General features: G+C 43.6%; 3 protein-coding genes, 1 long non-coding RNA gene and 1 pseudogene across 7 annotated transcripts; 3 read left to right on the forward strand and 2 right to left on the reverse strand.

Moving 5' to 3' along the window:
- The first annotated feature begins 4,536 nt into the window (after window positions 1–4,536).
- Window positions 4,537–7,487, forward strand: LOC133909281 (uncharacterized). Its single transcript, XM_062351644.1, has 3 exons — window positions 4,537–5,319; window positions 6,301–6,428; window positions 7,079–7,487. Exons 1-3 carry the CDS (start codon window positions 4,921–4,923, stop codon window positions 7,224–7,226), a joined length of 675 nt encoding a protein of 224 aa, XP_062207628.1. The 5' UTR covers window positions 4,537–4,920; the 3' UTR covers window positions 7,227–7,487.
- A 1,405-nt stretch (window positions 7,488–8,892) lies between these two features.
- LOC133908245 (ubiquitin-like domain-containing CTD phosphatase) lies at window positions 8,893–14,184 on the reverse strand (annotated as a pseudogene).
- LOC133909283 (beta-galactosidase 7-like) lies at window positions 13,841–20,574 on the forward strand. Of its 2 annotated transcripts, XM_062351647.1 has the most exons (18): window positions 13,844–15,338; window positions 15,447–15,559; window positions 15,729–15,795; window positions 16,257–16,349; window positions 16,445–16,588; window positions 16,692–16,786; window positions 16,876–16,984; window positions 17,082–17,166; window positions 17,905–18,023; window positions 18,113–18,274; window positions 18,359–18,543; window positions 18,646–18,740; window positions 18,857–18,969; window positions 19,371–19,478; window positions 19,558–19,665; window positions 19,766–19,911; window positions 20,007–20,325; window positions 20,418–20,574. In XM_062351647.1, the coding sequence occupies exons 1-18, from the start codon at window positions 15,243–15,245 to the stop codon at window positions 20,526–20,528; spliced, it is 2,268 nt and encodes a 755-aa protein (XP_062207631.1). In that variant the 5' UTR covers window positions 13,844–15,242; the 3' UTR covers window positions 20,529–20,574. The 2 variants fall into 2 exon arrangements, 1 of the variants encoding a protein (XP_062207631.1); XR_009908347.1 differs by lacking the exon at window positions 20,418–20,574 and having other exon boundaries at window positions 13,841–15,338; window positions 19,558–19,684; window positions 19,766–19,915; window positions 20,007–20,141.
- LOC133909285 (uncharacterized) lies at window positions 20,554–21,096 on the reverse strand. Its single transcript, XR_009908348.1, has 2 exons — window positions 20,886–21,096; window positions 20,554–20,810 (listed from the first exon to the last, which is right to left on the reverse strand). It is a non-coding gene; the product is annotated as an uncharacterized LOC133909285 (long non-coding RNA).
- Window positions 21,097–25,636: 4,540 nt separating this feature from the next.
- Window positions 25,637–39,322, forward strand: LOC133909282 (beta-galactosidase 3-like). Of its 3 annotated transcripts, XM_062351646.1 has the most exons (20): window positions 25,637–25,992; window positions 26,082–26,177; window positions 26,275–26,387; window positions 26,505–26,571; window positions 26,653–26,745; window positions 26,883–27,029; window positions 27,373–27,461; window positions 27,640–27,745; window positions 27,964–28,051; window positions 28,132–28,250; window positions 28,579–28,743; window positions 28,978–29,162; window positions 34,729–34,832; window positions 35,171–35,280; window positions 35,522–35,629; window positions 35,828–35,938; window positions 36,015–36,226; window positions 36,316–36,652; window positions 37,096–37,205; window positions 37,393–39,322. In XM_062351646.1, coding segments are annotated over exons 1-20 (2,541 nt in total). In that variant the 5' UTR covers window positions 25,637–25,812; the 3' UTR covers window positions 37,394–39,322. The 3 variants fall into 3 exon arrangements, 2 of the variants coding, with proteins under 2 accessions (XP_062207630.1, XP_062207629.1); XM_062351645.1 differs by having other exon boundaries at window positions 37,096–39,322; XR_009908346.1 differs by lacking the exons at window positions 36,015–36,226; window positions 36,316–36,652; window positions 37,096–37,205; window positions 37,393–39,322 and having other exon boundaries at window positions 35,529–35,629.
- The last annotated feature ends 15,463 nt before the right edge of the window (window positions 39,323–54,785 follow it).

A 54,785-nucleotide genomic window follows, 5' to 3' on the forward strand; every position in this document is an offset into this window, starting at 1 on the left:
GTAAAACTGCGGTTTTCAAATACTATAGTTAGTAAATGCTACGACATCTAAATATACCCCACACGTCATCTTGTTTTCACGCCACTTTTAGTTAAGAGCAATAGGAGCAAATCAGACATTTTGTTTCTGCCGCTGTTGGTGTGTGCTTTCGGTTGTGGGCCATTGAGCTATCGGGCATTTGAAAAAAAAAACGCAGTACAACTTGTCAGTTGGACTCTCAAGCTCCAACAGTGCACGCAGCCTGCACTCTTCGGCTAACTTGCAGGTCGGAACAGTCGCGAACTCGAGTACTGGCGCCACTGGCTCCGTAACTGAGGCACGCACTTGGTCTTATGTCTCATCAAACTTGCAACTATCATCCGTCCATGGCGCTCGGATGAGCGGCCGGGATGCCTCTGGATCCGGTGCGGCGGAGCTGGTGTTGGGACCACGCTGCGGCCTGCCGCCTGCCTGCGAGTGGTAGTCAGGGCTCAGTAGGCGAAATACCCGGGCCGCATTCAAGTCTGCTGTTCACCTTGTCAGGCCGTGCTGCATCCGCTGCGACCACACGGACTCTGCACGCTTCCTCCGATGCCCGTTCGATCTGATCCGGTCGTGCATACGGAGCATACGGCCGGCGATGGTCCCCTGCCGTCCCGGGTCCGACTGGCCGAGCACCGAGACGTGAAACGGGGGACTCGGGCACGGACGCGCGAGCGGGGAGACGAAGCGTCTTGTCCGTTTCCCTGGACGTGATCGGTCGGGCACCACTTGTCGGCTGTCGCGCGGCGGTAGATGCGTGAAATTGAGCGGTGGGTGGCTTCCGATTCGACCTGATTTCTGACCTCTAAAAACAATGTGACACTTGCACTCGTGCACTTGCCTCAGTTATTTAGAGCCGTAAAGCCTCCTCTGATCACTGGGCCGTCTGCTTGTAGGCTCGATATCCAATGTCAACGCCCATGTATTATAAAACACAGAAAAATATATTAATATAAACTTTTTTCCTAATATATAAAAAATAATTTACAATCAGAGTTTAAAATGATTAACTGCTCGAAAATAATTTATAATCAGAGTTTAAAATGATTAACTGCTCGCACCCTAAAATGACGTTTATTTGTGATGAAAAGAAGTCCTCCCTCCGATTGCAAATTTAGGTCGTTTTAGAGTTATGTATAAGGATTAAGAAAGTAGATCAAATAATCTTGTTGTCTTTTATTTATTTTGTATCGGAAAAAATAACTCATTCATTTATGAGAGTGATAGCATTTATTAAACAAGAGTAAGAAAGGAACAAAAGAGAAAAAAGTATATAGAAGTTTGAGAATAACTTATATTTAAAAAATAGTTGAGAAAGTTAAAATAACCTATATTTAATATTTATAATCAAAGAGAATATTTTTTTCAGTACCATGACAAACTTTGCTTAAATTATGCGCTACGACCTACTTAAATCATGATTCATGCGTACTCGACGAACGCAAAACCGAATAGTTTAACCACTGACTGTCATAGTGCCATGGTTTCCAGACACATAGGTCACTGCATCAAACGTTGGTGCAGAAAAGTTGATCCCAAATCATTATTACCACCAATAGTTCTACGAGTAGAGTAAATAAACAAGACGACAGGAATTTTTCAGGCACAAAACGCGATGCACGCAAATTCAATCCCTCAGGAGTCAGGACCACTAGTATTAATCTGAGGGATTTATCAATCAACCTCAGGGTAGTACTGGGGTGGTTAGCAGAGGACGATCGCATCGGTTGTTTATAATTTGAAGATTTTTACGGTACACCTAAATGAGTGCATGTCGTCTATTTCTTTCATCCGGTGGTTTAGATTGACCTAATGATACTCTATCGCCCACCAGTATCATGGGTATCATTAAAGAGTATCATGGGTATCATAAGGGTAGGATTTGAAATAAAAAAAATCATGATAAACTTATAAATTATATGTTTAATTAGGGGAGGTTAAAATGTTAGTTTATTCCTCGGATAAGCTTTCACTTGTTCTGATCATTTCATTTATTAGGGTTTTCACCCTCCGTCGGCTGATATGGGTGACGAAGGTCCGAAGTCCGGTCAGTCAATGACGTAATTACCCCTAAGGGTACCAAGATAATTACAATAATACCTACTAAAATGGACGGTTGGATTACAACAATGATACTCTCCACCATTTAGTATCATGGTGTACTGTAAAGGTTCTCTATAATTTGGGGGTGTAAATGGCGCTCCGACGGGCAGCATGCACTGTGTCTGCCGTGGTGAGAGCATTTCCAGCCGCTCAATATTGCTAGATATAGCGGTTCAGGTCTAAAAATAGGTTTCAGTCTGCTCCCTGTCTATTTGTCATTTTCGTTGGTTCATCATATTCTTTCTATTGCTCGCCAAATCAAGAGAGGGCAAATGATCTGGGCATCGCAACTGTCACCATCTGAAAGATTCATGGGCCCTAGTTCATTATATCCGAAGTGAGGGCAGGGGAGGAAGATTTGGTGGCCAGGGCAAAGACATGTGTGGTGGTGTGGGAGGGGTAGAAGATGGCGGCGTAGGAACGGCAGGCTAGATGCGAGAGGGTGAGGATGGGGGAGGCGATGGTGCAGATCGAATCTCGAGGTAGCTGAGCAGGTCGACGCAGACGCAATGGCTAAGCCATTGAGGAAGCGGAGCGGGTGTAAGGAGGGGTAGTGCGCGATGAGGTGCAGATAGGGCGACGACAAGGTGTGGGATAGAGTATGGCAGGATAGCAGATGATGCTGGATAAGATAGTAGTAGCGATCGTGAAGATGACCGATAACGATGGAAATATTTTTTAAATATAGGATATTAATAAATTATATGTGAGTATAATTTAGAGAGTTGTTAGAATGAGATTTTGAAAATACTGTACATAGTAAATCGGTTGGAGATGTTTTTACGTATGCTTAAACAGGTCCTTTGAATTGCTTGTCAGCTTGTGTGGGGAGGGAAATGGTAAATCTGGCCACGAGCTAGCTGCTCACAGGCATCCATGTTACCCTATCTGCCCCCACTAGCTGTCCTGATTTGACGCATGATTCGTCTTTGGCTTCCTCAGATCTTCCATCAGTAGCAGTACTGCCGTACTCCTACCACACTCTCTCGCGAACACACGCAAAAGTTGTCGCACGAGCGTTGCTTCAATATGGCATCTGTAACACCAAAAAGTTGTCCCGCTTGTTTTCAGCCATTTGAAAACACGTGAATTTTCCTCGATTTCTACCATGACTAATAAATTTTTATCTGAAAAAACTACGTTCCCAAGACAGTCGCAGCCACGAGGGTGTGGCGCTGCGAATGCCGGTTAGATGTTGCATTCTTGCATGCGGCGTCCCAGGCACCACCAACGCCCACGCGGTCCCGTCAGTCTCCACAGAAACGTACAAGAAACTGACGCATCAAGGCGATGGATCCTGATTTACGCACAACTCTCGACGGCCTTCATTTCCGGTTTCCGTTTAGGTGCTCTTTCTGAACACCTCGAAAACCCGGTAGGCAGTAGCTTGCTCATCACGAAGCAAGCGAGGCACTTCCCTGTAAAACCAGCGTGCATACGTAGGTCTCGCAATAGATGCGCACTGCTGCGCCGGGCATGCATGCGCCGCATCACGTCTCAGCGTTCGCCCACTGTACGTTCGATGCCCTGCCTGCCCGTGGCGACCATCTTTTTGCAGATCGCGGAGACACCACGTCGCCCTCCGCACAATGATGCTCCCCGAAAAGAAAAATGGCGTGGCTGGCGAGTGGCTGGTAGTAGGAGCGAGGACTTGAGAATCCGCGCTGCTATGCTGCGAGCCTGCAACAATGCAGATCAGCAGCAGATGGGCAATAATCGATCTTGGCCGCTACGTCGTCCTCGTCAAGTCGTCATCGGCTCGCGGCGCGGCTGCGCCCAAATGAATCGGGATAGGGTAGATGTGCGTGTGCATCTAGCCAGCGGGAAATGTCAGAGGGGTTAAGTAATTTGGTAGTCTGGTCCCAGCAAATCTAATGGGGTCATTTAGGCATGTAGATCTGTTGAGAGCAGTGTTTGTTTGTTTTTTCTATTCTAACCTGGCTTGAAATTTCTGAATGCACAGGAGCTAGCCTACTTAGCTAGCTAGTACATGTATAAAATTAAATAGTATTGTATGGAGAAGAATTGGAACGAATATATTATATGTATGGAGGTGCTGCCAAGAGTCCCCCGCACATTACGAGCGATGCCGTACTGGCCAATCCATCACGGTTTGGAGCTAACAACGCGAACGAAATCTGCCGTATTACCTCGGCAAATAGCTGCGGAAACATCTGTGCGCATGTGAAGATGGTAGGCCAAGAAGAATCAACCCTGACACATCCATTACTAGTTCAGCATCTTATTTTTACAACTTCTTACAAGCGGTAAACAGGGTCTAACTAGAACGCACGAATTTCACAGGGAAAAAATTCAACTCTCGAATAATTTGAAAACTTTTTAGCGGCCCAAGCAGGGAGTGACGGTCTTCAGAGCCGGCTTAAATAGCATGCTTACTTTTGCTGCCATTCTTGGCTCACTGAATACTGTCTTACTCAGTGTCAGACGCTCAGAGCACAAGTGAATGCAAATGTGTCTCAACTCTATTTGCACTGCTCTTCCGCCTTACGGCTACTCTGCTATTACTAACTTTTCTGTTTTTAGAGGAATTACTAGCAAAGATAACCTCTTTTAAGTGTGCAGAGCTAGTCCATGCCCCCATACGCTCGTGACCACCGCTCTTTTATATCGCTCGATGCGCTTACTCCGTCACCGTTCGTGTCTTTCTCTACGTAGCCATATCACACCGCACACAGTACTCCTCTTTGCACCAACACGCCACCTCGGAGAGCGAGTGCATTGCATTGCGCAGCTAGCCAGTAGCCCAGCAGGGGAGAGGAGAGAGCGGCGAGCCAGATGGCGAGCGGCGCAGGGGAGCACTTCCTCAGGCAGCTGAGCGCGAGCAACGACGACGGAGGCTGCGGGCTGAAGGAGGACCGCGACGCCGGAGAGAGGAGGAGGGGCTCCCGGCGGTGGTCCAAGAAGAGGGCCGCGAGGGGCTACGGCGCCGGCACTGGCTATGGCAGGAAGCAGGGGGAGGCCATGGCCGCGGCGGCGGCGAGGAAGCGGGTGATGGTGGTGGTGGACGAGAGCTCCGGCGCCAAGCACGCCATGATGTGGGCGCTGACCCACGTCGCCAACAAGGGGGACTTCCTCACGCTGCTCCACGTGCTGCCGCACTGCGGCGGCCGAGGGGAGGAGGCCTCCTACCTCGCCAACTCGCTCGGCACGCTCTGCAAGGCCAGCAGGCCCGAGGTACACATCAACCAAGTAATTAGTGAGCACTGAGCAGTGCATTTCTGAACTAACTCTGGTTGCGGCCTTCTTTTGGGAGCATTTGCTCGGAGGCACGCACAAGAGAATTACTAGTAGTTCATAAATAATTAGATCAAAAGTACCAGCACTAGCGTACTTCATGGTTCATGCCCTCAAGAGTCTGTTTGTTGGGTAGCCTGGGGAGGTCACCTGAGGGAGAATGCTTTAGGCTTTTAATCAGTTGGATAGATCATAGATCAGATCAGGACTTCATGAAAAGGGAATCATAGCTCACTTTTGTGCCTGGTTCGATGGATCTTGGCAGACCGAAAAAAGGGTACCAGCCTTGATAAAGAAAGCATTATAAAGGAACAACATGTGGGGTTTCCCACAGGTCCCCCTTAGAGTATCTCCAACCAAGCCATCTTCTCACCCCCTATCCTATATTTGAGAAAAAAACGATGAAAATTGATCTTCAACCGACCCCCTTTATTTGAGGACCCCTCAAATCTCCTCCCTCACCCCCTACATTTAGGGGCTCCTCATCCAACCCTCATTTGGGAGAGAGGGGAGAGAGAGAGAGGAAGAGAGGGGAGAGAGAGGAGAGAGAGTTACCGGATATTAATAAAATAAAGGTGATTCGAATATAGGGATCAAATATGAGAGGTCGGTTGGAACACGTTGAGAAATAGAGGATGAAATCTGGATGAGGAGCCCCTAAATAAGAGGGATAGGGGTCAAATATGAGGGCTTGGTTGGAGATGCTCTTAGGCCCTTAGCAAAATCCTACCTGAACAAATAAAAATGACATATAAAATATAATTTCCATCTGATTCGCTTACTTGAATCCAAAGTCAGCATTTCAATGCAGTATTGTACTATTTCTCTGCGTAAGTGCAACAGTACGTGCACGAATTATTCCTTTTCCTGTAGCTGTATAAAGGATGATGGCTCACGAAAGGTGTGAATGAATATTGGTAGGTGGAGGTTGAAGCGCTTGTGATCCAAGGGCCCAAGCTGGCCACCGTCCTCAGCCAAGTGAAGAAGCTGGAGGCCTCCGTGCTGGTGCTCAGCCAGTGCAGACCATCTCCTTTCTGCTGGTTAAGCTGGTAAACGACTGACAGCTATCTATCTTATCCCTTCCCCTGCATACGAGTGTTGGAAATGTGACGCTCTCAGAGGTCAACGATGAACAGAAACCAGCTACGAGAATCTATCACGATGTCAGTCCGTAGTGTTTCATTTAAAAAATGAAAATGTAGCTCAGACTGCAGAATCTTTTATATAGATCCCAATAGAATAATGTACCAGTATCAGATTAAGCTTATCCTCTCGGAAAAGAACTCTAAAAAAACCCAGGTCAAGCGTCTGCAGTGAACTGATTAGCACTAGATTTTTTTACATATTAGGGATATATCTTCTATTCTTCTGTAAGAGCTTTGGGGCCTTTTGTCTTTGAGTGACGAGCAGCCCCTCTCACTTGGTGGCAAACAATTTGGGAAGAATCCGTGTTCACCACCGTTCAATAATAGGGTCCATGCCTTTAGGGAAAACAAGCACTATAGGCAGCAGCACCATGTGCGATCCATAAATCGCGGAAGCTTTTCTTGTCCTTCTAGTAGGCCTCTCCTAAATAAAGCAAGAACCATGAACACAGCTACCAGTTATCACTGTTTGATCTAGGGAAAATTACTTTTTCATCTTGTGATGTACGGTCCTTGCTGAGCAAATGCAAATGTTTCTGCTGCGATTTTTGCAGCTTCCTGCGGAGCAGCAGCGAGGAGTTCGTCGAGCGATGCATCAACGATGCAGAGTGCCTCACGCTGGCGGTGAGGAAGCAGAGCAAAGGCGTCGGCGGGTACCTCATCAGCACCCGGTGGCAGAAGAACTTCTGGCTCCTGGCTTGACAAGCACAGCCTAGTTACTACTTACTGCATGATCATATTTTACTCCCACATCTGTCACTGTATTCAGCTCAGTACATTTCAAAAACCTACCTCCCTGCCATAAATGTATGCGTCTGTGGATCGTCTTATTTCCGTTGTAAAGCCAAATGAGCCTTAGATCTGACCCTCCTACAAACCTACATCATCTCTGTAGTGTTTGTACTTTGTAATCTGTATTGTACTATCGTGTGATGCTGCATAAATAACCAATTTCTGTTGTAACGTGTTTCTTGTTTGCTGAATTTAAATTGACCTCCACGAGAAGAGCAGTGCAAGTGTACAACGCCAGGTTAAAACATTTGCAAGACCAAGGTGACATTTCCAACGCGATAGCTCGAAATCGGAAATGCGACACCCACTTCAAGTTTGGGAGTAGGAAGTGCGGTGGGCGGTGGCATTGGGTCCGCCTGCCACTATTCTCTGAAACACCCAGCCCGCCCAGCGGACCAATGGGGCACCGTTTAATGGTCGTTGGGTTGGGGCCTTGGGGGCCAACAGGGCAAGAATTAAAAGATTATTAATAGTGCCAGGTGACGACGCAGGTGTCATGCTACCCCATCCTCGAGACCTCAAAACTCCAGTAAATCTCCACCAAAACGTGCTACATGGAACTTGGAAGTGTGAGCATTAGCTGTGTTGCATGCAATAACACATACTATCTGAGAAAGTTTTCAAAAAAAACTCCAGCTTGAACTTTAATAGTCGTAATGTCAGCTGTCTGATCTATATAACGGAGAACTATTGTCAACTCAGTCACAGGGAGCTAACATCGCCTGATTTCCATTATCTGAATCCGAGAAAGTGATTCGCCCTAATGCAGATAGTGCTAGTAACTAGGGAAAAATAAAAAAAACTCCAAAAATCACTTGGATTTTGACTTTCCCCTCAAGAGTTATTTTGTTGCAACCCCCCCCAAAGGTTTGATTTTGTTGCAAAAACACCCCTAAAAATTCAAAAAAAATTTAAAAAATCACAAAAAATTCTAAAAAAACTAGAGACAATTCTAAGACCTTTTGTGAATTTTTTTTTTCAAAAATAATATCCTTTGCATCATATTTCATGGAGAGTAAGTTTGAAAAAAAAGAAAAACGTGCAACTCATTTATTAATTCGAGTTAAATGCATAGTTAATTATTTACTAATCCAAAAATCTTTGGAGTTACAACAAAACAATTTTTGGAGGAAAAGTCAAAATCCAAGTGACTTTGGGGGGTTTGTATTTTTCCCTAGTAACTAATATGAGCTACCCCCGCCACAACCGTCAGCTCCAAACTGGTTGATATACCAAACAAGTCCGTCTCTTCCTAGTAAATGTTGTTAGCAGTACACTGCCCCCCTTTCAGCATAGCAGCTGTTTATCAAGGCCGTCCTCGGGCGCTCTGAATTCTGAACACAGAGACAACTGCACGCACTAGACAAGGACCATATACGAAATTATAGTGCCTTGCAAAAGACCCAACTAGCTAGCCTTATAGCAACCATATGGCAGATCAGAGGACCCCTACCAGTAAGTACCTACTCAACCCAGTAAGGTTCCCTATGGCTCTACCCCATCCTATTAACTTACAAATACACTGCCCAGCAGCAGGCAACCTGGAGACCAGAGTGGGGGCAAAAAACAGATGGGCTAAAATCACAGTGCAAGGTTAAGTTTCACAATGGAAAGCACCGGTGCAGTGCCAGTTCAGAAACTATACCGTGGCCAATGTTGAATCCAAATCAAGCATGGGCATTTCGCAGGATGGTCTAAGTAAATCCTGGAGTTATCCTGGTCATCCCGGTATGCTAGTGTGTCAGTAAATAGTCCTGAACGGAAAACAAAAGGAGACTTCTGATTTTCTTTCTGCTGATCACACTAACTAAAGGAAACTACCTGCATCTGCGTCTCTTGGCACTATCTTCTGTGAAGGATTCCCATTTACTGTGGTCCAGCTTGCTGAAATCTTCTAGCACTGCAATGGAAAGCAGGTACTGAGTAAGCTTCACCAGCTCCTGATCATCATCTCTGTTCCAATGCGCTTTCTTGAATGGTTTGATCACGAGACCATTCTGTGGATTCATGACAAAATTCCTTCTTAGGTCATCGAACATGATTGTGTTCTTTTCACTGCAGTACTGCAATGGAAGAGGAAAGAGTAATGCGCAAACAATTCAACGAGGGCCATCAAAGATTCAGATGATTAAATTAGTAAATTAGTGATACAATAAACATAGAACGTCAACCTCAGGGAACTGAGCCTAAATGACACCAAGGGGCTTGCAGTCGAAAGTTTGCCTTTTAGTTTGATTTTCAGATTGTACAGTTTTCATCGCCAAGTGATCCAGAAGAGCAGTAATTTTGTATTCAGGGTTACTAAGAACTCCAAGTTGCCCCATCTTCAACTCCACCCATTTCTGCATCCAAGGGCAACAGTAACTTTTTCCCTACATCACATCACAATGATAACCAATAAACTATTACTGTTAGTTAAAAGCTTACCCAGTTGCTGACCATATCATGATGTCATATGCTGTATATGCAGCTGCAAGGAACTGGTGAAGATCTTCAAAGAGGATTATGGTGCAACTTAAATGATAGCACCCTGGAGAACATAACAATGGTACTGAAAAGTGCCCTTACATGGACGCATGAGTTCCTGAGGATTCTCAGCTGGAGACCTATGGTCAAACAGAGTACAGTCAATGTCTAAGACAATCAGCCTCTTTCCTTCGCAACACGGATTCAACAGCTTGATCTACAAGAACAGGCATAGAAATAGGCATTAATCGCCGATTAAGTTTAACAAGGTAAAGGTAGTAACTCATAAGCGCTCAACATGCAACAGCTTCATTGTAAAAACAAGATCATGCGCTCACTGTATCATTATGCTATTGCCTACTCACCATTGTAAGAATTAGGTAGAGAAAAGAAAATAGACACTAGAGTAATGATTAAGTCATCATTGCTCAGATAAAGCCGCAACTCTGGGTCCAATCAGTGCCACCAAATAGGGAAAATGATTGGTGTCACTGCTACTAATGTTAACCCATGAGCTAGGGAAAACACAAAGTATTTTACACAATCAATATGTATGAACTTGAAAGTACTCATGGCCAGAACCATGCAGGAAACTGTAATTTTAGATAAGCCAAAGGGGAGCAAGATTGTGCTAAGAAGCACATCAGAACTAACATAAAATAGGAGAAATTATACAAGCATGCACATTACAGAAGCATATATCAGGAAATGAAAATGATAATGAATATACCTTATACTGACTTGCACGCCGTTTTAATTTCTGCTTGTAGACATCTTTATCCTTAATGGCAGTAACTTCATTCTGCTCAAAGTCAAAATCATCGAGTAACTCTGGAGAATCTTTTTGGCCCACACATATTTCTTCTTCAACAGTACTGAAATTTGGAGTGGAGAACTTTAAAAAACAAATTACTGTGAAGGAAACAGCTGGTGCCTTCCAAATATTGGGAGGAAACTCAACAGTCCACAATTCAATATTTTGAACAGAAGCATATCATTTGAGATATAGCATCGCAGCAAAGGAATGACTGGAAACTTTGAACGAGGAACCAGATAACTTGGGTTGATGTCAAGTAAAGGTAAGATAGCTGGTCAATTTCACACAGCAAGTACCTCACTACGTCCACTTATGGTCTAGAGAAAGGTACTCTTGAGGCACAACGACTCACTAAAAGCCTCAGTTCAATGCAGATATTATGAGGTTTCACAAGCATCTCAAAATCAAACTTCAGAGTGGTATGCAACTGAAATTACAAAATGTTATCCTATCAAATTAGCAGCTATACAACCCTAGAGTACCATGTACTCTGCTACATGCAAAGTTAAATATAAACACAATATAAAGAATGTTGGATATTCCTAATACGCCATAAGAAGGTTTCACAAAATAACAATGTACACTTAACGTGCAGAATGTTTCAACCCAGTGTATACTAATACGGTCATGAACAAGATGCACATGTGCAAACTGTCTAATCCCACCCACTGTATACTAAGATATCCATGAACTCAAGATCCACCTATATCAAGAAAAGTAGAAAAACCAAAAATTACCTCAGTGCACTCGAAACAGTAAATAACACTTGACTAATGTGGCTGTACGGATTAATCATAGACTTTTTTCTCACCACAAGTGGGAACTCAGTCCTTGGTAAGACAAAGGGGGGAAGGAAGATCTTCACTCATTCATTAAGTGCCTGTGGTGAGACGCGACCCACAACAAACGAATAGGGTGGAGGGAGAGCGAAGAAGGAACGGTTGTCTTGAATGTTATGCTGAGATCAGCAGCTTCCAGTGAAGACAAAATGAGTCAGGCAGGAAGAGGAAGATTGTGCAGGGAAAATGGGGTTCGAACCTGTGACTTCTGGCGTGACAGACCAGCACTCTAACCAACTGAGCTATTCCCCCCTTTCGTAACTACTGTCGATTGAACAGTAATTCAACGAGCAATGATATAAATTCTGAAATTTGGCAAAGATAGTGGGGGTAGCTACACCAGAAAACAGAATATATAGAGGCTAGCGAAACTAAAATTTGTTTATTTGATAAGTTTTCTGTAGAGAGGACCAAAATAATCTTTACAGATGAATGTCCAACACCATCCTATCCGATATCAAACAGGCTTAGTTTTTATTTCTGAAATCATAATTCAAATTCGTATCTACCGTAGGCATTCATCTAAACAATACCACAGAAAAAGGTACGGAAACTAAACAATCAAGAAAAGTTTATTTCAAACATGTAGGATTTACAAAATTACTTGGTGCTTCCATCCCAACGTAAAATAGGGAGTAATTCTTATTACAGACAAAAGAAACTACTTCCAACAAGTCAGTAGTAACTTTGTACGCCACACAGATGGTTTGGCCTATGGTGCTAAACATAGTCCAAGTCAAAATGAGCTGCTCGTCACCTTACTGCCAAATGTGAATGTGTGATCAAACTGCAAGGGTATAAAGTTCGAGCAGGCAATATCACCCGTCTCAGTTAAAGCATCCTAACATCATCTCCATAAGCCCACACTCAAGCATTTTCAGTTGATCACTCACTTCTGCCATCATCACCAACATTGTTACCCATCCACTGGAGGGATAATGTTCCCATATATCCCAAATCCAAACCCAAAATCAAACCACTAACAACACGAGGCAACAGATGGACGGAAGGAGACCAAACAAGCTAGGGTTTAGCGATCGTGTATTCGAGCACTCCATATCTCACCGCTCCCATCTGAAAACCGAGGCACTAGCCCATGATCTTCACCAAGTGGACCTCTCCGTTCGATTTGTCAACCGAAACCCCATGTTCCCGCGGACCAAACGTCCAATTCTACGCCGACCACGCCAATATTTTTCACACACACGCATCCAAAACCACTCAACCAAGGGAGAAGATGTTGTTAGGGTTTTAGGGAGGAGGAATGGGTGGGGGGATTGCGCCGCTTACCCGACCATGGAGATCTTGCCGTTGGGCTTGAATGGGATAGAAGAAAGGAGGGATGAGTCGGCCAAGTCCTTGAGCATGAGCTTGGGGTAAAGCAGCGTTTGCCGCTTGGGGGGCACCCCGGTGACCTCCCATATGCGCAGCTTGAGCTACCCGAGCGTGTCGTCCCCGACCATCCGCACCGTCTGCTCCTGCCCGCGCCACTTTACCACCAGCGTCATCTCCTCCGGCGGCGCCGCCTCAGCCACCGCGGCGATGGAGGAGGACGAGGCCGCGTCCGCCACGGGGTTTGGCTACCCGGATTTCGAAGAGAAGTGGAGGGTTAGCTTCGTCTTCCGACTTGCCGGATGGAGAGGAAGGAAATCGGAGGAGGGGTTGCGTCGGTACGCTTGGACATGCGTAATCGTGCTAGGAAGGCAGAAGAAGTTTGAATACGTATCGGAGTTTGAAGGCGGAAAGGTGAGTCTGCTTTGGCTTGGCCGCTGAAAAGTGAAAACTGAAGGACTCAACGTGATCAAATATTTTCAATTCACACTTGATTCTCTCCTGAAAAATGTTACCACCGTAATTTACAAATGATTTGGTTGTAATTTGCAAATAAAGCTTGAGATCTAGCACGGATCAATCCAAATAAGGCCAAAATTCCACTTGAAATTTCATGCAAGGAATGTACTCCTCGTGTTGTTCAGAATAGAACTGGCTGAGTGTTTCTGTGGCAAAGCCAATTCCCAAATAGAGCAAGCCAGTGTTTCTGCGGCAAAGCCAAATCCTAAATAGAACATCTATTGTTGGTTGGGCAATTACGCAGGTGGGTACTTAATAGGTAGTTTTGAGTTACTGTTGAGTTCATTTTTTCATTATGAATTTCTAGTAATTTTTTTGAGTTTTCAATCAATCCAATAATTCAAAATAATACAAAACTTGCATCACTAGTTGCGCAGGACAGGCATAGGGACCTCTTTGTTTCATTTCTCATTGGCCCCATATTTTAGCTCATGTGGTAAGCGTTTACATAGGGATAGGATTAGTCATAATGCTGATTTAAACCGGTAGAGTGTAAAACTGGAGGCGTCCTTAGTATTAGTGGTACTAATAAATTTTGAGTGGCCAAACTCTATTAGCACTCTCCAATAAACAACGCCTGCGCATGCATGCGAGCCTTGTAACCTACCACTGCTACCTCTTCAAAAGTCAAACCTACCTTGATGCGCGACGAGGGAAGAACCTACCTGCGCACAATGGAAGTAGTAGTAAGAAGGCGAGGAGGGGACATGACCGCCGTTGCGACGGCGGTGGTGTCGGTGCTCGCGGCGTTAACGGCGATGGTGGCGCCGGGAACAGCGTGGGGCACCGAGGAGGGAGGAGGAGGCAATAACGTGACAGCGAGCAGAGAGGTCACGTACGACGGCCGGGCTCTGATACTGGACGGCCGGAGGCGGATGCTCTTCTCCGGAGACATGCACTACCCACGAAGCACCCCCCGAGGTACACGTTCCTTGCCTAATTCATGTCCCGATATGTCATCTTTGCACTGCTTTTGTTTGCAAGCAGTTTCTTATCCTCACAGGTAGAGCAATTTTTTTAGAAGATAGTACTATTATTGATCGAATAAAAGTATTCGGTAAGTACCCTTAGGTTGATTACTTTACACCCCTACTCTAAGTCAACTTTAGGATTGTAGTTTTGTTCTACTACAATGACGTCGCATCCTTTTTCTTTTTTTCTCTAATTAAACTCAAGCTATGAGCTGAAACAGCTAGTGCAGTGCAGTGCAGATGAACCGTTCGCTTGAGTTTAATAATTTTGAGCGCTACTCACCTTAATGCCTGGTACAATAAGGAACCGATCTAGCTTTTTTAATTCACGGCACAGGACACAGCTGGTAGCTCATGAGGAAACCGTGTGCAGTTGTTGGCTTAGAGTTTGTTTGAGCGCTGACGAATCCTAGAAAGACTAGTAGGCCAGAGCAATCTTGAGTAGTCATTCAGCATTTTAATTTTGCCTTTAGAATCCATGGTCTGCTTTCGTTTTTTCCGGCAAGGAGAGTTACATCCCAAAATAGATCTTGTGGTTCTATACACTATACACTTTTCTCCAGTCACCCTACGCATAAAAATCATGACCAAGCTGAAACAGGAGCATCATCCTCAATCGGTCCATTTGTGAGCTGTACTGTTGCAGAATATCTTATGCTTGTATCCTTTGTAGCACATTAGATCATATCATATACAGGCCTCACACTTATACATGAAATGCAGGCAGATAAATATTTTTCGAGACAGAAGTCATTTCGTGAGCAAAATGAACTAACAATACAAAATACCAAATCATTTCAAGCATTCCATGAAGTGAAATTTCTGATGGCTAGGCTACGGCATCCAATTCATTATAAAAACAGGGATTGCGAGTACAAGTTTTTTTGAACAGTCAAATACAACATTGCATACTTATATCAAACCCGTAAGTATACACCAGGAATCATAAGAAATATAGAACTCATGCGCAATAAATTAACAGATGTGGCCAAACCTCATTGCGAAAGCCAAGAAAGGAGGCATGGATGTCATTCAAACATACGTCTTCTGGAACGCTCATGAGCCTGTTCAGGGGCAGGTAGGCGCTATATATGCAATCTCCTACGTACAATTAAACACAAGCGAAAACTTCATATAAGAGCATTTTGATACAATGAAGTCTTCATATTCTCTCTTGCTGGATCAGTATAACTTTGAGGGAAGATACAATCTGGTGAAATTCATCAGAGAAATCCACGCTCAAGGCCTCTATATAAGCCTCAGAATTGGTCCCTTCATCCAGTCTGAGTGGAAATACGGGTATGAAAGCATGAAATACATTTACCTATGTACCCAGGAGAGTTCCATTTTTATGATGCCCCAAACAACTAAAGCTTACTGAGTTCTAAACAATTTGAAACATGAGGATAAAGGAAGAAAGAACCCACGATTCCATACCGTCATTACTGAATATCTTCTATTCATGCAGAGGCTTACCGTTTTGGTTACGTGGCATCCCAAATATTACCTTCAGATGTGACAATGAACCTTTCAAGGTATCCTGTTATCTAATAGTTGCCTTGAACAATGTTGTGACCTGTAACTACATAAAATCCATTAAGTGCACCTGCATACTTCAGATGGAATTTCGATCTCTTGTTTTCTTCCATACATGAGTGACAATTCATCTTACCTTTTCTCAGCATAATTTCTCCCTTCCCTGTTGTAAAACAGAACAGCTGCACCTGCACTACCCTCAACAAAAGATACCCAATTTATAATCTGGTACAATTGCCATATATGGGTGCAATACAGACCATATATGGTGTGGGAAGAGCATGTTTTCAAACTAAGTTACAAACTCTTATCAACAAAAAAGACAAAGTAGAGAGAGAGAGAGAGAGAGAGAGAGAGAGAGAGAGAGAGAGAGAGAGAGAGATATGAGCATCTTACAGAAAAATATATTCATGTTTACATAGTTATTTTGTCATAGTACACTATTCGATATAACATGCAGAGACATATGCAAAAATTTGTTACAAAAATAGTGAACATGATGAAGGATGAAAGACTATTCTATCCACAAGGAGGCCCCATCATCATATCACAGGTCGGTTAAGTTTTTAAAGAATACTTGTCCTCTGACTCTATATCCTTATATGCAATTAAGGTGATTTATATGTAAAAATTTAATTAACTTTGCAGATTGAGAATGAATATAAGCTGGTTGAGGCTGCATTCTATTCAAAAGGGCCACCTTATGTTCGCTGGGCAGCAGCAATGGCTGTAAATCTGCAGACTGGTGTTCCGTGGATGATGTGTAAGCAGGATGATGCCCCAGATCCAATTGTCAGTGACTCAGTGAACATATTTGTACCATTATAGCGAATTATAAATTGGAACATACAATTTTTTTAAAAAAAAATCAGTGTAACATTGATTACATGGCTAGATTAATACCTGCAATGGGCTCATCTGTGGAGAAACATTTCTAGGGCCAAATTCACCTAACAAGCCAGCTTTATGGACAGAAAATTGGACATCTCGGTGCGGCATAAACACTCATGCTTTTCTTATAAGATTTCTACCACGTACCATTTGGTAAAAATTCTAACACATATTTGCCCTGCATACAGCTATCCTGTATATGGTCAGGATCCAAGATTCAGATCAGCAGCAGATCTTGCATTTGCAGTAGCACTTTTTATAGCGAGAAAGAAAGGAAGCTTTGTAAACTACTACATGGTACAGCAAATCAAGCTATGAACCTGACAAAACAATATCCCAAAATATCCTCTTAATATTTCTTTTAGTGTTCTGACATGAGTTAAGATTTATGTAGTACCACGGTGGAACAAACTTTGGAAGGTTTGCATCTTCCTATGTAACAACAAGCTACTATGATGGAGCTCCTCTTGATGAATATGGTAAGTTGGTAACTACATTTTCCTTGCACAATATTGCAGACATCTTGTAACTGCAAACATCTGAAATTTTGTTATATAAAACATTCTAATATACTACCTCCGTTCTTTCTTGTCGTTTAGTAAAAGTTGATGAAAATTTGATGACGTGAAAGTATTTTTCATGACAAATCCACCAGTGTCATTTTCATAAGCCAAATCCTAATCCTAATGGTTTTATGTGTATAAGTGGCCAAAGTTTTTAAAGTTTAACTGCACGCATTCTAGAACGATATCTATTTGAGAACGAAGGGAGTAAGAGTAACATGAGCACATTGTACCAAAAAGGGCCACTATCCAAGATCATGTAAAGCCCAATATGCCAGACCATATAGCATATCTAGTCAGTAATTGATGCCCTGTGACATCTGCAAATGTCTTCATACTCAATAACCTTGAGAATCTGGCCACCACAAAGGCCTTTTTAGGACTATGCTTTGGTGGTTTGGTGCACAACCTCTTCATGCCCACTGGCAGAAACCTATAATTTGCAGCATTGCTGATCTATACTACTCGCCATTTTCTCCTTATACTGTACAATTAATACACCTTCTAAGGGTTGGAAGAACGGGGATCCTACAAAATTCTATCCACGAGAATGAACAGTATGCCATATTAGAGTATTCTTTATTTGAACCTTTCTCCCATTAGAAAAAACAGCATTTGAATAATATCTGTTAAAAGTAACAATTATACATCCAGGCTTAATATGGCAACCGACATGGGCTCATCTCAGAGAACTGCATGCTGCAGTAAAGCAATCTGCAGAGCCATTACTTTGGGGGGCATATTCTAATTATTCATTTGGTCAACAACAAGAGGTGAAATTAGAGTAAACCATGCATACTATATTTCCACTATATCACTATATCTTCGTCAATCTAACTGGCAATTTTTTTGGATATTACAGGGGCATGTTTTTGAAACAGAGTCTGAGTGTGTGGCTTTCCTGGTAAACTTTGACAAGCATAAGATATCAAATATCCAATTTGGCAAAGAGGCGTTCCAGCTAGCTCCTAAGTCAATCAGTATCCTCTCGCAATGCAGGGAACTAGTATTCGAAACAGGCAAGGTGCGCAGATTATATTCATGAAACTCAAAATGTTCACTTACTGAAGACCTGAAGAAGTGCTTGTTATAATTTTTTTTATGGCAGATAAATGCTCAGCATGGTTTAAGAACAGCACAAGTAGTGCAGCCTCTGAATCATGTTGGTAGGTGGAAAATATTCAAAGAACCAATCCCTCTGGCAGCAAGCAAAATCTCACATGTTGGAAATCAGCTTTGTGAACACCTCTCAACTACAAAAGATGAAACAGATTATCTCTGGTACCTCACCACGTAAGATGAGCTTCTTAAGCTTGCTTATGCCATTCGGTATTTTCCCACAGTTTTTAGTACTTTCTTAAGCATGTTAACCGTATAATAGTGAAAATCATGCAGATATGATTTTGGACCGAAAGGGAATGGCCAACTAGTGCTTAATGTTGAGTCACATGCACATATTTTACATGCTTTCGTCAACAACGATTATGTCAGTAAGGACATGAATACTTCTTTGCAATTATACAGCCAAAAGTAGGCTAAATTATCGATGAATCATTGAGCTATGTTTAGTATTCATGTTTGATATCTTTCTCTACATTGTGATTAGGAAGTACGCACGGGAGTCATGATGAACCTGGCAATATCATTCTAAAGGCGCCTATATCACTAAGGGAAGGACAAAACACCATATCATTGCTATGCGTCATGGTTGGATCACCGGTACAATAACTCCCGGCTTATTATATATGCTCACCAACAACAAAATTTATGTCACAAATAAAGTGGACAAATCAACAAATCAGAGGAACAAGAATAGCAAGAGTTGTTATGCAACTTATTGCTATCTGTTTGTGTTTCTTTTCAACAAATAAATGACTAGACGCATGACTTATGTCATTATACAAACAAAGCTGTAAAACAACACAAAAGAAAAAAAAAAACACTTTGGCATAGGTCGAAAACATATGGAGTAGCTAGTTAAGCAAAGAAAGCATATCATCAGCAATCCTGCATATTTTCTGAACTGAAACCTAATAAACTCAAAATGTGTAAACAAGAATTTATAGAAGCACAATACCTACAATTTGCATTGACTCGAATTTTCATCCACCAATTGTAAGGACTCCGGTGCTTACATGGAGAGAAGAACATTTGGAGTTCGGAAAGTGAGCATAAAACGAAGACAGCAGAGACCACATTCTCTAAACAATGATCTGTGGAGACACCAAGTAAATCCACCCAAGTCAACATCGATTCTGAATTGATAGATCAATATCACATGCTCATTTTCCAGCATGCTATGTGCAGGTTGGCTTATCTGGAGAAATGAATAAAATCTACACATCTGAAGGATCGTCTCATGCACAATGGACTGCAATTGACAAGTCCATGCATCTTCCACTTATCTGGTACAAGGTACACAAGATGTAGACAGGTCCTGATAGACTCGAACTACATATTTACTCTCTAGCGCATGTAACCTACAGTTTGAGAGAATTATTGTTGTTTGACACAGACAACATTTGACACGCCATGGGGCAATGACCCAGTGACACTGAACCTAAGTAGTATGGGGAAGGGTGAGGTGTGGATCAATGGAGAGAGTATCGGACGGTACTGGGTCTCCTTCAAAACCCCCAGCGGCCAACCTTCTCAATCTCTGTCGGTAGTCGAGCTAGTTCCTACTAGTAAAACAAATTTTGTTTGAGCCATAATAAACCAATGTGAAATTGTCTTGTTTGACTGTCTTTTTTAAGGTATCATATACCACGATACTTTCTGAAGACTGGAGAGAACCTCCTTGTTCTCATGGAGGAAATTGGTGGCAACCCGCTACAAATAACAGTGAACACAATGTCAATTACCAGAGTCTATGGTACCGTCAGCGAGTTCTCTACCCCGTCCCTCTTGTCACGCGAAAAACATCCAGCAGTTCACCTCAGGTGCCAGAAAGGCAAACACATCACAGATATTGAGTTTGCGAGCTACGGAAATCCCGCCGAAGACTGCAGAGGGTCTGGAAGGTGCTGCCATGGAACTTGCCACGCAGAAATGTCGGAATTTGTCGTAAAGAATGTAAAGTCTGCCACCTCAAAAGCTATACTATTGCCAAATGCCATTACAAGCCTAAATGCCTAACAATAAAACTTATTGGTTTGCTCTTTCAGGCTTGCCTAGGCAGAAGGAAGTGTGCCATTCCGGTGCGGGCTGCCAAATTTGGAGGTGACCCATGCCCCGGAGTAGAAAAATCCCTTTCAGTTGTGGCGATTTGCGGATGAAGGGAAGAAGAACAGAACAGTCATGTGATTAATCAGCATTCTAGTTGCCCAAATATATTGTGACAATGTTTATAAATTTGTACAAAATTATACATACAGCAATAATTCATTAGCAATCATCCAAAAATTGAGGATAAGAGAGTAAGATCACTGAGTTCTAAAAAAGGAGTAAAATACTGATGGTACGCACTGCTTTATCGGGAAACTTTTGTTGGATTCGCCGAGAAGGGAGCCCATTCTCTTCTCATGTCCTCGCACCAATTTCCATCAAAACTATAAAAGCTGGAGGCCGACGAGGTTAGAAGGAAACAACACAACTGCACCTAGATTACCTGATGGCGGATTGGAGGCACATACAGCGTTGGTGACCGGTGATGGCGGCCGTTGAGGGTTTCGTATGAGCGGAGGCGGTTTGTGATGTGCGCCTCGGCGGCCGCCGTCCCCCGGGCCGGCGTGAGAGGAGATGCGACGAGGGTCGGCCATTGCTCCGACGTGCTCGACCGGTGGCCCGGACGGCCCAGGCCCACCGGTGGAAACGAAGCTCTCTCCCTCGGTCGTGGCCCGTGGGAACAAAAGTTACAAACCTCCTACTACATGAATTTACTTTTTTTAAAAGGAAACTACTACTTGAATTTACGGTTTTGTGTGCGATTAACGTATTGCGGATTACGCTTACCTCTGGATTTTACGTACATTCTGCAAGCTTGAGCACGCGTTAAATCGGTCGTTTTGGGCTTGTGGCAATGCAACTTTGCATCCATCCATCCATCCTGTCTGAGCTGCAGCTTTGCATCCATCCATCCTGTCTGAGCTGCTTCACACAAACTGTTGAGAAGGAATCCAAAATCAAAATGCACTTGTGTGCCTCTGGAGTCTGATCAGAGTTCTTCGATACGGCCACATCGTTATATTCTCCACACCACGCTTGTGGTGGGACCTATCCGGTCAGAGTGAGCCGGGATAGGAGCATATGATGCGTTTGGTTATAAGGAAAGGTTTGATGGAATGGAGTTGTTTTTGTTTTTTTTAATCTAATTTTATGTTTAGTTAGATGGATGAGATGGATTATTTTTCTATTTGATTGGTGGGATTAAAGTATATAGGATGTGTCAGTTTTCTATTTGGTGGATAAATAAAATGAGCTGAGTTGATTATGATGACTTTTTTTTAATGTACCCTTTTATTCTAAAAGCAACTCTATAATTAATTTTCAAGTGATATTAGCATATAATTACCATCTCTGAGTTATATTTTGTTTCACAATCTTAGGTTCACATCTTGTGTTTTGTTTCTATGTTCAATCGATGACTTGCGAAGAAGCTCTCAATCTCTTACGTATTTGCTTTGCTGTGTACTTCAAAAGATGATCATTGTCCTGACGCAAAGCCTCTTTCAGCATGAGAGATAGCTAAAAAAAATGGGGAAAAAATACACAGCTACACTAGATAATAAAATTGACTTGGTTACTTGAACAAAGTACAGATGAGGAAAAAGCTAGAGCAGATTCTGTGCAGGCCTTTCTATACAGGCATCAAAAATTGGAAAAAAGAAAAGAAAAATAATGACAATATGGTTTAGTATGTCACAAGATTATAAGATAAACATCTTTAAGCCCTTTATAATTTGTAACCATTCACAGCTCAAACTAAAATGGGTAGCCATCATGTTCTGTAGACTTTCAGACACTACAATAATCAGTTTCTAGCCTCTTTTTCAGCCCAGGAGTTGTGCAAGTCAGATGTCTACTTCATAAACAACTGTTCTCATAGAAAGTTGCAAATACAATTGTCATGTGTGATATGAAGAGACATCTAAAACTATTGTGATCAGAATTTGGAGTTGCAAATACAATTATTTTAACCGATCAGATTGGGATATGTATATAGTCACAAGAGAGAGTAAGCAACGACAATTTAGAATTTTCAAGTTGCAGTGATGATGCCGACCATATTTATTTCGATCTTCTCAGAGACAAAATTATCACAACTTAAGTACTAACAACTTGTACCTGTACATATACTATTAATGGCAAAAAATAACACAGATTAACTAAAACAAACTTCTCCATTGTAAAACACCATCACAACACACCATGTTCTGAGCTCCCCTTCTCTGATTCCCACATCACCTTTTCTTCCAAGAAATGCCTCTCTATTGATACTGTCTGCTTCTCTCTTGAGTGGATCAACTAATGGCTCTTTTAGGTTTGCATTTGATTTTAGTAATTGATGATAATATAGTCAATGAGACTGATATGTTTGTTAAGTATACACTTTAGTAGATCTCATGGATACAATACATTAAGAAGTCACCGAAGCAACACTTAAGTAAGTTTGAATTGGACGAGTTCTAAAAAGATTGTTAACACCGGATGGTCTGATGCTTATACAACTGTACACACTGGAGTGTTTTGACTCAGAAGAGGTCATTCTGATCTACACGTCAGATGATCCGACGTTGAGATGATGAATGTGATGTAGTATTTTTACATGAGATGTGCAATCTTCAGAAGAAGGTCTTGTAACACGTTGGATGGCCCGGTGATGAATATTGGATACGCCAGAGCATTTTTCAGAGATGTTGCAACAGGTTGTGTGATGTGGTTGTACGCACCGGATGGTCTAGCGATTAGAAGACCTACATGCCAGACAATGCTCAGTGAGAAATAGCTCAGTTGACTCAAGTATACACACCGGATAGTCCGGTGATAGAGTTTAAAATAACACCAGAACATATTGTGTTCACAATGAGTTTGAGTGCGGATCTAACGGCTAGTTTCTATTGCTATACGCACTGGATGGTCCGATGTTTGTACTGCTGTTGATGTCGGTTTTCATTCAGTGTTCACAGTCCTTTTGACCGTTGGAGCAACAGTTAGTTCGCAGGGTTGAGACTATAAATACCCTCCACTCGGCCATTTGTGTGTGCTGGAGTTTAGAGAAGATCATATACACCCGAGAAGACATCAAAGCCACCAAAATACTAAAAGTGATCATCCAAAATAATTAAGCATAGTATTAGGTAGTGATTAGTGCTAATAGGTTTAGAGATAGTTGTTGTTGCTTAGAGAGAGAATCAAATAGTGATTCTATATTGTATCAAGTGGTACGACGATATTTTGGAGTCTTGGTGACTCACGGACATCATGGGCTTTAGTGGCTCATACTTGTTGACCCTCCGACTTGATGTTGAGCGGTGACAAGACTTTTGTACGGGGACACGAAGACCCTTGCCTTGGTGTCTCCATCTCCAAAGTGAAGACGGCGACAAATGACTAAAAAAGAGACTTATGGTGATGTCGTGGTGCCTTACCTTGATGACTTGGTGATTCAAACTACTTGAGGTCTAAGTGATTCAACCTACTTGAGGTCTAAGTGACTCAAGAGCTGTGACCGGATGCCTTCCAGGAGCTATAGGCTAGGTGGTTGCTCCAACGTGGATTAGGGGTGGCGTTTGTGTTATCGATACCATACGATAAAAATTCTTAGTGTTGAATTTGCTCTCTTCACCATATTTACGTTTTTGCATTTACATACTTACAATATATCTTTACATGTTTACCTTCTTATAGCAGTTTGTTAAGATTGGTTATAGGTTGCAAGCCTTTTTGAATGATATAATAGACATACTAGATAGATTAAAATATAATTAGATAGAAATTAATATAGGCTTATTTTGTGGAGTTTTTAAAACCAATTATAATTAGGTATCCTAATTAATCCCTTCTTAGGACGTTACCAATATCTACAACGGGAGATGGCTTAAGAGCAACTACAAAACAATCACTGTAGCAATTTAAATAGCTATTACATCGATGCACAAATACATTGATTCAACTAAGTATGCAAAAATATTACCTATTCACTGCTTGCCCTCGCTCACCGCCTACCTACCCTGGCTCATCGCCCGCCTACCCTGGCTCCTCGCCTGTTGCAAGCCTCGCCTGTGCTGGCTCGCTGCCCGCCTGCCCACCGCAGCACTTGTCCCATTTTCTTTGGCCAGATTTTTATTTACCGATAGCAGAAATTTATCGGGGTCACCGGGATTTTCAAATTTATCGGAATTTTATCGACGATAGATAATTTTTTCGGTCAAAATAAAAAAAACGGATCAATTTCTAAAAAAATAACATAAATTGTCTCCAAACTATTTAACATAAAAAACTACACATAATAATATATAAATAAGAAAGTATCACATATTTAAAGATACAATAGTAGTGGTGTACTAGTGTGTCGCAGGAGCCACCACCACCGATATGGAGAAAATGATGAAAGGTGAGATTTGCGACTAGAGTAAACGGTGAGTGCATACTGCACGTGTGACTCACGTGAAAGGCGAGCAAACACCAGATGCCTCGGCTCCGTTTTTATTTATTTGTTATTAGTTTTTTACCGTACCAATTTTAATATTTTGTTTTTTACGAAAAGTTTATAGATGCTTAAAACTTTTGTATCATTAGATTAGTTGTGAAATGTACTTTATAGTATTATATATTTTTTAATATTTATATATTTTTTAAAAAACGTAAAATTAAAATTATTAAAGTAAAACCTGTGACAAGTAAAGAAACGAAAGACTACCGCCCAGACGTGGCAACCCTGTACATCTCATCCATTCATGCCCAGCATGCACCAAACACATCCTAGGACTAGGACTACCTCCCAGACGTGGGCCCCGACGCCGGAGCATGGTGTCTGCTTGCTCTGGGCCTCTGGCCAGCGACAGACCGGGATTACATGCGCGACGACGCCGATCGCTCCACGGATCACGGTTCCCGCTTCCCCCTACCCGGGGCGGGTCTCACTCATCCCCATCCGCTGCGCACGTCCAAACCAAACGCGCCGCCTGTGGCCGGCCCCGGCCGTGCCCTGACTTTTCTTGCACCCGCTGCATTGGCCGGCCCGGCCCGGCCCGCCAGTAGAAATCAGCGGGATCCTGCCGTGTGCCCTGCGCCGCGGCCGGCGGGCCCGGGCGGTTGGTCTGAATGACTGAATCGTCGTGGTCATCGTGGACAGCGGAACGGCGGGCACGGCACACCGACAGGTGCCGCATCCAATCCCACGGCACGGCAATCCCGAAACCCCAATCCCATGCAATAATTCCTCACCCAACGCTGTCATCCACCGAAATACTCCCCGCCGCGGCGTCTCCCACGTCTCCTGTCCCTCCTCGGCCTCCACGCTCGCTCTCAGAGTCTCACTCCACGCTGCGCGCCGCTATTTATACTAGTATACTACCACCACCATCACCACCACCTTGTACCGTACTCTCAACTCCGGCGATGGCCACCTCCGCCGTCGCCGGCTTCTGCTCCGCCCTTCGGTTCCTCCTCTTAGTGCTGCTTCTACCGTCGCTCGCCGCCGCCTCAAATGTGACATACGACCACCGCTCCCTCATCATCTCCGGCCGCCGCCGCCTCCTCATCTCCGCCTCCATCCACTATCCCCGCAGCGTCCCCGCGGTACGTACGACCCCTCTACACCAACCCACGCTCACTCCGCGCGAGCGCGCGCTCGTAGTGTGCTAACTCTGCTGCACCCTTGCCCGTAGATGTGGCCCAAACTGGTGGCCGGGGCCAAGGACGGCGGCGCCGACTGCATCGAGACTTACGTCTTCTGGAACGGCCACGAGACCGCCCCAGGCCAGGTTCGCGCGCCGCTTCGAAATCAAACGTTGTTCTGCAAATATTTTACTCCGTGAACAAAATGTGGATTTCCATGTGGTGAATTGCTCTGGATTGCAGTACTACTTCGAGGACCGATTCGACCTGGTGCGATTCATAAGGGTCGTCAAGGACGCCGGGCTGTACCTGATCCTGCGCATCGGGCCGTTCGTCGCTGCCGAGTGGAACTTCGGGTTCGCTTCTTCTGCTCAGTGCTCACTGTTGTGATTGATTGTAATTTTGCTGTATTGTTACAGTGTGTTGATTTCATGACGGATGGGTTAATTTGTGAATTGTGTATGGGGTTTCAGAGGCGTGCCGGTATGGTTGCATTACGTGCCAGGGACGGTGTTCCGTACGAACAACGAGCCATTCAAGGTGGCGGTGGCTTACGCATTTCATGGAATCTGTGGTAATTATGCTAGTTTTGTGCTAACTGTGTGAGTTTCCTGTATGCAGAGCCATATGAAAAGCTTCACGACCTACATCGTGGATATGATGAAGAAAGAGCAGCTCTTCGCTTCGCAGGGAGGGAACATTATCCTAGCGCAGGTCATAGTAGTTGTTCTAGTATTTTAAATTCTAGTTGGAGTGGAAATTTGGGGCCCTAAAACACCGAACTGCCTCAATTCAATTTTGCTGTTCCTCACAATTGACAAGTTTACTGGAAGTTGTATTCTGCATTACAGATAGAAAATGAATATGGAGATAGTGGTGAACAAGCATATGGAGCTGGCGGCAAGCCATATGCAATGTGGGCGGCTAGTATGGCTCTTGCTCAGAACACTGGTGTCCCTTGGATCATGTGCCAGCAGTATGATGCTCCTGACCCTGTGGTTAGTTTTTTTACATCCAATGCTCGTTTTGTTATGCAATAGCTAAGGCTTAAACATGAATTGCTTCATCAAACATACTAGTATCACTCAAATTGCAATGTACTGTACAAAATTCTTTGATGGACTAGCACAAATGCTATATTTCTTTGCTAACAATGGGTTCGATGGCATGTTCTTGGATTTGTATGTTAAAATTAAGAGCCATTACAATAGGAAAAGAAAGCTGAACGGCAGATAATTGATGGTACATGAGATTTTAATTCTGATATTGATGAGATAGAATTTCTGCAACTCCTGGGACTACAAGTAAACACTTCCACAACTATTTTCTTCATATTTGCAGATAAACACTTGCAATTCATTCTATTGCGATCAATTCCAGCCAAATTCTCCAACCAAGCCAAAAATGTGGACTGAGAACTGGCCAGGATGGTAATGCATTTTGCATACTTCCTATAGCAACATATTACATTTAATACTGCTCCTATGTTGTTGATAATGCAATACGGAGTAAACTATGTACACTATTTTCTTTTTTCACTTCTATTCTCAAAAATCAAAATTGAAGCTAAATGATCCGCTACTTTTGTCTCTTTCAATTTTTGTTTAGGTTCCAGACTTTTGGTGAAGGTAATCCCCACAGACCACCTGAAGATGTGGCATTTGCTGTTGCACGGTTTTTTGAGAAAGGCGGTAGTCTTCAGAATTACTATGTGGTAATGCCTTTGCGTAATTGATATTCTAACTTAGCAAAGGTTTGTGCATCATGGGCTCATGGCACCTCATATTCTAAGTTGCCAAAGGCACTATTTGCTGTTAGTTACAGTCAAGCATATGAAATAGTGAAATCATAATTACTCAGTATGTCTACCTTGTGAAAATTGAAAATTTCATATTACTGAGAGTTGACCAAGTTTCCTCTATCCTTTTGAAGTATCATGGTGGAACAAACTTTGGTCGTACTACTGGGGGGCCATTTATTACAACTAGCTACGACTATGATGCACCGATCGATGAATATGGTTTGACTTTATTGCTCTTACGACTACTGTGCATCACGGCCTAAACCCATCTTAATATTGTTAAATGATATGAAATTCAGGCCTTAGGAGATTTCCAAAATGGGCACATCTGAGGGAGCTTCACAAATCTATAAAATTGTGCGAGCATACTCTGCTTTATGGCAACACAACATTTCTTTCCCTGGGCCCGAAACAAGAGGTAAGCTTTATTGTCACGGGGCTATAATAACTTGTGAGCTAACACTGTAATACAGTTATATCCAACATGTTTACCTCAGTTACCTATCAATGAAAGTTCGGTCTTTCTAACATCTTTATAGCTAAACTCATTTCTGTTGTAAATGACATCTAATGGTTACTCGATATATGCTGCTTTGTTAAATCACTATGAGCTCATATGTTTACTTGCGGCATACTGTAAATCGGCTTATGTGTTACTGCATATCACCATTCCTTTTCTTTCCCCAAATCCCGCATTTTCATCATCCTACTGGCTTTTGAGGTTAATAGTCAATCTCTGTTTACAGGCTGATGTTTACACTGGTCAGTCTGGAGGATGTGTTGCATTCCTGGCTAACATTGATTCAGACAAGGACAAAGTTGTCACTTTCCGTAACAGGCAATATGATCTTCCTGCTTGGTCAGTTAGTATCCTACCTGATTGCAAGAATGTGGTGTTCAACACTGCAAAGGTATTCAATTTTTGTGGTGCTTTCACTTTCCAGATTAGGAACACATTTAGCCTTGTCAGGGTAACACTCTTCTTGGGCAGATAAATAAAGAATAGCAGAAGAACTAACGACAAAAAGTATGTAGGCATGTAGCCATTACTTTAACAATTATGAGTTCATTGAGAAACACGGTATTTGTACCTTTTATTTTTTTTAAAAAAAAACTTCTGGCTTTTGATGACCGGTGATCTTTAGGTGCAATCTCAAACTGTGATGGTGGACATGGTTCCAGAAAGTTTGCAAGCATCAAAACCTGATCGGTGGAGCATTTTCAGAGAGAAAACTGGGATTTGGGGTAAAAATGACTTCATCCGAAATGGATTTGTGGACCATATTAATACAACGAAGGACTCTACTGACTACCTATGGTATACAACAAGGTTGGTCTACTTCAGGCTATCCTTATGTTTTGTGTAAGCATATTGTGTAGTGAATGTCACGTGTGGCGTGTCTGGACGAGAGTAAGTGCGGATGGGATAATTGTGAGTGATCGGAGGCCTTGGCCCTGGACCTCGCTGGTGCGGCGGTTGCGCCATGATCGGCGACTGCACCGTCGAGGCAGGGAAGAAGGAGAGAATAGTAGAGACAACTTTTCTGCTTGCTTTTATTCCTCACGCTTTCCCCTTTTATAGATCAAGGGTTGATGCTAACAAACTCCCTAACAACTGATCTAACTCTTAACGAAAATATCTAATCCTAACAAATGAACAAATGAAACTTATCCATGCTAATTGAATAACGATTGCAAGCAGCTTGATCTGATTTGCCTATGGGGCCGTTGTCCTCTTGTTGCGCTGGTTGTAGGTGCGCCCAACCATGACATCTCTCCCCTCCTCCGGAAACAGCTCGTCCTCGAGCTGGAGCTGGAATTATGGATACCGCAGTTTGAATTCATCCAGGAGCTCCCAAGAAGCTTTAGCTGCAGATAGGCCCTGCAATTGCACGAGCAACTCTTTGCGGCCGCGTGCCAGGTGCGCCTTGAGGGCCTTGGATGGCTGGGGGTGACTCGGCCATGTAGAACCGGAAGAAGCGCAGGCACCGTTGGTGGAGGATCACCATGGAATGGCTTCAAAACTCCCACATGAAACATGTCATGGATGTGGGCATTAGGTGGTAGGCGGAGTCGATATGCTACATCGTTGATGCACTCCATCACTTCCTAAGGGCCGAAATATTTGGGCCCAAGTTTAGTGCGCCCTTTGACAGAGATGGAAGAAGCATGACGATGTAAGAGTCGGAGCCACACCTATTGGCCAACGACGTACTCTCGGTCCTTGTGCTTGCGATCGTAGTGGCGTTTGTGGTACTGCTGAGCCTGCTCGAGCCGGTCTTGGACTTCCGCCAAGAATGCATCGCGGTCGGCCAGCAGGTGATCCACGACTGGACGATGAGCGAAGCCGACCTCATAGGAACAGAGCTATGGGGGCGACCGTCCATAGACAATAGCGAACGACGAAGCCCGAATGGACGACTGGTATGAAGTGTTGTAAGCGAACTCGGCCCATGGTAGCCAACGAAGCTAGTCCTTTGGCTTGTCACCGGTCAGGCAGCGGAGATACATTGTGATGATTTTGTTCACCACCTCCGATTGTCCATCCGATTAGGGGTGAAAAACGGAGCTGAAGTTGAGCTTCACACCCACCAAGCGAAACAACTCCGTCCAGAAGCTGCCTGTGAACACTAGATGTTGATCACTAACAATGGATGTTGGCACTCCGTGGAGACGCACAATGTCGTTGAAGAAAATCCGTGCAATGGACTGCGTCGTGTACAGGTGTGCGAGCGGAAGGAAGTGTGCCATCTTCGAAAAGTGATCTACATAGTCAGAATGACATTCTTGCCATGGATGTGCGGAAGTCCCTCGATGAAATCCATTACTATGTCGGACCACACAGTCGATGGAATCCGAGCGGCTGGAGCAAGCTGGCTGGGTGCAGTTGCTCCCTTTTGTTCTGTTGGCACGTTGAACACGTACGCACATGGTTCTGGACCAAAGTGCGAGTGTTCGGAATGTGGAAGTCCGCGCGTAGTCATTGCAGCGTCTTTGGCACGCCTTCGTGTCCCGCATTGTGAGCTGCGGTGAGGATGATAGGGAGCGACGGCGAGGTGGATGGCATGTAGATGCGGCCCTTGAATGTGACGAGGCCATCCTGGACCACCCACGGCCTGTGCTGCGTGCCCGAGGTGATGTTGTCACGGAGGGCTTGCAGCGCAGCGGTGGTCACTTCAACGCGTAGATCATCAAAGATGACGAAGTGTGTTGTCATAATAGCCATGGCCATCGGAGAATCCTTGTTGCGGCGAGATAGGGCGTCCGCCACAACATTGTTGCTGCCTGGTTTGTACTCCACATGGAAATCATATCCAAGAAGTTTGCTCACCCAATGGTGCTGCGGAATGGTTGACAAACGTTGGTCAAGGAGATACTTCAGACTGAAATGGTCCGTGCGTACCAGAAATCGACGACCCCACAAATGTGGCCGCTAGTGGCGCACCGCCTGCACAAGGCCAATGAGCTCGCGTTCATATGCCGCAAGCTTGGCATGGCGCACTTCGATGGGCCTGCTAAAGAAGGCGATGGCGCCCAAGCCCTGGTGCGAGACAGCGTCGAACCCGTGCCCGGACGCGTCACACTCCATAATGAACTCGATGGCGAAATCGGGTAGCTACAACACCGGTGCTGTTGTTAGCACTGCCTTTAACGCGCGAAATGCCTGGTCCGCATCTATTCCCCACGCGAATGTTTCCTTCAAAAGTTTGGTGAGTGGTGCGGCAATGACACTGTAATCACGGATGAACTTGCGATAGTAGCCTGCTAATCCAAGGAACTCGCACACCGTCCGGACTGATTGAGGTCTTGGCCAATCGACCACAGCCTGGATCTTTTGCTCGTCCATGGCCACGTCGGCGGTGGAGACAACGTGTCCGAGGCAACAACGGACTGATTCTGTGTCGAAGAAACATTTGGACCGTTTGAGGAAGAGGCGGTGCCGCTACAGGGCCTGGAACATAGCGCGGATGTGCTGAAGATGCTCTGCCCACGACGTGCTATATGTTAAAATATCGTCGAAGAAGATGAGGACGAAGCGGCGAAGAAATGGACGGAGCACCTCGTTCATGAGCGCCTGGAATGTGGCCGACGCATTGGAGAGTCCGAAAGGCATGACTAAAAACTCGAAAAGACCTTGATGTGTGCGGAATGCCGCATTGGAGAGTTTGAAAGGCATGACAAAAAACTCAAAAAGACCTTGATGTGTGCGGAATGCCGTTTTCGGAACGTCATCAGGGTGCATCAAGACTTGGTGGTAGCCGGACCGGAGATCAAGTTTGGTGAAGAACCTTGCGCCGCATAGTTCATCTAGGAGCTCGTCGATGACTGGTATTGGGAAGTTGTCCTTGATGGTGCAGGCGTTTAGAGCACGATAGTCGACACAGAACCATGATCCATCGCTCTTCTTGACAAGTAGGATCGGGGATGAGAACGCTGACGAGCTGCGCCAAATCGTGCCTTGCCGTAGCATGTCATCACACTATCATTCCAATTTGTCCTTCTGTAGCTGTGCGTAGCGGTAGGGTCGCACTGCTAAGGCGTCGGTCCCCGCCTTCAAGTGAATCCGGTGGTAGTGGTCTCTGGACGACGGTAGACCGCGAGGCTCGGAGAAAAGCCGAACTCGTTGAGGAGCTCCGCCATCAGCTTTTGGCCCGTATAGACCAGCGCCTGGGTAGGCTGTTGTACCTTGGGAGTGCCCTACCATTGGATGCGGTGGCTGTTCCATGAGAACGCCATTGTCAGGGCGGTGAAATCCCAGGTGATGGGCCCGAGTGTCCCGAGCCACTGCACGCCAAGGACCAGGTCAAAGCCGACGAGTGGAATGGCGAAGAAGTCGAGGGTGAACTCGTCGCCGTCGATCGTCATGGTGAGGCCACGGCACACCTACGCCGGATACGCGGTCACCGTTGGCGACCATGACTTGGATGTCGTCGCATCCATGGAGGGAAATGCCGGCCGCCTTTACTGCTCTGTCGGCGATGAAGTTATGTGTCGAGCCTGAGTCCAGTAGAGCTATAAAGTCGCGTCCGTGCACCCGTGCCGTCACACGAATCGTCTGGGCCGAGGGCGATTGAATGCAGGTGAAGGCCGCCAGAGATATTGTTGGCGTCTCATTAGGCACGTCGTGCTCTACTTCGTCGGGATGGATCTCCAGGACAAATAGCTGTTTGCACTTGTGGCCTGGGAGAAAGTTCTCGTCGTAGTTGTAGCAAAGTCCCTGCTCGCGTCGAGCAGCCATCTTAGCGGCCGTGAGCATGAGCCGTGGTATGGCACGCTGGGAGGCTGGCGTAGTCGGTGCTGTGGTGGTTGCTGCCGGGTTGGTGGTGATCGTGGTGCGCAGCATCGTGCGTGCCGATGGTGGCCGCGACCCAGCCTGGGCTACACTGTGCGCGCGACGCCCATAAGCGCGAGCCAAATTCATTGCTTTGTCGAGTGTCGTAGGCTCCTGTAGCTCGACGTCGATCCGAAGTGGCTCTCGCAGCCCGGTGGTGATTTGATCTGTTGGCTCTTCGTCAGCAGCCTGGCACGACAGAGTAGTGCGAGAAATTGTTCGCAATAATCCGCCACGGCACTAGACCGCTTGAGTGCCGTGAGTTCGCCAAGTGGGTCGCTGCGCAAGGGCGGCCCAAAGCGGGTGTGGACGAGCTTGACGAAGTGGTTCCATATTGGCGTGCCGATGTCCCTTTTGAGCCGGTAGTACCACATCTGGGCGGGGCTGCTCATGTTGAATGAGTAGTGCGAGAAATTGTTCGCAATAATCTGCCACGGCGCCAGACCGTTTGAGCACCGTGAGTTCGCCTAGTGGGCCCGCGCAAGGGCGGCCCAAAGCGGGTGTGGACGAGCTTGATGAAGTGGTTCCATGTTGGCGTGCCGATGTCCCTTTCGAGCCGGTAGTACCACATCTGGGCGGGGCCGCTCATGTTGAATGAGGCCAACCATACCTTGTTGGTCTCCGGCGGTTGCTGGCCACGGTGCAGCCAGGGCAAGGGATCCTCCCTCCCATCGAAAACCGGAAAATTGAGTTTGTGGAACATGGGAACGCTGTCATGTTGGGTTGTTGCCTCGGCGGCAGATGGGTCAAGTTACTCGGTGCCGAATGGTATGTCGAGGATGCCCTTCTTGTTGGCGGCGTCCATCTCCTCCAAGCTCTTGCCTTTGCCGTGCTCCAGGCGGCTGATCGCGATGTTATGCGTCTGCTGCTGTTGGACGACGTCAGCGCAGGAGGCGGAAAGGCTATCGACCTTTTCGTGTAGCCGCTTGTTGTCCAAGGCCAGTTGCTGGAGGAGATTGTGGAGACTTAGGAGCGTTGGAGTTTCATCGTTGTTTGCCATGGAAAAAGGCACGGCGGAGATCGTTAGCAAATCTGATACCAAAGATGTCACGTGTGGCCTGTCTGGACGAGAGTTAGAGCGGATGGGATAGTCGTGAGTGATCGAAGGCCTTGGCCCTGGACCTCGCCGGCGCGGCGGTTGCGCCGTGATCGGCAACCGCACTGTTGAGGCAGGGAGGAAGGAGAGAGTAGTAGAGATAACTTTTCTGCTTGCTTTTATTCCTCACGCTTTCCCCTTCTACAGATCAAGGGTTGATGCTAACAAACTCCCTAACAACTGATCTAACTCTTAACCAAAATATCAAATCCTAACAAATGAAACTTATCCATGCTAACTGAATAGCGATTGCAAGCAGCTCGAACTGATTTGCCTATGTGGCCGTCATCCTCTTGTTGCGCCGGCTGTAGGTGCGCCCAACCATGACAGTGAATGAATACACATGTATCAACCAGAGAGGAAAGACCTTAATATCCATTCATCATATATGATGATTTTGCTCCGCACCATCCTTTGCATGTTCCGGTTCGACGTGCGACTTCAGTTCGTTTTTTATGATATCTACAGTTTTAGTGTGGATGGAAGTCACTCATCAAAAGGGAGCCATGCTGTTCTTAATATTGACTCAAAAGGCCATGGTGTCCATGCTTTCCTGAACAATGCGCTTATAGGTTTGTTCTTTACTCTTACTTTATGATGACAAATAATCCATTTAACGTAAATCTTTGAGTAGATTTTTGCTGGACGTTTCCACAGTTCCTACTCAGCCCATATGAATCTTCTATGTATCCATATATTCCCGTGTGGTCAAAATATATCCTTGAGAAGTAGACTGCTCGTTTCTACCAGTCAGTGATCAGTCATCCTTTTGTTTTGAAGGACTGCTGGATCATACTTCTTCTGCAGGGTTTCTTACTCTTAGATACTAGCTCTTAAATTTACAGTTCTCTCCTGATTATTGAGTTCCTCTGTCATTGCGCTTATGGTTGAGGATCTCTCTTTCCTCCAGGTAGTGCATATGGTAATGGCTCAAAATCAAGTTTCACTGCGGGATTGCCTATCAACTTGAGGACTGGGAAGAATGAACTTGCCCTACTGAGTATGACTATTGGTTTACAAGTAAGCACTTGCTGTTTAAAATCATTATCCTTGAATTATCTGTGTGAAAATCTTTACATGCTCATTGCTCTTCTATGTGCATGCAAATGGCATCTACAATGAGTCACTCTTGAGAAACGGAGAAACATATGCCTTTTTTAAGTAAAAATTTACATGTTTAATGTGTTAAGCCAGACTTTTTCTACCTTCAAGTTAACTGCTTGAGTTATCAGACTGATGAGGTCTTTATGCACTCTCTAAGAATGCAGGACCCTTTTATGAATGGGTAGGAGCAGGCCTTACAAGTGTGAAGATCTCTGGCTTGAAAAATGGAACCATAGACTTGTCTTCAAATAATTGGGCATACAAGGTACAATCATCAAGGTTCTTCAAATTGTTCAGACAAATTTCTATTTGTGAATTTGACATGGAAAGTACATGATGAATTTGATATGATTCAACCCTCTTTATTTAGAGAGTACCAGCGCTTGTTTTTTCTGCTGATATATCCAGAAATTGAGATAACTGTTTGTTCGTTTGTGTGTTTTTAATATATATTTGTTGATAGATTGGATTGGAAGGGGAATATTATAGTTTGTTCAAGCCCAATCAGGGAAGTAACCAACGGTGGATACCACAATCTGAGCCTCCAAAAAATCAACCTTTGACATGGTACAAGGTAACCTTCTATGATCTTTATCATCCAGGTGGACTTTTCGCATCCTGCTACTCGTGTTAATCAAACAAGCTTCTAGGTAATTGTTGACGTTCCTCAAGGAGATGACCCAGTTGGGATAGACATGCAGTCTATGGGGAAAGGCCTGGCTTGGTTGAATGGAAATGCCATAGGGAGGTATTGGCCCAGGACTAGTTCTACTGATAATAGGTGCACTCCCAATTGTAACTACAGAGGAAAGTTTTCTCCAGACAAGTGCAGGACAGGTTGTGGAAATCCAACTCAAAGATGGTAATGCAACAAAATGTCGCACAGTTCACAGCCATATTTTATTTATTTACATATGTGTTGTAATTCACATACTGTTTTATTTGGTCTAGGTACCATATCCCACGGTCATGGTTTCATCCCTCAGGAAACACCCTTGTGGTTTTTGAGGAGAAGGGCGGGGATCCCACGAAGATCACATTCTCAAGAAGAGTTGTGACAAGCGCGTGCTCCTTTGTGTCAGAGCACTATCCTTCCATAGACTTGGAGTCCTGGGATAAAAGTACCACGAACGATGGCACAGCCACAGCCAAAGTACAGTTGTTTTGCCCCAAGGGTAAAAATATATCTTCAGTAAAGTTTGCAAGCTTTGGAAACCCCAGTGGAACGTGTAGATCATATCAACGAGGAAGCTGCCACCACCCGAATTCTTTATCTATTGCTGAGAAGGTAAAATTTGCAATGGAATTCTTGAGTCATGACACTAATATGCACATGAATCTGATCTCAGAATCAAAGGTCCAATGACCATCAATTCTGACTTTTTGAGATGTGTTGATGATGCATGTGGACTTGGATCAACGCACGTGAATTTAGTCTTGGAACTCGATCACTGTCAGTTCTGAGTTCTGACTTTTGCAGTGTTAGTGCAATTGGGATTAGAGTACGTTTTACAGTCCTATACCGTTGGGTTGAATTTTTTTTAGGGACATCGGGATGAACACCTATAAAGATTTAACCTTGCATTCTAAAGCAACCATGAGTTCCATATGAGTTGTTTGATAACTCTTAATGGATTATAATTATATAGAGATCTAAATATCATATTATTGATTGTATCAAACTTCTCTTTTCCTCCTTCCTGAACAGTTTCTTCCTTTTGTTCTTGGCAGGCTTGTCTGAACATCAATAGCTGTACAGTCTCCCTGTCAGATGAGGTCTTCGGGAAAGATATTTGCCCTGGAGTCACCAAAACACTTGCCGTTGAAGCAGACTGTTCTTAGTGAGTAATCTTGGTTATGGATTCCACCTCTACAAATGCGCTCATCAAAATTTCAAACTTGTAACGCTTGTTTTATTATATGCTATGACAAAAATCTACCTAGTTTTAGATTAGGTCTTCTGAGCGTGATACGAGCTTTTGCTTTGTTGGAAGTTCTTGCTCGACAATGACCCAACACTCTTGACAGGTGACAATTAAGGACGCTGATAGTTGTCATCTGCTGCAGCAATTGCATTGCATAACAGACCCACCATGCACTGTATGATTAAGAACCATGAACAAACTGCCATGACGCATGGAAACCCGATGTGCATGAAAATATTCAGAACTGGTATGCCCTCTGTTATGGATATCAGATCGCACTAAATAGCATCCATTGTTCTCTCTTGGTGTTGTGTCACGTCATGAACTTTATGGATTAGCAAAATGATTCAACGCTATTCATAAATTTTAATTTGATGTCTTGTCTTTTTCTTGCAATCGGGGGACACACAAGCTTTCGCACTGTATGATACGACCATGATCACAGTGACTGTAGATGGAGTAGAAGAAACCTCTAGCTTAATGCCCCGTTTGCCGTAGCTTCTGGCTTAGACCTGTTTGCGCTGTACGGACATTGGGGCTATACATATTAAATGTTCAATCAGCTCATGAACTGAGTTGTCCTCGTCACTTCAGACCCTTCGAATGGAAGAATATTCGCACGTATACATATTAAAACTGCGAGTATTCGTCCATTCGAAGTATAAACAGAATCCAATGCAAATGTCTTACGCAATTTTGTTTCAATTTTTTTGGGCGAAGTCAAACTGAGAACCGGATTTATTTGCCAAAGCATATGGGTTGTTGCAAAAGGCTGTTTACTTTTATCCAAATAAGCTCGAAAGTGTATTTCAGAAGACTAGTAGTTGTTATAGCTAAGATTGGCCAGGGTGTTCAGCTGCCATCAACTTCTTAACCTCACACATGAGACAGTATTATAAGATGAGATAGCGAGTGTATTGGAGCATCCATCATAGATAGGCATGGCAGGCCGTCCCAGCCATTTCTTTGCTATGAGCAATACAAACCAAGCGTTTTGTGTATGTTAAAACACTTGTCATACTGGATGATTTAGCACACATAAGCAGGGCCCAGAACATGATTGCTCTCTGTTATCCACTAACACAAACCTCTCATCAGAACACTGATGCAGGGAAAGATGAGGCTTCCCATTGCAAAAACAAAAAATGGTTCTTTTAGCAGTGGCATCCTTTTAGAGTGTATTTATTAGAAGTTTCTTCTTCTTCATTTTAAAATTTTTGTAACATCAATCAACTGTTTTTGGTGCTATTCGGACCAATCAGAAATTTTTCAGAAAGTTCTTACCTTCAGATTCTTTTCTTTTCAAAATTAGGGCTTCTATATTACTTGAAGGATCTAGGCAGAATGTCTGATAGATATCTTTCCCCATCTGCCGACACTTCAATGATGCAATTCTGCTATTATAATGTCGTATACTGATGTTACATCAGGTCGTTTCACCGGTTGCAACAATGACATAAAGGAAACCAGAACAAGAAAAAGAAAGAAAGAAATGATTGTGCTCGGTTACCAAATTACCTTGGAGCTGATGGATCAGCTGTGATTTGGACGCCAGTTAAGCGCATGCCAAACTGTCATGACAGTGTAGTTCTAATCCTATTAGTTTGCCGTAATGGCGTAACTGGGAATTTAATCATGCTATCCTCTCTTATCTCCCAACATGCAATATCATTGTCAATTGGCAATTTTCTAAGCAGCCTTTGCTATTATACAGTTTCCATTTGGAAAGAACAGGACAAGATCAAGGACATCAACTTGAAGGGAAATAAAAACACCACACCCCCAACTTAGCAGATAGTCTCCAAGATTTTTTTGGGAACAAGGGATAGGATCCAAGAAATTGCAGGCAATAATAAACATGTCAATGATTTGGAAAATGATTTTTTTTATGATCATGATGTCAACTTCAAATCTTTTCGCAGAGATGGTGAATTGGATGAGCCCCTCTCCCTAGCTGCACCTAGAGCAGTTTGTTGCCTATCTATCCATCTACTGAATATGTAGAACTAATAAAAAAGGTTTAGTTTGCTTGATCTGTCCCTATCATTTCGTGTCGTTTCAAATTGTACAAGAGCGTCAAAGGGTTAATGTGTACCCTGAGATAAAAGACGACCGATCTATGTATCCTCAACTCTATGAGGTTCAGAGCGTATTTCACTCTGTTTCAGTGTCTATTCCAACATGAAAGAACATACCTTTCGTTGCAATAAATACTTTTCCTGAACTAAATAAAACCCTAGAAAACATCATTTCATATACTGTCAATAGCAGTACTGAAATAGTGAAAGGAGAAATTCAAGAGAACGACTAGATTGTACCGCGAATCATTGGGTTCTTTTGGTTCAATTAATAATTTTATTTCGTTGTTCTTGCTTCAACTTTACTGCAAGTTTTTCTCTAACGAGAAATGGAAGGAAGCAACGCTGATCGGATCACAGCCAATAGAGATACGACTGCATGATTGTCCACTCAGTGCAGACATTGCTCAACGAGTGGGATCTTTTCCACTGGCGTCCACAGAATTTCACCTCACGGCTTTTCTTGTGTAACTAATCTTCGTTGAAGTGTCAAAATCAGGTAGCATGATATGTAGACCTGACCTGGACGTAAAATAAGGTCAAACAGGTCCACCTCTCATGTTTCACTCAACAACTCTGCCCTGATGTATTTTTTTCTTGCTGCTATTCGTTGATCTTTCTGGTAGGAGCAGCATTACTAGTTTCTGAAGGTTTGGTGAGAACATTTGCTCCTCGAAGAGATGGACCATGACGTGTGAGCTGATAATTTACATCGATTGGATCAAGAATTCATAAACATTGAATTTGTGGGCATTTATATGGTTCCAATTTGACAGCCTTGTCGGCCAAAAGTGACCCCCTAACCGCAAGCAGTGGTCTGCCTGGCTCGTCCCCTGTTCATGTGTGCATGTGCATAAACGGGTCCAAACCTAACCAGTGTGTCCGAATTTTTCGTTGGAAAGATCCTCGACTCATGTCATTATCAAAGCAAAAAGTCTGCACGAACAGTGTTCGTGTAAGGTGAGGTTTAGACGTTTGATCTCGACCTTACACAAATCATACGGTTTAGGGTAAACCAAACACGAGATAGCTAGCTTGACACACTTCTCACACCTACGGTGAAATGAGCGACTCGCACACCACATCCGGCAAAACCGAGGCAAAACTCGCCCGTGCCGAGGCGTGGCGACCGACAGGAGCCGACCGCTGCGCACAATTGAAGCGATCCGGTCCCGTTGGCTCGAGCCCTTCCCACGTGCCCCGCGCCGCACACCACACCCGCAGCAGCTGCGCCGGCGCGCGTCCTACCCTCTCGGTGCGCGCGTCATTACCCGATTCGCTCCCCGGCCGCGCGCGGGCACCGTCCCCCGTGTCCCGTCGCCTCACCCCGACGTCGACGGTTTCGCCGGGCAAGTCAAGCGAGAGCACGTCGTGCGGCACGTAAATTTCTCCCTGCGCGCGAGTTGTCGCGGGTCGGGGCCGTGCAACGTAGTAACAGACATCTTTGGCTCGCGGGTGGATGATCCGGTTGCTACCTTCGACGGTCCGCTGGGTATCGGTACTCCACCCGGGCTCCATTCTATACGCGCAGCCGCACCGCCGATCGAGAGAGGCTGCCAAATCCAGTCCCCTCGAAACGTGAAATCATTGGTGCAAGTTGTGCATGCAGTATCTTTTTTTTTAATACGGGAAACCTCTTCTCTGTTATCAAGTAACGGAACTACTGTTTAAGTATTTTATAACTAATTAGAAATGATAGGAATTGATTGAAAACGGTTCAGCTGAGATATAACCTGTTTCAAGACTTTGAAACATATAGAACTAAAGACAGAACAAAACCACTAGAGACTACACAATAAAAAACAACAGACTACAACTACCGAAGAAAGTTTCTGAATAAATTCACTAAGCATCCTCGATATCCTCAGTAGTATCTTGATTTTCGGCATTATTTTGATCATCATCACCAAACTGATCTTTTGAAATGATCACCCGAGTGCTTGAAAGAACTCTAGATGAGGACTGCTGATGATTGGCCACAACACTCATCTCCGCACATAGCAGACCTTGAGCCCCTTGCACCGACTCATCTTTACTCAACCCCTTCAAGAGATCTACCCAGAAATTCAAAAAAAAAAAACAAGCATGAAAGATGATTTCACTATGATCGCAAATTAATTTCTTATCAAAATAAGCACGGTTCCTTGCTTTCTAAATGGTCCAGCAAACTGCAGCCAAACCAATCACATAAAATTCTTTTTTCTGAGGTAGAAACTTAGTAGTCCAACTAAAGAACTGAGAGACATAATTAGGAATGGAGTTAGCACCAATAAACATGGCAACAAAACCCCAAACTGCTTTAGCCACTGGACACAAGAAAAATAAATGCCTGCAAGATTATTTTTGGGTGCAAAAATAGCAAGCCCCCCCTCCCCACCCATTTCCTTTTCAACATATTATCCTTAGTAAGCAAAGCATTATTCTTAAAAGCCATAGAAAAACTTTAATTTTCAAAAAAATCTTAGCTTTCCAGATATGCTCAAAAGAAATGTTATGAGAGCCTCTCACTAACCACTTATATATGGATTTAATCGAGAAATTACCACTCTTCTCAAAAGCCCAATAAATAACATCATCAGCCTCATTTAAAACTACTGATACCAACATATCTCTAATAAAATTTCACTGGGACTAAAGATCACTGGAAAGCTATCTCTTAAAAGTTAAATCCCAACTTTTGTGATAAGCATTATAAACCAAAATATCAAAATCAATACATATTCTATAGAGGATAGGGAAAAAGCTCACACAAAGGTTTTGGAGCAATCCAAAAATCCAACTAAAACCTTGTGTTTCTACCATTATGAACATTGACCCTCCTACTCGAAGGTAAAACCCTCTAACTTTAAATATATCATACCAATAAGGGGAATTATCTTGTTTACGTTGCATCCTAATAAAAATATCAGAATGAAGATATTTTCTTCTAACAATCTGTTGTAACAGATCATCTTTCCTATCCAATTTTCACCATCATTTATAAAGGAGGATAATATTCATTTTAGAAAGGTTCTTAATACCCAAACCTCCTTTTTTTCTTTGGTTTACAGATAATACTCCATTTAACCAGATGATATTTTTTCTTGGCTCCACTCTCTGCCAAAAGAACCTTCTTCTAGCTTCATCAATATTGTCCATAACAATTTTGAGAGCAGATACATTGACATATGGTAAGTAGTAACATTTGATAAACTAGCATCGCTCAAAGTGATTCTTCCATCTATGGATAAAAGGCTACCTTTTCATATACCTAATTTTTTAAAACCTTTTTCTCCACTTTAATCCAATCCATAATATGAAGCTTACTAGGGCTTAGACCAACTCCAGCAGTGATTTCAAATTTGCAGAATCCAGTGCTAGGTAGCATTGAAAATCATCTCTAGCAGAGTCTGTATCTAGTACTACAGTACGCTGCAGTGTTACGGAGGGAGTATGGAGTTGTAATTTTGCGGAGTTGCTGTAGCATCTGTAACATATAGCAACACTGTAGCAATACTGTTCACAGAGCTGACAGTGGGCCCGGAGAAGGAAACCACCGTCGGGTTACTGTAGTAGTACTGTTCATAGAGGCTGATAGCGGGACCGGAGAGAGAAAAAGAGGAGTAGAAGGTAGGGAATTGAGTAACGGTTGGAGATAAAAAATAAGTGATACTGTAATAGTGACAAGAGATGCTGCAATAGTATTTTTAAAATAAAAATTTAAGATAGCTATCGAAGATAACCTTACAACACTTCTAAATATCTAATGAAAAAATATTCAATCTAAAAGTCCACGATGTGAAGCCTACTGAAACTTACAGTACACCGGATGCACACCCAGGTGCGTGCAGTATTTGATTTGTTAAAAGCACGTGATCGTGGGTAGCCTAGATGTACGCAAGCGCGCGTAAATTCAACTCATCGAGAGTTGTATTTTTACCTGGCTGCAGCTTTTTTGTGTGCATCAAAGGAGACGTAATTTTACAACGTGAGGTCGCATTGCACTTGTTGGGCGAGAATTTGGTAATCCTAAGCAAGACACAGATATGTTCTGAATAGCTATCATTTTTTTAGTGATACATAACTTATTTATAAGTAAATAAGTAAAGGATTTTGATCAATAATCTTGGGATCGTCATCAGTAGGATTTACGAGCAAATCGATAAAGAACTATCATCCAAATCGTGGGTTTCGAAGTAGCAGCGGGAAACTACTCTAAAACTACTTTAAAGTGCAGAAAAGTAAAATAGAACGAAAAGTATATGCAATAGTTGCGATTGACCAATCGGCAGCCACCCTCAACTATTTATAAGGGGGATATGATCTTGGTCTAGGAATCAAAATATGACTCTATTCCACCTCTAAATATGTCATGTTTGGCTAAAAACGCGAAAGAAACCCGAACAGATCTTCGAATCTAAATCGACTCGGATTTGGTCTAAACATCAGATGGTCTGATGAGAAAAAAATATTAACACTGGACCATCTAGTGAGTTCAATTGACTGGAAGCGTATCACTCTCTTGTCCTTTCATTGTCTGGGGGTTCTTTATCATGGGATCATTCTCTAAAAGCCCTAGGCGGTCTTGAATTCCTATTCGTGACAGTCAACAAATTCACTAAGGGGATCGAGGCCAAACCTGTCAGGAAATTTACCACCACAATAGCAATTAAGTACACACGAGTAGTGATAGTGCGATTTGGCTGTCCAAACCGCATAATTACGAACAAATGAGACTCATTCGCCAGGCGAAGGGCGAACGTCACCTCGTATGACCAACTACTCACGCGATGACTAGGAGGCATGGCGGGAGGACAATACAAATCCGAGTGAAGAGTCCCGCAAATGTGCTCAAAATTCAAGCAGTCTGATACTAGCAGAGCCTCAGGCGCTCTTGTGATCACATGATGTGGAAGCAGACACTGGCCATAGGCAACCTTGACCTAGGACGAGTCCAGGAATAGGGCAGATCATAATAGGATCCTTTCTAAGGGGGAGGGGTCCTACAAAGTGGTCTGCTTTTCCTGACCCAGCACAGTCGACTTGGCCAGAGGCCTGTCATGTCTCAAAAATGCTAATTATGTAATTATGCATGCATAATCATCATCGCATGTGCTTACACGTGCTTGTCTATCAAAAACTAGTTAAACATGTTCTAAATACCTTAGGGATGATTTAGAACACTTTAGAGAATCCCTAAATACTTTGGATAAAGAAAAGAATGGAAGGATGATGATGATAGGAGACTTAGAAAAATTTTAGCAAAAGAACCCTCTCGTGGTCTGGCCGGAATCACCCGTGCTCTGATCGCCAGGTGCGCTGCCACGTGGGCTGCCACGTGTATTTCCCACGGTCTGACCGCCCGAGCTTGCGGTTTGACCGCTAGCACACAGAGGCTCGGGTTAAGTAGATCGATCACTTTCTTTTGCTCTCTCCCTCTAACTTTTCTCTCACTCCCCCTCTCTTCACTTGACCGTAGAGAGAGAAAGATAGGTCCGTTTGTCACGTTCGAAGGCCAAAGATCGGAGGTGGGAAGTCCCATGAGCTTCCCGGAGGATTTCCCCAACTTTTCCCCCTCTTTTCCTCACCGGAAAAAGCGTTCCTCGGGTGTTTCCTCCTCCATGAGCTTCACCACCACTCTGAAAGCCGATCCACTAATTGGAGCCTCCCCGAAGCATTCCAATCCAATAGAAAGCTTTCATAAGCTGAGGTGAGCTATCTCCTACCATTTCCTTATTTTTTTCGATCTCGATTCAACCCTCATGATGTTTACGCCCAAGTTCAACCTAGGCTAGAACCAATCCATGGGGTATTTTGAATTTAGCTCGGTGAATGATGTCCGAATCACTTTAGAAACACTATACTAGTCTCATAGAGTATTTTGGTACCCTTCGTTGTTGAAGATTTTGCCAGAGTCCTCGCCGCCGACCTCTCAAAGGCGCTGCTAGCAAAGTCTGGCGGTCTGATAGCCAGTTGGGACCGGAGAATTCGAGTTAAAAACTTATACAGGAGTCTGACCGCCACTAGGGCCAGTCTAACCATCGGTGGGTGATCTAACCACCACCATGCCTACGATCAGACCGCAAGAGGCTAAAACTCTCTGCTGGCTGCCGGTCAGACCGCCACCTACACATCGGTTATGCCCGCCTGTTAAGGCTAGGTATACTTAGGTTATCTTGTCCGGGGTTTCAAACTTTGAAACCCTCACTTAGCGGTCCTTTACAATTGTTTTTGAAACATGACGATTTATTATACTTCAAGCATGCATCATTTGCATGTTTTTTTTTCTATCGTTCATTTGTGTATGCAATGCATTTTGATTCGTTTAGAGGGCGTTGTGCCGATGGTCCAAGAGAGTGAAGGCGACGCCAACCTCCTGGAGTTTTGTGAGTGTTATGCGAGAAGTATCAGGTAAACCCTAGAGCGGCAAGGCAAGAATATAAGTATTTTGCACCTTTTGATTTGAATTGTAAAGTCTAAAATTGATAAACTATGCTTTGTGTAAGTTTGCATGTTCAATGAGTCGATGTCGGACTTATATGGGTAGAACTTATGCGATTCATTGTCCTACCTTGATTATTTGATGATTCATATCCTTATAGTCTTGATAACATTGTTGATGTCCAACTTAAAAGTTATTCAAAATATTTAGCAATGCATAGGTCCTTGGTAGAAGTTGAGCGATGGTGCAACTATTATTCGCGAGCTTAGGGCTTACTTATTGTTCATGAATATTGATCATGATGTCGATGGTGAGATGATATGTGAGTATGAGACGAGATGTGAACAGTGTTAGGGGTGTCTTCTACCCCGGAGGAGTTCCTCGAGGTAGTTCGGTAGAGGAGCTCGGGCACCATAGGCCGCTTTGCATCGGTTAAGCACCATCCGTCGGTACAATTGGTTTTATCACTTTTCGTACTTACTACATGTCGTATTTAGGAACGATAAGCCGAATACATTTGTAGCTGTGGCCTTTTGGCGTGCGAATCGATGGGCTTGTAGGGGTATCCACTTTGCTCTAGGAGTAGTTCTGGATGACCCCCGCACCTATCAGCGTATGATTAAACGGTTGGGGATTATTAGAAAAGGTTGACACAAGTACCTCCTCACGTGGGCCTATGTAGACATGTGAGCCGTACGATCCTCAAGTCATGTAGGTAAAGGAGTACCCCCTACAGGGTGTAAAAATAATTTGAATTGCTGCACTCTCGATCATGAGCATGCTTCTGTCCATTTGCATTGGTCGTAGAGTTACGAATGTGCGATGATGGTATGAATGGTTTGTTGGGTAATGTTGCTGGTTGGCTATTGATGTATTACAATGGTTCTATTTACATTTATGTCAGGTTGGTAGTTACAAGTTTAAAAGGATATGTTAGTTATGTTTAGATGCTCACACATATGTGTTTAGGTTGCGGACGCATATATTTTAATCAACCTTGTGGTCTTTTTCCTTGCTAATGTCCCAATGCATAATTCTTGGAGTCGGGTTATTTATATGTATCATATATGGATTAAGGCTTGCGAGTATCTTTATAGTTAGCTGCTCTACGGGTTTTGCAGGTGAGGAAGATGTGGTGTTTGGCTGTTTCACGCCCACCGATGATAGCGGCGAAAATGAGTAGGCAACTACTCGGATGTTGCTTTTTTGGGGTGAAGCCTAAGGGCATATGACTTCACCCATCTTTTGCTGTCTTTAGCTTTTGTTTCTACTATGTAGTTTCTCTTTTAGCTAGGAGTTGATCAGTTTTAGTATCCTCCTAGATCCTTTTATTATAAATTGTTAAACTTGTAAATGGTTAAGAACTTGTAATATGATTTAATTACTCGTTCTTTATTAAATTTGGTTATAATTGCTTATGTTGGAAAGACATATGTTTCGATCTTGGGCATAAAACACGTGCCGAGACTAGCAAGATGATATTCTGGTTAATCGTTGAAGTCGTGATTATGTAAATGATTGACTTGGTGATTAATTAGAATATTATTTGAACGATTTTTTCATAGAAATCGTCCATACGGTCACATGATAATTCGGTGTTCACTGCGTACCTTACCGAATTAATTTTTGTAGAGAGCGTGTTTCAACGAGGATTAAGCTATGAGCACCAGATAATCCTGCATCCATCGGATGTACCGTCGGACTAATTTATCTAGAGAGTATGGTTTTGGCACAAACTTGAGGTACATTGACCGGATGGTTTGACTTACCATTCATGTTTCATCGGACTATTTTTCGAAGAGAATATTTTTTTCAGTAATAATTAAGTTAACTTATTGAATAACTCGATGACTACAGATTCTCCGTACCAAACTATCCTATATTAAAAAACCTAAATTATACCATTTTATACTATCAGCAACCTTTTAATTACTTTATTCATGCCTTGATTCCCTCTGATCCGAAGTTGCTACTGCGTTCCATTCGTCACCTCGACTCGAAGTTGTGCGTCGTCTTTGTGTCGCTGTCCTTTGCTGGTACACTTCGTACCATTCAACTGTTAACCAGATCGAAAGTAGTAGTACTTCGAGTACATGGCATGGCATCTGCAACCAGATCATGACTAAGCACTTCATGACGCGTTCGTTCATTTCGCCCCTGATCGATCTCCCACGTTGCACATGCATCAAAGGCCGTGCACGCCGTGCGCGGAAGAATCCAACGACTACATGGACATTGACCAGTCTACCGATCGACCTATCTATTCAGACCGTACGTCCACTGGCTGTAAATGCATCTCGATGCATGCAGTTCCATCTGTGCCAACATGCCTGTAGAATATTGTTGCATTTCTATGGACCAGTGCGAGTGGGAACTCAAAAACATTGATGGCTCGGTGCGGCAGCAGGCAGCACAGTGTAAAACAACTCGATTCATCTGGATCGGGATGATAAAAGAAAGCTGAAAAAATGAGTTAATTAATTTTGAACATCTTAATATTTATTTACAAATTTATCAATATTTAACATATTCATTTAATTATAAAGAAAATATTAGTACTTTCATATATGTACATAATTTTAATACGTAGACGATAGTAATACGAACCTAGCAAATTTTGTTTCATATTTTTTAAGTTTTACATATTTTTTTCATTTTAGATTATTTCAGCCGATTTATCAATATAACTAATATTCATTTCAACATTTTTCTAGAATTTCTCGAAAATAGAAAGTATATTATACATATTTGTACACATATCTATATATACACATACATATATCTATATATACATACACATACGCGAGACCCACACTAACCGTAGCTATATTAACTTGATCCTGTTTGGCTTCCGATTCTAAGCCTTTAATATATATGACAGATTTGTCAATCAATCATTCACCTCATCACCTGCAGGCAGCAGCGGATCAAATCATGCGTTGTGATGCAAATACTGTGAGAGCATAACACGACCGGCTCTCCAGTCTCCCTGACCGTAAGTTGCCAGCAACGCATCTCGTGGTCGCACGCGCACGGCGCACGGTTCCATGGAGCTCCTCTTTTTATCAAGACGGGAGCTTTATTACTCAGAGAATAGTATTACAATCCGCAATCATTAAATCTATTAAAGTACTAGAAATATCTTAGTAACCATAAATCGGTCAGGTGTTCTAATCTAAATAAGTTAGCTAAAGAATCTGGAACCCTATTTTGATTTCGCTTTAGCTTCACAAGTACTAGCTCTCGTTGTTCATTGATCAACTCCTTCACCTCTGTGACAATTTGTTCAAGGTGTGATCTATCTTCTTTCGAACCCTTCAATACCTTTAAAAGCATAGCACAATCAGTCTGAAAGATGATCGACTGAGCGGTGTAGTGAAAGGCCACCTAAATTCCTTCTTTTACAGCGAAAAGTTCAGCTTCAAAGGCATCCGAACATTGTGGCAAGTAGCGACAGGCAGATAGAATATACTGGCCAACACTATCTCTAATTACTACCCCTGTTCTTGCATTCTGATCCCGATCATTAAAGGACCCATCAACTGACACCGATATCCATCCATCTGCCGGAGGAGGCCACGAAGGATCATTAACTAGGTCACTAAAACTCTTCTTAACTTTCTGAACTTTTCCATCGGTAAGCACCCCTTTCCCCTTTACTAGATCACGACCGTCATTTTGTCGGATTTGAAGCAGTGAATCCAGATAGCCAGACTTATACTTCCTTGTTGCTTCAATATGCGTTGTCTTGTTATCATGAACCGTATCATTGCACAATTGCCAATTTCTCCATATAATCATTAACACTTGCATTCATTCCTCATCACCAATTCGCACCAGCACCTGGAAGAGCCACTCCGGCCCTATATTTATTAGGTCATGATGGTCTGGCAACGACCGCACTTCCCTCATAGCCTCCCAAACTGCACGTGCATTAGGGCAAGTAATTACCGCATGAAAGGTATCCTCCACTCCCATGCCGCATCGGGTATATTGATTTGAGACTTCCAGGTGGCGTGACTGTTTGAATTGCATCGTTGGTAAGCATCCCACCAAAAGCTTCCATGCACAAAATTTAACCTTCTGCGGTACTGCAATTTGCTACAACATCTTCCAAATCGGCCTATCACCTGGTAGTCGATCACTAGATGAAATACCTCCATTCTCCTTTAAATGTTCTACAACCGCTAAATGGTATGCACTTCTGACTGAAAAACACCGTCTTTCTTAGGGTGTCAGGCGATGAAATCATCAAGCAATCTTTGTGACACTTTAATCTTTAGGATCTCCTCCACATCTTCCGGTATTAGAAATTCGTTGAGCCTCTCCTCATTCCAAGAACCATCTTACAATAAGATGTTTTTCACTCTATTATGTCTGCATCTCCCTTGTACAGACAAAGGACGTCTAGAAACACCCCTTGGTATCCATGGATCACACCAGAATCTCACTGTCTTTCCATCCCCAATTATCCAGATGACTCCCTTTTTTAACAGCTCAAGTCCATACTCAATACCATGCCAAATGTTGAGGGACTACCCATAAACATGGTATTTTGCCTTTAATAACCTAGCACACAAGCTCTCCAGTTGATCGATCAATCTCCAGGCTTGTCTGGCAAGCAGAGCCTGGTTAAAGAGGCGCATGTCTCGGAAGCTGTCGGAGGATTAACTCCTGTCGCAGGGATCCCGAGAGACCCCTTTTTAGAGATTCGGCCGGGGGATGATCCTGAATAAGTTCGTCGGAGAAATGAATGAGAGTAAATGCAACGGCCGGTGGTGGGGGATGATGACCTAGTGCAAAAAGAAGTAAATGCACCGGAGTTTAGACAGGTTCGGGCCGCACGGGGGCGTAATACCCTACTCCTGTATGGATGCAATAACTGTCCTCAAAGATGTTGCTGGTTACAAGAAATATGATCTAACTAAGAGCTTGAGGCTCCCTGTTCTTTGGCTGGAACTACGCTCTGGTCTTGTGCTTTGTGTTCGTCTATGGTTCGGTTCTTGATGCTTGGATGCCTGTCGCTCTTGTTCGGGTTCTCCGTCCTCTCTCCCGATCCAGCTAGCCCTCCCTTTTCTTCTGCGTAGCCGGCTCTTTTAAGCATTCGCCGGCTGAGACATACCCCGAACGGGAAGGAGGGGGCACAAGTTCCAAGACGTCATCACTGGGAAAGGCGTCATCATTTATTCTGGGTGAAGTGACCGGAGGGTGGAAAAACGCCGCACGCCCGGTCACCTATCACTATAAACGCCCTGGCAACGTGCGCCATGGAGAGGGCCCACCGGGCAGCCGCATAGCAACCCGGCGTGCCCGCCCTGTCTTGTTCCTCTGCCACAGTAGGGCGGCAGACGGAACGCGATCCTTGCGATGATACGGGTGATACGGGACGGGATCCGTGCAATTAATAGCCCCACGCCCCTCTGCCAAAGCATGGCAGGAACTGACACTGCGGCGGGAGCAGTTGGATGTGTCAGGCCACGCACGCTCATTAAATGCGGCCTCGGACCTCTGACTGGCGGACACCTCATCGGTGGGCCCCTCGGATGCCTTTCTGAGTCGTCGGGGCACCAAGTGCTCGGAGGTACTGTTCACGTCCCCGAGCACTCTCTCCCGAGAATGCCTATCCTTGTCCTCGGGGTACCGGGTGCTCGGGGGTACTATTCACCTCCCCGAGCAGTCTTATACGAACCTTCGGGGAACCGAGTGCTCGGGGGCTGCCACGTGCAGCCCCGAGCACTCTCTCCCGAGCACTCTTTGCGTGGAACCTCGGGGAACCGAGTGCTCGGGGGCTACTGCCCGCAGCCCCGGGCACTCTCTCCCGGAACTTTAGCTCCTCTGATCATCGGGGGACTAGGGTGCTCGGGGGTGACCAAGCACCGGCTCGAGCACCTTTCTTCCCGGTACTTAGACTCCGCGGATCATCGGGGAACTGGGGTGCTCGGGGACCAATGACTATGGCCCCGAGCACCTTCTCCCGGGACTTACCCCCGGTTCTTGATACACCGACAGAAGCCTAGACCACCTTGATTTTTTGGGAGTATTAATTTGTCTCATCCAATCCAATGTGTCTTATTCTTACCTTTCTCCACACCCCACCAGTAACTACGTACCATACGAGTCAGATCATCACATACCGACACCGACAATTTAAAGACACTCAACACATATGTCGGTATGGCCTACGTGACTGATTTTATTAGTATATCATTGCCTCCAATATCCAGTTGCTTTTCTCCCCAATCTACAAGCCTCTTACTAAATTTTGCTTGCAAAGTCTGAAACTTGCCTCTGTTCATTCTCCCCTCTGGTACAGGCAGTCCCAAGTAGTGATCTTCAAAGTTGTACCCCAATCACTCCTTTCACCCCTTCCTGAGTTTCAGCAGTACAAGAATCCCCAAAGAAAGTGGTGCACTTGGTTGGGTTTATAAGCTGTGCCAACTACATAACGATGTAACACATCTTGCACAATACCTGTTCGATCTGCTGACGCCTTAAAAAATAGCAAACTATTGTCCACAAACAACAGGTGTGACACCACTGGTACTGATGGACAAATAGACACCGGTACTAAACCTCTCGTTGCCATTGTATCCTGGATAAGGGCCGACAAGGAATCAGCAACAAAAAATAACAAAAATGATGGCAGAGGGTCACCTTGATCTAACCATGTAGAGGTGGGTATGTATCTTTTAGTCTCATATTGCTAGTGGAGATGAAGGGAAACTAACTTATAAGGGATTCTCTTTTCCACCCAATTAGCATGTATGGACGAGAAGACTAGGAGACCCGGTCCATGGCCAAGGCCGAGTGTGCATGCGCACGGCACATGCATGAATGGTCCGCTAAAATTGGGTCTAGTTGCTTGTGCAGGTGTAGCCTCCTTTTGTTGTTTTATTCTTTTTACTGTATGGGCATACAGATAAATATATGAAAATCGTGTCGATTAAGAGTCTGATCGTGGTGCGTAACAGAGTACGATCATAGCGCGTCTGAACCACGGGATCCTCCCTCTATATATATCTATCAACTGTCGCCACAAAGCATATATGCTAGACTCCAGGGAAGACGAGGTGTGAAGGAATAAAATAAATTCACTTCATGGTAGTTTCGATGATGGAGATGATGATGGTGATGGCTTCAACAAGATCCCAGGTGATGCGCTCTAGAGGTTAGTGTATCTCCATCTTTTTTGCATGGGGTGGGAGTCTGATCTATCATCCCCTTTGATGGTTTGTTCTTCTGCATCGTTGGCGACAATGAATGGTGCTTCTGGGTTGCTGCTTTTAAGTTTTGAAGGCTGCATCATCAGATTATTTGTTCCTCTATTTTGACCGATGAGGAGATGGTCAATGATCTTTCATCGGATTAGATGTGTCTTGTCTGGAATCACAGGGCATTGGATCTTGCAGGAGTTCCAATGTTTGGTGTCTCTTGTCGATTGGCTAGGAGGATTTGGCTCTGGTTTCGATGTTCATCGATGGTGAAAGCAACCGGAGATGAGAAAGGAGACCAGGACCCTCTAGATCGAAATCCGAAGAAAGCACTACCCGATCATTTCCACTATTATGATTCTTTTCATGAGAAAAAAATGTCTAATGATTTAGATTCTCTCGTTCCTAATCCTTTATACGTACTTTAGTGTTCCTAATCCCTCACTAACTTTTGATGGATTCACCGTTATAAGTTACTATGATTTGAAGCCGTGCGCCCACTTTGTGAAATACCTATGATTTAGGATTCAGGTGTGATTGATGTGCGTATATTGACCATGTTTCCTTATGCAAAGTTATTTTTTCTTCACGTCATTAATACGTGTGTGGCCGTCCATGGTATAATATTTCTTTTATTTTTTAGTTTATCTCTGAACTTCACGGCATAATTCAGAGAGAAAGACCTAAATTAATGTTTAGGTGAAAAGCATACGAAACGTTGTAAAGCGGCATTTTGGGTTAATTTTTTTATAATGGTAGATATGGTAAATTAGAAGTAGGTATTGGGGTTCTTTTGGTTAGTTTTTTATAATGACATATGTGGTTAATTTAGAAGCAACTATTGAGGGTACTTTGGGTTAATGTTTTCATAATGGCGGAGGTGGGTAACTTAGAAGTATGTATTGTGGTACTTTGGGTTAATTTTTTGATAATGGCAAGGTGGATAATTTAGAAACATGATGGAACCAATTTCTATTATCGTCAATGATGATTAGAGTCCATCAAAACAATGATATGATATTTTGCTTTTTTGTGAGAATTTCTAGGATTTATCTCCTTTTTTAGCGCGTATTGTCTAACGATTAACTTGGATGCTCTAAAAGAAGCCTCTAATTAGTAATAGTAAGATAATAATAACTTAAAATATTACTATATTTATTTTAATTTTAATACATAACTAGTATGGGACGATCTTATTGTTTCATAAAAATAACTAAAAAATTCTAGTAATGGAATTTCATATCACAAATCCTTTATTATTGCCCACTTCAAGATAAGATGACAAATTAAACAATCTCAGTTGGGATGTATTGTGCTAAATTTTCAATATAGTTTCCTTTTGCACAAAAAAATACACACCAAATAAAAGATAAAGGAATTAATATCGCGAAGCTGGCTCTATTTGTTGGCATGTGTATCATGGAATTTTTAATAATATTATTTTATTAGAAGATTGCAAAATTAATAACCAAATTCACAAAATTGTAAGAATAGGTACCTGTCGACATGTGGATTACCGATAAGTGACCTATTTGCACTTCGCGTGCCGATAGCCTACGTGATAATGTGCCAGAGGGCCTATTGGTAAGCATGTGCTGCCGAACAGGATAGGCCCTCTGGTAGAAACTGATAGGGTTGTTGGGCCAGGTGATAGCCAACATGCCTGTCGGCTCCTGGAATGCTGACAGGTGACCATTCTTTTAATTTTCTTGTTTTTAGTGGTTTTTTAATTTGGAAAGAATTATGTATTTAATGAGGCACATCCAGAGCAAAATTCAGTGTACTA

The sequence above is a fragment of the Phragmites australis genome, chromosome 2, assembly GCF_958298935.1.
Source record: "Phragmites australis chromosome 2, lpPhrAust1.1, whole genome shotgun sequence".
In the NCBI taxonomy this organism is placed as follows: Eukaryota; Viridiplantae; Streptophyta; class Magnoliopsida; order Poales; family Poaceae; genus Phragmites; species Phragmites australis.

Excerpts from the sequence above, each read along its gene's own strand:
- LOC133909281 (XM_062351644.1), top strand. The coding sequence starts at position 4,921 with ATGGCGAGCGGCGCAGGGGAGCACTTCCTCAGGCAGCTGAGCGCGAGC. Across the intron at positions 5,320-6,300 it reads GCAAGGCCAGCAGGCCCGAG|GTGGAGGTTGAAGCGCTTGT; the intron begins GTACACATCAAC and ends GAATATTGGTAG. Across the intron at positions 6,429-7,078 it reads CCTTTCTGCTGGTTAAGCTG|CTTCCTGCGGAGCAGCAGCG; the intron begins GTAAACGACTGA and ends CGATTTTTGCAG.
- LOC133909283 (XM_062351647.1), top strand. The coding sequence starts at position 15,243 with ATGTGGCCAAACCTCATTGCGAAAGCCAAGAAAGGAGGCATGGATGTC. Across the intron at positions 16,787-16,875 it reads ACAGAAAATTGGACATCTCG|CTATCCTGTATATGGTCAGG; the intron begins GTGCGGCATAAA and ends CCCTGCATACAG. Across the intron at positions 17,167-17,904 it reads AGCTCCTCTTGATGAATATG|GCTTAATATGGCAACCGACA; the intron begins GTAAGTTGGTAA and ends TTATACATCCAG.
- LOC133909282 (XM_062351645.1), top strand. The coding sequence starts at position 25,813 with ATGGCCACCTCCGCCGTCGCCGGCTTCTGCTCCGCCCTTCGGTTCCTC. Across the intron at positions 36,227-36,315 it reads GGAAATCCAACTCAAAGATG|GTACCATATCCCACGGTCAT; the intron begins GTAATGCAACAA and ends TATTTGGTCTAG. Across the intron at positions 36,653-37,095 it reads CTTTATCTATTGCTGAGAAG|GCTTGTCTGAACATCAATAG; the intron begins GTAAAATTTGCA and ends TGTTCTTGGCAG.